The sequence below is a fragment of the Cyphomyrmex costatus genome, unplaced genomic scaffold (assembly GCF_001594065.2).
Source record: "Cyphomyrmex costatus isolate MS0001 unplaced genomic scaffold, Ccosl1.0 scaffold413, whole genome shotgun sequence".
NCBI lineage: Eukaryota > Metazoa > Arthropoda > Insecta > Hymenoptera > Formicidae > Cyphomyrmex > Cyphomyrmex costatus.
In genome coordinates, this window is record NW_017278351.1 from 115455 (window position 1) to 187543 (window position 72089).

The following is a 72089-nucleotide window of genomic DNA, read 5'->3' on the forward strand; positions in this document are numbered from 1 at the left end:
ATGATATATTTTTATTCCCATTCCTTTCTTTACCTACTTGGAACAATTGTGTTTCTGCGTGTATCTTTAATGTGCGAGGCCTTTTCTGTTCCGCGTTTTTGACCAATCCCACACGGTTCACGTAAATTTAACGGGATATAATATTTGTTGATGGTGACATAATATTTGCGATTTTGTGAATAAAAAAAGGTATTGATATGATTGAGTGAGTATGACTATTTCAATTTAAACAGTCATAATACATGAAGATTATAAAAGTTGCAGATTTGATAAATGGCTATATCTACAAAAGATCTACAAAAATTGATTCATGAATCAAACAAATGTATCATTATATTTTATAAATCATTAATAAAGCATAAAGCAGGCATGTCCAATTCTAGTTCCGAAGCCTAAATGCTTCCTCCACTCTAATCTCTTACGTGATAAAATGGAAAAGATGAAAAGTGACATAAATGCACTCAGCAGCTATCTCACTCATCATTTTCTCTATTCTATTTCATTTTAATGATTCAGACCTCTCTCTCTCTCTCTCTCTCTCTCTCTCTCTCTAAATAATTCATTCTCAAACGTATTTTATTTACATATTTATAACTTTCCTTTTTTGCAGTATCATATACATAAATCTACAAAGAATCTCTATAAAGAATAAAATGACTTTCTTTGTGTCACACATAATCTCACGCGAATAATGTGGGACCGGTTTACATATGCTTGCCTTACAACCCGTATAAGAATCGATCAATCTAGGGTGACTAAAGATGGTCAATCAAAAATAAACAAATGATCAAAATAAATCTAAAATAGCACTGATACAATATGTTGATTTGCGATGTTGAGGCAGTGGCATAATGGTGCACTAGTATAAGAATTACGCAGGCCGTTTTCCACGTCCATGCGTCCATAGACGCCGTTGTTGCTATTGCTTCTACTGCGACGTCAAAAGATTTATTCAGCCGACCGGCGCTATCGCCGTTAATCGGCGACTGGGAAACTAGGGCATCACGTCCCAGATTTCAGCGAGGAAAACTGGCAGCTTCTTGTTCTTAAATTTCAGGTTCAAGCACATTTCACTGTTTTGATTACCAAGGGTTCTGAGTTCAGTTAGAACTGATAGAAGTTTAGCGAAGACCGTACCGGACTTCGGTCGACGACGATTATCCACATATGCTTTCAAAGTTTTCAAGTAGATTTCCTGAAGCTCCTCCACTTTTCTGCTTTCCACCAAATTGGGTCTTTCTGCAAAGCAATAATCATTATTACAAACAGCACAGAATTTTTCAGTTATATTGCAACAATGTTATGTCATTGCAAATTGTAATATAAATTAATAGATATATTATACCTAATTAACATTTGTTCGCAATAATAATAATGTAATATTCAATAAATACAAAAGAAGAAGCTTAAACTGGATGTTTAATGCTATATATTTTAATAAACACACAAATAAAATCATCATAGACTTCAACTTCCATCGGATCATTTTCAATTCAGATACAGTTAAAATTTAATTAAATGCGGTACATTATTAAAATAGCAATTAAAAATTATTGAATAAAAATCCTAATAGTAGAAATTACTTTTTTGTATATTGATGTCGCTCGTAATTTCTCGTGAGAAGTAAACTGCTTGAACGTTCCGTAATTCGCAAATACATTGAATAATCGTCAAAACCAAAAAATTAACAACAATAAAATGCGCATATTGATCAAATTAGATCAAATTAGATAATATAAAATTATAGGTATAAAACATTTTGAAGAATACATATATCTACGCATTTGAGGTTTTCACGGATATTATCTTCAATTATACCAGAGAGTTTGCGGGTTATCGCCGTGTCTTTCTTCATTCTTAATGCCGACGTTTTGTAAACTATACCGTTTACTTTATTAGGACGAGGGGTGCACTGATACTAACAAGTAAACCTACCCAAGTGTGACTTTCCGATTTTGATGAGCTTTTAGTATGTTCTCCAGACAAAAATAAGTGACACGTATTTTTTTATACGTGTCCATACATACTTTTAAGGGCTAAAACACCCCTTTGAAAAAAATCGGTTTTTCTCTTTCGAAGCGAATATCGTCGAAACTATAAGAGATAGAAAAAAGTTTCTAAAATGAAAACTGAATGGTTTTAAGAGTACTTTATAACTAATAAAAAAACATTTTTTAATTATTTATTGTATACTTTCATCCCCTTCCCTATTTTCAAAAATTTTTTAATTTTTATATGACGAAAATTAAAAAGCATTTTTTGCTGAAATAACGGTGTGTATTTAAATCACTTTCCGAAAAATCATTTTTTAGATATGAACGAAAACGACAAAACGAAAAAAATTTAACTTCATTGTTAAACGTAAAAGAGAAATAAATATTTTGATTCCTGCGGGACGACCAGTATGATTCAACCATTGGATGTTCATACATTTAGGCCGTGCACAGTGGGTCAGAAGGCAGGTAAAAACGGCCAAAAATTAACTTCAAAATTTTAAAATGATTTTCATATTCTACATAGTTTAAACCATTTATTAGCAAAATTATATTAGAATTGGTTAAATTATTGTGGGATCCATTGTACTCTAAAGTCAGAAATGTACAGAACGTTCTGTACAGAAATGTACAGAAGAAATGTACAGATGAAGTGAACGGCATGGTTCACGAAATATTGGCATTAAAAATGAAGAAAGACATTGCGAACTTACAAACCGTCTGGTATAAATACATATGTCTATTAAAAAACTGAAAATAAATTTCAATTGATATATAACTGTCAAGTAAACACAAAAAAACTCTGACCTAAATATTACAAAAAAAGAACAAAATATAAATTCTAAATACCTGGGAAAGGACCGTCCATTCTCTCTCTCATATACGAAATATATAATTTCTCACAAAAGATGTAATAATATCTAATTAAAGGTAATGTAGTCCGAAAATTATCACGACTAAGTCTTGCATTTCAGTATATATAGCAAAAAGCTTGCAGAAATTCAGGACTACCATCACGTTCAATATTCACGTTGCCTTGCATTTCAGCATGGCAACAAACCGCGGAAATGCAAGACTTATTTCAAAATTGCCTTAAGTAATGTCTTAAGATGCTAAAGCGGTCCTCTGATTGGTTCGTAACTCTTCAAGACTGAACTTAAGACAGTCTTGAATATAAGAACTGACTATGAATACCGGCCTAAGTTCAGCATCTATGCGCAGACAAAGATCGAACGAAAACAAAGTCCATCGGATATGACATCAAAATGACAAAATGGCACCGCGGTTTTTTATATTCGACTATTGTGGATAACGCGATTTCGTATAATAAATTAAATTGACACGTTATGCGCTAAAAACTTTTTAAGAAATCACTGAATTCTCTTTTGAAATCTCACTTGAAATCTCTTTTTTTTTCTATATTATAACAGCTAGACCGAGAAAAAATGTCAGAGCTCGGTGCCAGGACTTGAAACGAGACCTTGAGTTATTCGTATTAGCAAACAATCGTCTCGCCGCGGAGCCACACACCGACTGTAGGGGCTTAAGTTAATATCTTACAACATGCTTTTTGTTCAACCATTTTTTCTCTTTTAAAATTCTGCTTTTTGTAAATAATTATTTTTCTTATGCCGTTATCTTTATCCATTCATTTAACTTCATTAGTCTTTCAATTTGGTTTCTTTAAATTCCTGAAATTTTTAAATTTCTTAATCCTCCTCTCCCCTGTCCATATTTATCGTTATATTTATCAAGTTTTCTGCTTATTATAAACACAAATAGTAGATAATTCAATTCTGTTCTTTTTTCTACAACTGACCAATTAATTTTCTCTTTAACTCACTATTTCTTATTGCATAATCAATTACTGAATTCAGTGAATTCCTTTTTGATCCCATATATGTAAATTTTGCGTCCTTATTTTCGATTTTATTTCCGTTCAAAATGTGCCATCCTCTTTCTCTTCTATCTATTCCAACAATTTCTTACACTCGATGTTTATTGTCTTATCTCTTAACATTCTAATTACCTCATCTATATACCCCCCTTCATAACCGTCCCTTTATTCCTTACCCTAATTAAAATTCTCCACTACTAAAAAATTCTCTTCATTATTCTGTATCACTACATTATCCTCTACTATACAGCTACTAAGATTTTCATCTCCTTCATAATTTCAGTTATTCCTTGTTTATTGTATATTGTTACGACTTTCCATTTGTCTTTTCCTATAATTATTCTTCTTACTCAATCTCCTTCCATCTTCGGTTTTTTCTACCTTCTCGTTCTCTTCCTTGATATTTTTTCTTATTCCTGTAATAATTACTCCTATTACTCATGGTATAAATACAAGGGTATGCTCGTCCGGTGGTAGACTACTGCGCAGGAATTGGAGTGGTGGGGGAGTCTACATGTTGACGTCATCGTCTCGGCTGTTTCCGGAGCGGTTCGGCTTCTTGAAACAGGGCCGCTATTTATCCAGTCTAATAGCATCGGCACCTTTGATCTTTTTCAGCCGGACTTTCAGACTGCGCCATGTTGTTGGTTGCCAAGTACCGTATCAATAGTAACCACTGTCTATAAAAATTTTTTAATTTTAGCAAATTATAATAAAATGATTAGATAGGTCCATGGGTCTACTCTTAGGTCCATGGTGTGACACGATAAACTCTTAACTGTGTTTAGTTATGTTTTTCCATTATTATAACGTAGATACGATGGATTCTCTACTTTGATCGGGATTGGTGCTACCAAAAACATGGCCGTTTTACGATGCGCAAGCAAATCTGCGCGGCTGAACCGAAAACGGGGCCTTGTCCCTACTATATATCCTTATACTGTGGCGTTGTTGTACGTACTACGTGCATCAGTGATACGAAGAATTATCGAAAATGAGCTGTGCAGTAAAAGGATGTAAGAATTATAACCGGAAAACGAGAAATATGCCAGGAAGAAAAGTTCAATACTTTTCTTTCCCGAAGGATAATGCAATGGTTTTGAAGTGGCTGGAAGTTTGCAGGAAACAAGACCTCTCCAGTACATTCCCGTTGTTCTTTGTTTTTTTCCTTATATTTCTTTTATTGAAGCCATAAGTTTAGTCTTATTTCTGACCTATTTAAATTTTCCTCGTTTTGATGACGTCTACTTGGAGACAATTCTTATTGGTCACTTCTTTGTCACGTGATTTCTAGATGCGCAATAGCACATACCCTTGTATTTATATCATGCTATTACTCTCCTTTTGTTATTCTCTCTCTTGTCATGTTAATATCCCCAACTGAAGTTCTCTAGCATGTGCTTCTTTAATCTGTATCAGTATTTTCTGCTATACAGATTTCTGCTATAAATTTTCTGCTATACAACCATTACGTCATTATGTCAAAATTTCCTGATAATTCCAGAATTATCTTTGTTGTCGAATCTTGCAACATTCCAAAAACCAATTTTAATTTTTCCTATTTCTCGAATTTGAGTTTTTCCTCCTTATTTCTTCTTATGTTTTCGATAGCGTGTTTACTTTTCCTCCATCGTCTCCGCATCCTTTTCTCCGCCCCGTTCTTCCGTTCTTACAGACTTTGGCAAAATATGAGATCTAATCAGATGAGCGTTCTGTCAGCTCTCTTGTTATGATCCTATAGAGCTCTGTCTGCTCAAAAAAGTTCTGTTCCTCTAAGCCATCCTCCTCTTTTCAGACAAACTTATTCTCATTAACATGCAGCTTCTTATAACCAATCTTCACCTTGGCTCCTTTGGTTCTTTCAACTTCCACTATCACGCATATCTTTTTTTGTGCCTGCTTCCATTTTCACGTTAAGTTGTTATCTATAAATTGTTCTTATCTTTCAAATTCTTTTTATTTATTTCTCTCGTTTTTCGTATTAAATTGTACCTGGCGAATTGTATTATTGTCGATACTATGCAAAAGGATTTTTTCATCCGTAAAGCTTGCAACCCTTGCAACTAAACGAGCTTTAACTAATTAATCATAAAACAGGATACTCCAGCATCCCCTTAAGGGGATCCTAAAGACGATTAGTCATATTGGAAATAGCACTTACACATAGACGATTACGTGTCACTGACACATCACTACATCAACAACAGTTGACAACGATACGTTATTGTGAGCATCGAAAACTCCGAACGTCGCATTTCTATGATAACGCACTTTCTCGTTAATTTCTGATTTAGGATTTTTTTTTACTAAACACGCATTGTCCAACTTTGCCAACCTCCATACAGTCCAGATATAACCCTGTGTGACTTTTGATTATTCTCAGGTGAATGAGCAGGTGCGTTAATGTGGAAATGCGACGCATAGATGTTGATGCTTATGTAATTGTGTACCATTGCCGACTGAACAGCTATTGAGCCATGTCACTTAGTGGAGGCACTCCACAAGGCTCTCCCTAAATATCCAATACCTATCTTCCACAATGGAAAGAGGATATTCAAGGACAAAGATATATTTAAAGATTAGATACTTTTGGGAGAGACTTCGTATATATACATATAAATGGTTTAAATAAATATAAAGATACCATCTTTGCTTTTCCACATATTTATCGAATATTCTATATTATAACCGCTAACTTTATATCATAAAAAAGACATTCATATTGTAAAATTAATATTAAATTATAAATCCAAATCGATAAAACTTTTTAAAATTTTTTTCCAAATATAATCTTTAAATTTTATTTATTTTATTTTTGAAATCACTTATTTATAATGAATTTTAAGATAGCTATGATTTTTAAAAAATTACCTTACATTTACCGTGACTTTATTCACATATTTCTTTGTTTCACCAATTGTTATTACCACACACTTTTCACTTTTTAATCGTATACTAGAAGATTGACATTGAGTTATTATAAATTTTGGTTCAAAACTATCTTGTTACGGTGTAACCCTTTAATATGAATGTCCTCACTAACAATAAGATGGATAGAAAATAAAAAATGACAATGTGAATAAAGATTAGGTTATTGTTTTAAATTAAAAAAAAAAAACGAGTTACTCTTCAGAAAAAAACACGATAATGTAATGATAATGAATTACTTTCATAACTCTCATATAATCCTGATCTATTTATTTTAAGAAGTATTCATTAATTCGCAATCATTACCCATTGTCCTTTTTACGCTGTCAATTTTTACCAAATAGTCATGAAGACGTGTTTCAGACATGCGTAGATATAATTTTCTGAATATAATACGAAATGATTCATAGAATAGATATTTAAACTGAAAATTGTATTTATTTGGATACTTGATATATTTGATGCAAAACTTTATCATATTTTTATACATACCTGAAAAGATGACAATAGCTGTGAGTAAAGCATATTCGGCATTATTAACCCTCATAGCATACATTTGACGACAGAATCGCAAAAGATCCTCAATGGTTTCTCCCATTCCGGCAACATTATAACTGTCACGTGTATATGATTGATTGTTAGCAAAAATGATGCTATCGGTATGCACATCATACTTTCTTGCCATCCGTAACATCATCACCTCACTAGAGCATGCCTTCAGAAGAGTGATTTGATCTTCACGTAACAGCTCGTTGAAGCCGGGTAATCTCTTCGAAAACTCGACAATTAATTGAACAGTCAGAATCGTGATTTCAGTAATATGTCTGAAACTATAATCACTCGGATCTTCGCCTTCCATTGGTTGATTCTGAAAAAAAAAAAAAATATCAAATGCAACATTATTTATCACTTTATGTTTATGTATAAATATTTTAATGTTAACCGTGTACAGAGATACAATTACAGCCCACAAGTACATATTTTTTCCTTTTCTAAAAAATGGATGTTAAGTCGATACTCATAATATCGAAATTTATTGTTGTCGCTTTTCGATCATGCTGATTGGTTCTTTCGTCGCGATTACTTCGTAAGCAGCTGTCAATGCTATCAATGTGAACGGCTGTTGCGCTTAACAAAATATTTTTGAAATTAAAAAAATATCAATAACCAGCAGCTTTTGAGAGAAAGTGCAAGAGATAAAAAATGTTTATTTTGAGTTAATAAATTTATTAAGTAGCTTTTACTTGAACTTTTTGTGTGATTTTTGTAGGTAAATATTTAATGATTAAAAAGTTTCAACTAAAAAGTACTTTTACATGCTTGGAATAGTAAATGCTCATGCAAAGTATAAATAATATAAATAAACGTTCTTAAAAATCTTCGAGGCTTCATAAAAGAACGTGTTATATTAACTGCTCTAACAATGCGTGAAGATATGATGAATAGAATACGTCGAATTTGTGCACAAGTAATACCACAGATGTTAGCTAATATTCATGAAACTGAAAATTGGCCCAGAGAGTTAATCCGGAATCACTGAAATGCAGAGCCCGTTCTATCAATTTTGAAAAAAACTTAAATTACAGCTTTCTAAGCAAATAAAAACAATAGGCATAAACACATTATCAAAACATAGTGAAAATATCATTTAAACAACAAACGAATAATAAAAATATTCATTTTCACGTATCAAATATAAAGAAATATTTAAGACCTACGACTTATTAGGTGTATATCTATGAAATGCGGATTTTCCTAACAAGTGGCGCCTAACAAATAATGACACATACGTTCTTATGCGTGGTGATTTGACATATATAGTATTTTGTTTGGCTATATTTTTCTAATCTACAAAACCATACATGTGGAAAATTGTGAGAGTGTAAATATCATAGTCTTTTTCTGCTTTGAAAATGTCGAATTTTGTACCAAAAAAAGACCATTTGGTTTTGATTTATATTTTTTTTAGCTTAAATAAAATGAAGACTCTCATCAAGGTTCACAAAGATCCTCTTCTTAAGGCGAATTTTGGCGTGCCTCTGGTATAGCAACCAAAAGTAACCGCGACTAAGGCTATCTTCGTTTTCAGGTATCAGAAGACAAAGATATGCTCAACCACGGTTGCTTTTGGTTGCTATACCACAGGCACGCCAAAATTCGCCTTTAATACCTTGAAAAGGAACGTCATTTACAAAATCAATTGTCTCGAGTGTGATGCATTCTATATGGATCAAACTGGTAGAAATTAGAAATCAAATTATCGAAACACCGGAAACATATTCGTAGCCGGCTTCCATTCATCCTGTTATTACATAAGTAATAACATTATGAACCATAAGTTGCATCATGGTCACAATTTTGATTGGGACAATGACAAGATTTTGTGTGGATGCGGAATTTTTTTATAATAAACACATAATTTCGAAAATGTTACATATTAATCAATAGAAAAATAATTTTAACTTACAAACTGACACGAATTAACCTTAAACAATGCTTACATTGAAATTTTTAAGAAAGTATAGGATATGTGTATGTGTATATATATATATATATATTATCTATATGTATCTATATATGTATAAATATATTTTATATATACATATATGTTTATTTCTTAGTTCAACTGCAGTGTTTTAATTAAGCGTTTATTACAGAACTGACTGATTGTTATAATAATAAAACTTATTTTTATTTATCTTTTTAATTTTTTCAATTTTTAACATATGACGAAGTTTCAATTATTGTGCGATTGTTTAATTATTGTTGCTATGTTTTTACTATTTCTGTGTGACTTCTTTGGCCCTATGAGGTGAGCATATCTAATTTATGTTGTCCAATTCTTATAATTTCCAATAATTTTTAATTTCCAGTTTGAGTTATTTTATCGCAACTCAGCGTTGTAACTGTGTTGAACAACTTGTTCTTGCCTCATAACTGTTCCACAATGGTCACACACAAATTGAAAGAATGAAGTTATTGTAATAGTGTGCTGAAGATAACTCAAACTAGAAGCGCAACGTACAAATTTATTGAACGTATCGTCTGTTAAATTGTTTTTTTCGAAATATGAACACCTGTAATTGACTTCGGCCTTTTTTATTTTACATTTTCTCGTTTTATTGTATTAATTAAAGGAGTCTATAATTTATGACAATTTAATAAATTATTTAAATATTAATAGTGTTTTGGAAAGCGCGCTTTCGAGATAAGCTACAAGAATATGCAATAAAAAGTTTCATTTAAAAAATTTTAAATAACCTTTTCCTGGCCTTGACAATGTCACCAAGATCAAACTAATTGTAGCATTTTATGTCCTCCTTGTCTCCTCACGGTTTAATAAAAGAGATTCTTTATTGTTTAATTTTAAAAGAGAGAGTGGTAGGCCGACTTCGTACAAGTATAATTTTTTTTAGTAAAAAGCATAAAAAAACTGTACAAAAAAGTAATTATATAGTAAACAATATTAGATTTTGTTGAAAAATGATATGGATGATCTTAAAATCATAAAAATAATGATTTGGAATAAATTTTTGCCCTATTTCGTGTAATTGTTTTTTCGAGTCGTAATAATTTTAGTTAATAATATATATCTAAAATAACAACACATTTAAATGTATCTTTTCTCTTATAAGTATATTAATATACTAAAAAGATAAATAATTAAGAATAAAAATTTGTAATATAATAGAATATAAAATGTAACACATACAGTAATTCTTTTTAGATCCTCTTCGCTCGGCTGTTCGAATTCACATTGAAAAGACACGAGCCTATTTATCAGTTCTTCTTGTTCAGGACTAACAGGCTTAACACAGGTATAAGGACTGATAGGAGTAAGAATGCCGCTACTTCCAGACATGGATAATGATTCGGCTTCCGCTGGTTCGATTTTGACGCCCATTTGATCACCCATTCCAGCGCTGCCTGGTGAACCGTTCATTGTCGTACTGTTTGGTTTATCTTTTTCCTGCAGAATATATTAAATCAGATATATAAATAGCTCCATAAATCTAAGGAACTAAGCATACAAACATCTTCAAGTAAAATAATTTATAGAACTTTCTAGAATTGAAATTTCAACAAATTACCTTCAATCTGTATTTCTAAGAAATAAGAATTGTTTACACCATAACAATGTACATTAGATATTTTTGTTAAAATAAAAATAATACAGCAAATACAAAAATATAAAAAAATTATATTAATTATCTGTTAAATTATTTTTTCGATATATGAACAACCTGTGATTGACTTCTATGGCCTTGTATATTACATTATTTTCTTGTTTTATTATGTATTAATTAAAGGAGTCCAATCCTAAGATATCCAATATGACGGTTTTTCAATGATACATTTTTCCGCCATATTAGATCCGTCATTTTGAATTTCGATAATTTGACTTTAGATTCAGATTTAGTGACCTTAAAAATCTTGCTACTAAAATCAACACACAGTTCTTAAAACTTTTTCTTCAAAAACATCTTTGGCACAAAATGTTTTTTTTTGCGCGATACGTAACCTCACTTTTCTATTAAAAAAAAAAATATATATATATATATAAGGTATCAAATAATAAATAAATCATATAAATCAATTTCAAAATGTTGCTATATTTAAAATATTGTTCCCTATCTCTCAAAAAATACAAGAAATTCTTTATCTATTACTATTATATTTACTCCAAGGGATAAACTACTGATCAAAATAGTGTACATCAGTCAACGAATAAGTTTGAATATGATGATTTAGTTATCGTATTTTCATTTCAGTTCTAGTTCAATATCTTATTATTAAATATAAAAAATTCATCAGTTTTATTTAAGACTAATGGGTCAATTCTAAGCAAACGTATCGTTAAATCGTAAAATTACAAACTGTAATAGGCCTTCTACAACAAGCCATTACCTAAGTTGTAAGTATTAAGTCATAAGAAATTGACCACTCACACTCGATTATTCTTCTCACATTCGATTGTGATTGGTAAATTTCTTATGACTTAACACTTAAAACTTAGGTAATGGCTTATTGTAGAAGGCCTATAGTGCTTATAACTTTATGTAAAGTTTTTACAGACAACTTTTTGCTAAGATTTACGAGAAATTGTAGGTATTTATGAATAATCGTATACTTTACAATACGCGTAAAATTACAATTCCAGTCTTAAGTTCTTACAAATCTTACGAGGACAAGTTACGAGCCTTACGAGTTTGGTTATAGAATTGACCCATTATTCTTTGATTACATATAACATAAGCCTACATCCATGTACATCCATGTGTGCTCATGGACCGTGTGATACGCATGTAGCTATCGCTATTGCCTCGCATTGTGTCTGAGATTTAACTTCAAAAAAGTTAAATAAAAAATTAATAATTATCGATAAAATATAACTAAATAAAGATAAAAAATTTAAGAGTTTAAAATATAACTAAGTTAAGTTAAAATTAATTAACTTTTTAACTTAACATTTAACTTTTTAATTTAGCACTACTCAACTCTGGTAAATGTATATATGAAGTAATAGATAGTAATTAAATTTTTATCTATATTATAATATAAAGTACATTTTTTATATAATGCTAGCAATCCGTGGATCAGGGTTCGAGCCCATCTGCGTCTCATATATATACGCAGAAAATTTATTTAAATATCCTATAGGAACACTACTTAAAAGAGGCTTACTGCTTCATCGGTGTGATTAAAAGTTAGAAAACTTAAGGCTATTGTGAATTGTACGAAGAGCGTAAAGTATTTTGAGTTTACAAGATATGTCTGACAAAGAAACATTCCAAAAAGTGATATTAAAAGGCTAACGTTATCAATCAAAAAATCACGTATGACATAGATATTATATTGTATAATAGATGGTCAAATCTTAGGTTCCCATGGTTCTGTACCTGAACTTCGGTTGAAACGAGTTTGGCCATTTTAACTTAAACACAAAATATCTAAAAAATAATGCATTTTTTGGAAAAAATAAAAGTTGTAAGATATAAAGAAGATCAGCTATTTATAATTCTGACTATATTTTCCATGTAAGACAGGCTTAAAGCCAAAATACAAACTTTCACATAATGCACAAGGCATATAAGGCAATCAACCAATCAAAATCCACACGTATATGCACACGCATACACGAAGTTTTAGATTGAACCAAAAAATTATTTCGCTTCTTAGTTATGTTTTTGTATATCAGTCAAGTGTCATTATTTATAAAAAATATTAAAAATTAATAATATAATTGAATTATAGACTCTTATATATTTCAAAACAATTACAAAAATTAAGTAAAAAACATAAAAGGCTATGAAGAGTCAAAGCTGTTACCAGTGCGCAAAACATATATAATCTTAAAATTTAATACATAGATATAATGTCGAACGTTTCAATCCACGTGGATGTATTCTATATTGCAGGACAACATCATTGTTCACAACCTTGAGTATTTTAATTTTTTATTTGTAATTTGTCGCTGATGATGATCCGAAAATAGGGATCGAAACGTTCGACATTATATCTATGTATTAGATTTTAAGATTATATATGTTTTGCGCACTGGTAACAGCGTTGACTCTTCATAGCCTTTTATGTTTTTTATTTAACTAGACTTTTCCTGCGCGCGCTACGCGCGCGATTCAGAATTATTGGAGATACACAAACAAATCTGGAAAAGACCAAACTGGTTTGTTAATCCCCATAAAATTACAACGTAGGTTTTTTCTTTACTTAATTTTTTAAAAAATTTAAGCATTTATACATCCTTAAAATTTTTTTCCGGATTTGTCTAATTTATGAGATTATTATTTGTTTTTTCCTTTTTTTCCGTTAGTTTTAATTAACTGTCTTCATTTTAAATTATTGATTTTCGTATTTTTTTATTTTTCCCCGCTTCTTGAAATAGTCATGAAGATGATGATTTTCGTCTTCTTTTAATATTATTCAGTTGTTCTTCGTTTTTTTTGATATTTTTCATTCGTATTTTTTCGAAAAAATCATTAATTTAGTAAAATGAATTCTCAAGCAAACGATACGAACTCGAGAAATAATCATTTGGGGGATGTTACAACCTTTTTTTGGAGAGTGGACAAATGAAAATAACGGGTGGACAAACGTGGACAAACAGTGGACAAACGAATGCAATAATGATTTTATCAATATTCGCATTTAGGGGTGCCAACTTCATAAAGCAGCTCTGTAAAGTTGGAATCTGTAAATGCGAATATTGGTAATATCATTATTACATTTGTTTGTCCACTGTTTGTCCACGTTTGTCCACCCATTATTTTCATTGGTCCACCCTCCAAAAAAAAGTTATACACAAAAAAAATTGTAACACCCCCAAGTGGTTATTTTACATTATTACGAAAAATATAATAAAAATAGGGTGGACAAATGAAAATAATGGGTGGACAATCACGTGCGCATTGTGGACAAACGATACCCGTACATAATTATGAAAAATTATCACTTGGGGATGTTACAATCTTTTTTTGTGTATAACCTTTTTTTTCGGGGTGGATCAAAGAAAATAACGGGTGGACAAACGTGGACAAACAGTGGACAAACGGATATAATAATAATATTACCAATATTCGCATTTACAGATTCCAACTTTACAGAGCTGCTCTCCACGTTTGTCCACCCGTTATTTTCATTTGTCCACCCTCCAAAAAAAAGTTATGCCTAAAAAAAAATTGTAACAACCCCAAGTAATTATTTTACATTATTACGAAAAATATAATAAAAATAGGGTGGACAAATGAAAATAATGGATAGACAATCACGTGTGCGTTGTGGACAAACGATACTCGTACATAATTATGAAAAATTATCACTTGGGGATGTTACAATTTTTTTTTGTGTATAACCTTTTTTTGCGGGGTGGACCAAAGAAAATAACGGGTGGACAAACGTGGACAAACAGTGGACAAACGAATGTAATAATGATATTACCAATATTCGCATTTAGGGGTGCCAACTTCACAGAGCGCTACGCGCGCGATTCTTTTTTTTTGAACGACCACATAATTTTCTCTTACAAAATTTACACCAAAGCATAGTCGATTAAGCTTTAAATTATAATTACATTTCTTTGCGTCTTATTAAATTCGTCATATTCGGAAAACCTTTAAGATTTTCGCATCTTTTCCGTCCGCCATATTGGATAAGTCTTTTTTAATTATCATAATTTTTACCATGTTTTTAAAAGAGCGTCCCCGAAAATTCCTTGTTACCAAAATTCACCATTTTCGGATTACTTTAAGATATGATGATGATTTTTGTAGTCATTATTTATTGCTTTTATTAATATTTACTAAATTTCCTACTCCTGACCAACTAAAGCAATTCCAGCCATAACACTGTCTTTTCCATGCTTTATAGTTTGCTGCAAATAACGCTCTTGATGTTCTTCTCCGCTTTGTCTCTATATTCTGAGTCTTGTTTTTCGGTTGAATAATTCAAACTTATTATCATCGAACCACAGAACTTTCTTCTAAAAGTCGATTGGCATTTCTGAATATTTTTTCGCGAACTCTAAGCGCTTTATTTTATTTCATTTACTGATAAGCCGTTTTCTTGCAAATCGGCTATGCAACTTTGCTTCACGAAGTCTCCGTCGGATTGTTTTATGAGATACGTCTAATTGAAGGTCCTCTTGAATAGCTCGTACCGTTAAATATGGATTCTTCTTAATTACTCGTATAATACGAAAATCATCTCGATAGTCGTCGATGTAATGACGATAGCAATACTGAAAACAACCAATCAAATCTTACTCGATATGCACTTTCCTGCATATAATTGCGCTGGCATACTGAAACAGCCAATCAAATTTTGTCCAAAATTCACTCTTCTACTACGCATCAACGGAAATGTTTCATCTTGTTTCCTTACATCATGGTTTCAACAGCAAGACAAGGAGGTGCAAGGGAAACTACGGAACTTCGGATCACAACAAAATGTATAGACAAATTTTTTGAAAATGGAATCACTTTTAGTTCTAAAGATGGCATGCACGATAATGCGTTTGAAGCTGGAAACATAATAGGCACACAGGCAATAGGCACAGGCAACAGGGAATAATGATCCGTCCAATCAGAGCTCTGAGATATAATATCGAACTTATACCTCAGAGCTCTGATTGGACGTCTCGTTATTGCCTATTGCCAGTGCCTATTGTGTTTCCAGCTTAAATCTCGCGGCGAATTCGGTTACAGTTCAATTTGGCGAACCATTCTAACTGACCGTTTTAGGGACAAAAAGAATCACGTGATCAAAATTTACGATCAAGCGTTAATTTTGATCCTTTTTGTTGTTGAAACGGTTGGAGCATCTCGTGAAAATGTACCTTACAAATTAAAATCCGACACCTTCGATGGGATAATACTGTTACGCGAGTTCTTCTCGCAATTCCAGTTAATCGCGCGAATGGATCGCTGACGAAGGCTATTGCTTTAGATTCTTGTTTGAGAGGAAAAATCTTAAAAAAGACGCGTATCCCCACCAACAATTGACTCAAACTCGAATCTGTCAAATCAGACTCCAAAATACGATCGAACTATCCTATCGACAGGGAACGCTTTGGCCTATTTCCTGAATGCGGGCTCAAACTACAGAAATATCTCTCACAAATATAACATTGTTACCTAAAATATTAATACATGTAAAAACATATTTTTCATAATTATATTAAATGTCTAGTAACTTTTCCGACAATGCTCGTGGACAAGTAGAGCAGACTAAATTAAGTCAAAAAGTTCTCTATCATTTTACAATTCTCGTAACTTTTTTTAGTTACAATGTGAAAAATGTCTAAAATAAAAGCATAAGATAACTTTAAGGTATCCATAAAAGTTCTTTAAAAGCATCTTTAAGATATTTCGTAAAGAACTCTGAAAAATATTTTAAAGTTATCTGAATCGTTTATACCGTCGATTTTACCTGCTTATCTTGTTAATTATCCCGAATATATCTTGTTAATTATTCCGAAAATTATTTCATAAAAATAATACACAATAACATTCAAATAAAACGTTAAACAATATGCTGAATTAAACTACAGAATACATGTTCACGTAGGAATCAAAATGACAAATCCAAAGAATATACAAAAACTAATATTTATTGATGAAATTTTTGAGCTTTATAGGGGTTACTTTGTTATAGACACAAGGATAAACTATGAAGAGAGGATTACTAAAAACGATAATGTCACAAACAAAAATGCAACGGAGAAACGTTCGTTTGTTCATGCATTTGAGTTAGTTTGATCCCCACGCGACTACTGAAGGGATAAGATAATAAAAATTCAATAATTTAAGAAAAACTTCTCTTCTTGCAAAAATATATTTAAATAATTCTAAATAATTATTTCTTAGTTTTTCAATTTAAACGATTTGATTAATAAAAAAACGTCAAGGTATACATTTTTTACATAAATTGATCTTCTATAATATTTTACAATAGAACAAAAATGTTATAAAAATGTCAACATCAGATAAAATTTCATAAATATTTTGATATTTTTTAACAGAAACAAACAAAATATGAAATATCTCATAAAATATTCATTTTGTGATAGTTTTATTCTTAAGCTAATGAAATAAATCATTAGACAGAGATAAAGATGGATGGATGGATAGAAAGAGAGAAAGAGAATAGAGAATAGAATAAATTAGTTAATCAAGCATAAAAAAAATACATAGTTATTTTTAAAAACATATTTGGGTATGTTAAGTTAGCACCCCAACTATAGTACTCAGGAGTTCTGATTAGAGTTCCCACTTCCTTTTGACGAGACGAAGAGTTCCCTATAGTTAATAACAAGAGTTCCGCTCAATAAACATTTTTTTTACATTTTTTAAAAATGGGGTGCTAACTTTTTATCGAATTTCGAGGTGGAATAGTTCTGAGCGGCTTAATAGCTTCAATTTGCGATTGCCTAGAGTTCCTGATATGTAAAAAAAATTTTCGAATATTAAAAAAAAAATTAAAAATTTTTGAAAAATTAATTTTTAGATACAATAGTTCTGATGATAATTCCTGCTTCTTTTTGACGATACGAAGAGTTCTCTATGATTTTTAATGACATATGCGCTTAATAATCATTTTTTAATAATTTTTTAAAAATGGGGTGCTAACTTTTTAACGAAATTCAAGGTCGCATAGTTCTGATCAGCTTAACAGAACTATTTTGTGAATACCTAGAGTTCTTGATAAATAAAAAACATTTTTAAAATATAATAAAGTTTAAAAAAAATAGAAATCTTTGAAAATTTTTTTGAGAGTACCGAGTAGTTTTGAGTTGCGTTTCTTATAGTTCTCGATGAGTTCTATCGAAAAGTATCAGGGCTCAAAGCGATTGGACCAACGGTTTCCGAGATATACTCACTTTAAAAATTGTTGATCTTCAAGACCGACGATTGTACGGCGCGCAATTTGGGGGGAATATGGGAATTGCGTTTCAAGACCGACGAATGTTTGGCGCGCAAATTTGGGGGGGATTACGTATATTAGTTAATGATTAATAGGACATTGTTCTTACTTTGGGTAAATATTGCGAAGAATATTACTACGTCGACCCGCTAGAGGTCTATCGATATTCGCAAATTCTCGCAAGTGCTGAGATACGCGTATATCTCTTTATATAGAATCTCGATTTAATAACTTACACAGGCGTCTAAGGTAGGCTTCCACTACAATGCCTTACTAATGAGTCCAGTAGTGGAAACTGGGACGAAACGCCAAAAATACGTAATATTCTTCGCAATATATAGAATAAAATTAAATGTTTTAACGAATTTGTTTGCTCGTATACCCTTTCTCTCTTTATTATTAGTTTGAAAAACTTAACGAGCCTTCTACTACATGTTTTTATATATTTAGTTACGTAAATTTATTTATTCGTAATATATACCAATTTAGAATGTTTTTACAAAAAATAAGAAACTATGGGCGAGTTCAAGCTAGCAAAGCGGCTAGGTCTGATTGGTTGGCTCCATAGGTAAGAACTAATCATGTTCAGTCGCTCGGTGTGCAGGCTAACTCATTTATTCATTAGAAAATCGGTATCCTCAAAAAATCCGGACCTGCACGCTGGACAGTCATATCCAGCCGCGCGCTTGCATTTGGCGATGAACCAGGCGAATTTGGATATTTTTATAAATTAATATCTCGTTAACTACTGCGAAAATTGTAAAATGGTAGAGAGAGGACTTTTCTTCTAAATTAAATCTATTCTACCCTTATGTGACAAAATTTTTCATTATTTCTCAAACACCCTGTATAATAAAAAATTACATATTATAACTATTTTTTTTTAATTTTATATGTATTTTCTATATACCAACCAATTTTTTATCGCACTATGTTATATAAAAGATTCAGGATAAGTTCAAAAAATAAATATTTTTTTATCAATACTCTTTTATACAAGGTACGTCATATTTTACATTAAAATTTGTACTATTTAACTTTGCATCAAATGATTGCTTGAAGAAAAATATTACAAATTCATAAAAATAATTTTTAAAAAATCGTATAAGATATATATATTTACCTTCTGCGCTTTTTTCTCTTTTCTTTTTACCGCACATTGATACTCGGGCACAACACATTCCGGCCTCATGCCAACCGTTAAACACTTCTTTAGTCTGCATTCCTGGCACTTGCGGCGCATATACATGTCGATCTCGCAACCATTGCCGTATTTGCACTGATATACAGCGTTCCTAGTGATGCTTCGTCTGAAAAAGCCCTTGCAGCCTTCGCATGTAAGAGCGTTGTAATGATAACCAGACGCACGATCGCCACATACAAGGCACAATTCTTCTTGTTGTCGAGGTGTGGGTCCTTTTCTTTTTTTCGCATCAAGTCCTTCTCCACTTCCAACCCCGCTCCCTCCGCCACCGCTGCCACCACTATTGTTACCGCCACCTCCGCCACCACTTCCTCCAGAATTGTTTCCGTAGCCGTTTATTGAACCTGGCTGAGATAGTTCATCTCGCCCTGAAATTAAAATATAAATTTGTTTATTATAGTGTTTAGTTATTTATACAAGAATTTAGTTATATTTAAATAAATCGACTATACGATTACAATGGTAGTATGGAATTATTGGTAGTACAAGTGAAGAATTTCATTAACCAGTACTGAATACTCACAAACTAATGTGAATTGGTATTGAATAGAGATGTGCGATCTTCGGATCGATTTATTGTACTAAAATTAATTTTTGCAAAAAAATCACTACTTATGAAAAAAAAATACTTATGAGTCTTCTTTGTTAAAAAAAAAAGTAATGTACAAAACAGAATAATGTCTGTATAAAAATCGGCTAAAGTAAACAAATATATCGAATCAGTATTGAAACGGTATGTTGCTGATAGATTATTAATACCATATTCATATTGAAAAATTAGGAAAACAAATTATGTCTAGCGACTTTACTAAACTAATATACTGTCAAATTTTTAGTACCGCGCATCTATGCTAAAATTGTCAAAAATAGTGCATTGGATTTCAGGATCGAAATAATTGGTATACTGCCAATATATCTATAGTACAATTCATAAAAAATTTGGTCAATATCACACCAATATATTGTTGGTAAATTTTCTGTCTCGTGTCATTATACAGCCTATCCTAAAATTTCCTATATTAATATCGCCGGTAGATAGACGTGGAAAAGAATTTTATTTCTCATAAGTAAAAAACATATACACAGTTGGAAAAAATATGTTAAATTGACACGAAAATTTAAGTGGACCGTTTGCGATTGGGACATGCGGATTTATGTTAAATCCAACATATTTTTTTCAACTGTATATAAAAAAATGAAATATAATTTCTTTTTATGAAAGTCTCAGTCTCAGCTGTGTGATCTTGAACTAAATATATTATATATGTCGTCACGGTCATGACCTTAAAAGGTCTCAGGTTTTGTTTTTCCCTTTATTTCCTCTCTTCCCCCTGCTTAGGGACGCGCGACTGTACAAGTAAAGCGACTCTCACCTCACTTCCTCCCTGCCAAGAGGCGCAAGACTTTCCACGCGAAGCGACTCTCACCCTCCCTTATACTTCATATACTCATGTTACATATCGGTAGAATTAAGTAAATAAATAATAAAGATAGTACTATTTGTGTTTTAATTTGATAGAATTTAACTTGGAGCAGTTGTTGATATCAAATCTTTTATACAAATGATACGTGTTATTAGAATTAAATAAATAATAAGGATAGTACCATTTGCATTTTTAAACATAGTATCACTTACGTTTTACTTTTTAATTTGGTGAAGATAGTTCCACTGCATTTTTAAATATCACTTGGGTTTTACTTTTTAATTTGGTAAGAATATAATAGTACCACTTGTACCTTTTATTGTAAATCCTAAGAATTTTATTTTCGTATTCGTAGAATTCGTTTTTTGATGATATAGTATACAAACAAGCCACAAACATATAAATTATAAGTTTGTACTTGTTTAATTAGTTAAACAGATCATGTTTTTATTATACTATATAATATTAATAAAGTGAGTGCAAGCAATAGTTTATTTCTGAAAAATAAAGAAGTGTTGCTTCAGAAGACCTATGTCAGTATCAGTGACTTTCCTCTATTATTATAATCTAATATTTTAATCTCAAGCTGAACTTTTAAATTTGGAAACCTGTCGCTGACAAAGAACGTAGCGAAGAAGGGTTCTTGTGTGGCAATAGTGTAAACATCTTTTCAAGTGATAACTGTTCGTTTCAGAAATTATTAATTCAAGTAGTTTTGAATGCCTAGAAGGGCCGGACAGCAAGTTCAGATTAAAAAGAAATAACTTCTAGTCTAGCAAAATTTATTTTTAAATACTAACTATTTCACACTTTACTGAAAACTTTATCAATTCCGAAATCCAATTGAAATCCATCCAGACACTTTCCGAAATAATTATATTAATAATTATAAAAATAATGTTAATAATAGTAATAATAAATCTACTCAAAAATATAAATTGATCAAAATTAAACGTCAAATTTATTATCCAAATTATAAAATAATTTTAAAAAGTAATTCTCGATATATCGTAAATATAAAATTTGATACTTATTCATAGTTAAACCGCGCAACCTTGTCAAATCCCGAGTACAGTATTAACTTTAATGTATTGACCCGAAAACGAATATTTATTTTTAAATAAATAGCCACGGTTCGTGACAGTACCAATATTTTAAATTTGAATATTTATTAAGATTTTTTAAATATCACACATAACGGTCATTTATGATTACAAATCTTAAAAGAGAAAATAATATATAATTCTTAATTTATATAATCTAAGTTTAATCTTTAACAAAAAGGTTTAATATTTAGTTATAAGAATACATAATTAGAAATTAGGAATCGTGATTAATGCCAATTCTTTTTGATATTTTCATTAAAAAAACATTAGCTAACTCTAAAATTCTAAAAAATAATGTAAAATTGGATAACATATATCCAAAACTACACATATTTTTATACATACAATAAACATAAAATAAACAAGTCGATTAATATATAGCTTGTACATGTTTCAAAGAATATTTTCAATATTACATTCATTATTTATATCTATTATTACTTTTATAAATTGTGTTTCTGTATTAAATGTAAAGCAAGCCCCCATAAATATTTATTATTATTATAATAAAGTAAAAGAATATATATTTTGAACACCTCGATTGAATATTACGTCCATTTCTACGCTAAATCGAGAGACAACGCACGAAACGTTGCGGGTTTTAATATTCTTTAGCAAGGTTTCCATGTTGGTTAGTACTTCTCTGTCACGACGTAGCAGTGAGCGGCCTTGACTCTGGCTTTCTTGGTGAATGTCTATACAAGTGAACACACACAGTCACTCGTGTCCTCCTTGTTCTCTTGTCTTACCTAACAAATAGCAAGTGTTTCTCTCTCTATTTCTCCCACCGCACTGCGCTGTTTTCAGCTCAGAGACGAAAGCTAAAACGGGCCAGTGAGCACTGCTTCGTTTCCTTCTAGACTATAGTTAGTTAAGCGAGCGTGTGAAAAGAGGAAGTGGAAAAACATAGACACAATCTCGTACATAAAGCGAGAGAAAAAATTAGATTTTCGCGCAGGAATCCTTAAAAAATACGTATTCATACACACAAATACATATTTTTTAACAAAATGTTTATTTAAATTTTAAAATGATATTTCTGAAAACTTTATTTTTTCTGTGGATATTTCCATATAAATTTCTGAACTAAATATAAAAAAAATTTTTAAATATAAATATTTTTTGTGTACATTAAAAATAAATTGTATATTTTTTTCTTAAGAAATTCCTTCATACACGTATAATCACGGAAAAAAGATGAACTATTTTTTTTAAGTCACATAAATTATTGAAAAGAAATTTTATAGATATTTGCGTTTTCTATCCAAAATTTTGAATTGAACAGTATTGATGCACTGAAAAAGCTGATATTATTTTTAGATTGAAAAACATACAGATATGCTCCGTACAATTTCTATAAATATATAAAAATGTATTCAAAATTGAAAAGGATTTATTGTAACATTTATGAATCCGCGTATTTCTGAAAATCTGAATCTATTTTAATCCATTTCAATCCATTTACGTTTGCGGGGTTATTTTCCCATGGGTTTTACAAGTATTCTAAAAATTTTTTTTTAATTACATTTACCTTCTGAAAGACATTAAAAACATTATTTTTTAAAGTATAATTATTTTTTAAGACAGTGATCACGACGACTTAAACACGGCTTATCCGATATTAAGTTTCAAAATATCCATTTTTAATAGTTTTCTCCGCTTTTTTGTACTTTTTATTTTTTTTCTTTTAAATTATTATAAAAAAAGATCGAAATGGTTTTAATTCCTCAAAAAATGTTCAACATTCAAGAGGTTTTAACCGTTGCTTGGACACCTTGCTAATAATGCTAATACCCCGACGATACTTTAATATTTAAATCTCATAACCCGAAAAGTACTTAATAAAAAATAACTTTATTATAATGTTTCAAAATGCTCTTGACATCAGTTATTAGATTCTGGAATAAAAAAATAGGATATTTTGTTTAAAAAGATTGATTTTATCTTGACTTGACCTTGGAAACACCTACGATCAAACGGATGTGATCAATGAATGAATAGTTTCAAACTCTACAATCATTGTTTAAAACATTTTTCTCAAAAATATTTTATTTTCGAGGTATTTGACCACTTTCAGACTTTTTATACACCCTGTATATATGTATATTGCTGTGCTTGCAATAGAGCCGAGACACTAACGTGTCTCTTGGTGTGTGCGTGTGTGCGCGTGCGCAAGCATTTCATGCTTTCTCAAACAAAAAATATATAATTTTAGCAATTTACAATACAGAAACAAAAGTTTCGAGACAATTTTGAAACAAAATTGTTTTAATTTTAAATTCGTGAATTTAATTTCTTGATAATTAACTTTTTCAAACAGAAAACTATAATAAAAAATATTTCCTTATTTTCTTTTTAAAATTAAATCCAGCTTATTTACTTAAAAAAATGTAAACATGTTATAATTATAGTTTAGAGAATTTAAATTTAAATTTTTTTATAATTAGTGTGTATATATATGGAAAGAGTGGTTTTGCGAAAATGTTTAAAAATTTATTTAAATACAAATTGAAAAATGTTATTTCGCGATTATATAAAAAAATACATAAAATACTCAAATTAATTGTTAAAATATTAAAATTTCGTGCACCGTTGTCATCAACGCTCAAGCGTTCTACATATATCAGTTTAATAATCCAATAAAATTATTTCCAGATCCGTATCGTATCCGTAAAGTTAATACGGCGTTTTATTAACTTTTAAAAGCAATGATCGTTCGACAGTACAATAATTAAGCAAAATCTGGCCAATAAGATTATTACTGACCATCAAATGTTAAAGATATAAAAGCATGACTATATTTCTAGCACTATTTATTTCTTTCATAATTCGAGTGCTACTTCAAGAGCTTGCATACCTAAAATTTATGCACACCTTTTATAAACAACAATTTGATACGTCCTGCTCCGAATGTGGATATCTAGAAGTGACTGACCTTGAGAAGAGAGTGAAAGGTACACTAACAATAAGTAACTTGAATTTTACTGAGGAAGACTCCAAAGTGAGTCAAAACGTTCGAACAAGTTAAATAAATAATTTTATTGTATGTATTAAAAAATACGTAAATGTTTTTAATTGCACTTGTTAAATGCGCCATTGCTCTCATTAACCATTTTAGATTTAAATAAATAAATTGGCTAACCAAAAAAGTATATTTTGTGTAAATTACAGCTGCTACAATCTAATAATTACGCTGTAAAACTCCATTCGTACTTTTAGACATACTCTTGGGCTATTTTACTCGATATCTGCAGAAGACACGGTAGTGTCTCGTGCTAAGGGTGCGTTCGAAGAGACGCTATTAGCGCCATGAATGCAAATGCTATCAATGCTGTTCGTAAAATCAATAACGCCATAGTGTTAGCAAGTTCCATGAACAACAAAGGTATAAAGTACTAATTATCATTAGTAATCACATAGTCTCTTGAGATGGTTACAATTAATTATACACTCTTGACTCGAATCGCAATGTGCTTCTTTTCTTTTTAACTATCACTGTTGGTTTTATTAATTTGACTAACAATAAGATGAAAGCGTTTGTAGAATTGACTTACGTGAGATTTTAATAACTTCTCGGCTTTATACTAATGTTCGTGAATATAACCAGGAATCTCATAATAATAGCAGCAAAATATGCAATATTTTACGTCTGTGAAGCTGGGCCCCTCATTGTCAAAATTTTGAAAAAATAAGCAGAGTTCTGGTTGCCAAAGGGTTCTAGAGTTCTATAACAAATTTAAGAAAAGTTCCATTGATTAAAGCAGCGAAAACAACACCATTTGAAGTAACGGGAGGCCAACTTCACAGATGTCAACATTTTAATAGAAGATTGCGCAAGGTTTTGTACGTTTATACTCTCAAAGTTTATCGGCCTTTTTAATTGTTATTTAACATTCATAATAACCCGATCGGTATTAAAACATTTGTATGTAAATAGTCTATCATTTTATTAAATTAAGTTATTTTGGCTTGTAGTCCTTGTTATCGTTACTAATTTTATTATTGTTGAGCTATAATATTATTTTTGATTAAAAATAATATTTTGTGTTAATAAAGTACATTTAAGAATCGATAAAAAATCTCTTTAAAAATAATACCGATATCAATATATTTGGAATTACACTGAAAGGAAAATTGACTGATTGTGAATATGGCATAGCATTTTTAATAAGTTGTAGCAGCAGCCAATATTTTCTTTCAAAGTATCTTTAACTTTTTCTCCTTGTCGCCTTTCTTTTCTAAAATCCATTACCTATTCTTCTTCAGTATTTAAATGAATTTGGATTATATAAGAAATTATATAACCTTTAACAGTTCTCGAAACCACATTCAATCCATATGTATGTGATATAACAGTGCTATTATGTCCACAGAGCTTGCAAACGCTAACGCTACCAATACACTATCTCAGAAGCAATATAGCGTTGATAGCGCGCAGTTATGATATAAAATGCTACAGTTAGTGACATAATTGTGTTTATTAGCGCTATCTGCAGTTCCATAAACAGCCTAAGGCGCTAAATAGCACGAGTAGTATCTCCTCGAACGCACCCTATATAAGTACGCGCAGCAATATTATGTACAAGACCAACCACCGTGTACCTTTATGCAAGCTATCGAGTTTTCCAGAACCATGATTATCAGATCTCAATAAAGGTTGAATCGATCACAAGTTCTAAATAACAATCGATAGCTTCTACTCAGAATGATGAAAGTGTTTTGTGTGTGTGTGTGTGTGTGTGTGTGTGTGTGTTCCTCTACGTGCCTTATGAACAGAGATATTGCGACATCGAATTGAAATATACATATAAACTTTGATTTTATGATACTTAATTATTATCACTACCGTCAATCCAGAAAATTTTGTACGGTTACAGTATCTGACGCTAGAGGTGCTGACAATGCATGACCAGTAAAGACACTATAATAAGAGACTGGATTGCATAGATAAAGCAATTTTTGATTGGCTGGATACAGAATGGCAGAAGCTAATCAAAAGTCACGCTAGTAACAGATAATAGTACAGCGCAAATTTTAATTGGCTTCTGCTTTTCTATCCTATGTACAAATGTGTTCTATGACTTATGTCCGCTCTTTCTATCCAACTGGAACTTATGCCAGTCTCTTATTATAATATCTCTAATAATCATTAAATGAGTTTGAAAACAAAATGCAAAAGCGATCATTTTGTATTTTCTACATTCTGCACAGATTTGGAGACGATAGCTACGTTTACACTTTTACACGATTGGCCAGTTTCGATGTTATAACTTTAGCGTAAATCGAGCCATGTAAACATAATCTTCTGTTTATTCTTCTTCGTGAAACATAGGCTTTAAGCCTGCTTTTCCTTCCAGATTAAGAAGATTGAGATTCTGACACTTTATCTTGGCACTTTGAGCATTTGATTCAAACTTTTTCGGTGGGTTGCTAACTTTATCGAAGATTATTCAACGTCGGTTCTGAATGGCGCTGGTGATTATAGAGATCTCTTAATCACCAGATAGATTCATTTTCGACTCCTTAAACGTGAAATTGACGCGTATGTGGGCGTAAAATGGAACTGAACTCGCATCTACAGATCGCGAATCAATCGCACCAAGACAGTCGACGCCTCATAAACGTAGTCTATGTTAACAATAATACATTATCACAGTTCTGATAACCTTACTATATGTAGCATATTCCTGATATTGTATTATGATATATGTATATATCATGATCCTGAGTGATCTTTAAAAGGTTTACCAAGGTTTAAAAAATAACGATATTATTTTTGTTACATACAATATTAAAACTATTTCACACCCTTTTCTAATTGCATAATGACTGTCTACGTAAAGCGAGGTGCACTCCACATCCTGCCGCAGGGCGTTCAACTTTCCATGCAAAGCGAGGAACTTTATTTGTTAATAATTAAGTTACTTCGTATAGAAGATCGAAAAGTCCTAAGCACAAGGATGAGGAAAGGGGCAAACTTCGGGTAGAAAGTCGAACGCCTTTCGAAGGGGTACAACAAGGGGTGCAGATAGATCTTATTGCTTCGCGTAAAATGTTTGCTTTATCCCGTTTGAATAAATTGAAAACGGCCATGTAGGTAGACTAATAAAAAACCGAGATTAAGTAACAATCAAATTTAATTTCTTTAAATCAGCATGTTTTTAAAGAATATGTTTGTATAAATATATATATTTTTATGTAGATATAATACGTATATTTTTTATTTTTCGTATAGAAATTGTCGTACGAAAACAAATTACGTATTTTATAATTAAAATAATTATTTTACTTGCATTATATGTATATTATAAGTATATACAAATATAATATTATAATTACTATCATTTCTTAAAAATATACGTACTAACTCGATGAATTAACAAAAAGCTATTGAACGTTACATGTACAATCGGTGTACAATAAGTGGTGTGCGTTATCAATCAATAACGGTTGTGTTCTGACATACATTTCCAGTACTGAAAATCTATAGTGAACGTATAATCTACACTATAACATGCACTATAGATTTTCAGTACTAGCAGTACATCTGGCATCAAAACACTGCCAACATCGTGAATTAGAAAATTCCAAATATAAAATTCAAAAATAAAATCGTGTCGAATGTTTTTATAATATTTCGCAAAATACATAAAGCAGAAGTCAAAGATATAACTAGAATCCTACAACAGAAAAACATAACTATCTTATTTTATAAAATAAAGGAGGGTGAGGAAATTACGGGCACTTGAGGGAATGCTGGAGCCGCCTGTATTACCGATAAAATTAGCGTTTTTGACGTTTTTGCTCCTGTCTAATTTCTTCGTAATAGTTTCGCAGAATAAAAATTTCTTCTTCACGATTTAAATATTTAAACTAATGTACCTGCCCCTGGTGTGTCCAAAGCTGGGAAAAGTATAAAATTATAGATTTTTTTGTCCATTTAACCTCAGTATGGCGAACAACGCTAAAGATAAAAATAGATAAAAAATCGGTAATTTCATATTTTTTCCAGCTTTGGACACAATATAGATCAGAGATAGATACATTAGCATGAATATTTAAGTCGTGGAAAAGGAATTTTTATTTTGCGACAGAAACGAAAACGTCAAAAACGCTATTTTATCGATAATACAGGCGTCCAGCATCACTTTAAGAGAAAAATTTATTTAAGAGAAAAATTAAACAAAACTGCCTATTATTATTTCATTTTATCAACTAATGAAACTCTTTATTTAAAAAATACTCCAGTTATTTAGCTTTAAATTACAATAATTAACATTTACATATATTTTTATTCTAAACTATAATTTTAAATAAAAGCAAAACTCTTACTGCTTAGAACTCTAGATTTACAAGAGCACAGTGCAAAAGTTCGTCATTTTTTTTATCTAATAATCATATTATATTAAAAAATTATTAAGCTTATTTATTTATGAGCTTATTTACTAACAATAAAAAACTTACTTATTATTTAATAGACGATAAACGATCAAGTAAAACGATTGAGCCAACAGGAAAATTGTCAGCATCCCTAATAAAAAAAATGCGCTTTTGTAAATCTAAAGTTTTATTATCATCTATGAAATTATACTGTATATCGTTACACAAGGTAACATCAAATCAGTTTTTTTTTGTTTCTTGTTTAAAATTATAATTATATCAATAGTATAAATAATAGTTGAATAAAGATTTCTATAAGTGATAAATAATTAATCGTCAGCTCTATATTTAACTTTTTTATTAGGTATATTTGCAATTACTCCATTCTCCACATCAAAAATTATTAAAAATATGTAATGACATTTATGTTAAATAGTGTTCTATGGTCACGTAATTACAGTACAACACAACACATATGTTAGATTATCACTAGATATGAGAAATAAAATGTTATCATTACTCTATTTTGTAATAGTATATCATTCGTGTTCACGACAACATCCGTAATTTCCCTACTCACCCTTAGATTAACTCGTACTTATAATTGAATAAAAGCGAACTGTCAACAACATAACAGTGTAAATATTAATAAGTTGAAAGTATTGCTTTGAAAATAGTTTAATTGTATTTAAATAATTTAAAATATATATAATATATATTATAAATTATTTTATAACTTATATAAATAGGTCAATATTCAGAACGCGTTTTTATTGATAAAAGCGCGCTTTTATCAATAAAAACGCGTTCTGAATATTGACCTATTTATATAAGTTATAAAATAATTTATAATATATATTATAAATTATTTTATAACTTATATAAATAGGTCAATATTCAGAACGCGTTTTTATTGATAAAAGCGCGCTTTTATCTCTGAAATTCTATAGTACGCGTAACGTAAACTATAGCATGTTAGAGCGCTAACATCGTTGTAAGCGCGTTCTGAATACGAGCCATAATATATTTACAATTTGAAAATATTAGATGTGAGATAAAAAAATTTGGAAATATTATAAAATTGTTATAAAATATTTTGACATTTTAAAAGTAATATCAATAAAATAATAGTATAATAATACTAGATAGATAAAAAAGAAAAATTTGGTTTAAATTTATTTTTAGATGCTCTGGATCTTTCTTATTACAGTCTGTGAGATATAGGTGTACAATCATTTCCATCCAGCTATGAAGATGTGTTGAGATATGGATTTCAAATATTGTCATGCTTCTCTTTAGCTTACGTCAAGATGCTACGGAAAAGTTTGATGAAAAAAAAATTTCTTACGATTTTTTGTAAATTTTACTGAGATTATGCTGAAGATGATTCAAAGTAATTGTATTTTTTAGAAGTACCTGTTTGTTTATATCATGTTTTACTTATATCAATCATATAAAAGTATATTTATATAAAAAATTTTATCACGTATGTCTAGATTTCTCAAAAATTTATTAACAAACTTATGGCACTCCAATGAAACCTCTATTATAATCTGTAATTGCGGGTTTTGTCAATATGTGATGACATCGTATTAGCAGTACAGAAAAAATTTAAAAATTATTATGAACACTTGCAGTTCGCCATTGAATATAATAAAAACAATTGTTTAAATTTTATACTTCTAATTTGACCGAAATGTTTTAGCTGAGAGTTTATTATAGAACAGATCATTATAATGACAGACAAAACTTATTTTTATTATCTTTCTAATTTTTAATTTTTAACATGTGACGAAGTTTTAATTATTGTGCAATTTGCGATGTTTATATTATTTATATGTAACTTCTTTATTGGCCTTATGAGGTGAAGATATCTTATTTATGTTTGTTCAATTCTTATAATTTCCAACAATTTTTTATTTCTATCTTGAGTTATTTTATCGCAACTCAGCGTTGTTGTAACTGTGTTAAACTTACTCTTGTCTCATAACTGTTCCATGATGGTCACGCACAGATTGAAAGAATGAAGATATTGTAATAGCGATGCAGTAATCTCAATTGTTGTGGTAACATTATTTTTTAGCTAATGCTGAAGATAACTCAAACTGGAAATAAAATTTGTTATCGGTTAAATTGTTTTTCGCAAAATAAATAACCTGCGATTGACACTCCTATGGCTTTGTACATTATTTTCTTTGTATTATTTATACTTTATAGATTATCAAATTGATTGGAAAGCCAAAAGTGATCAAACTTTAGATATTTTTAAAAAGATTATTTATTTAGACTAAATAAATTTTAAGAATTATAATGATTTGATAGAAATTAAAGATGCATCAGATACTCGAAAAATATCGATATTTAATACTTTTTTAATATTAAGATAACATTATTAATATTCGGCAATATATATATCTGGCTAAAATTTTATAGGTATATTAAAAGTTTGCATCATTAATGTAGAATTCTATTTGTTTCAACTGAACTTCTTGCAGTTCATCTTTCCTTTTTTTCTTTTCACGTTGGGAAAATAAAGAAAAAGATAAAATGTGCAAGAAGTTTAGCTAAGACTATATTCAGGTAGCGCAATATCAACAGCATCAGAGCTATTATGTCATTATATGATATCTTTATCATTTATTTAATTAGACGTAAAATAAGAATAAGATATACATAAAATGCATAATGCTGATTGCACATGCATCGCTAAGAAAAACAAACTTAAAGACTCTGTCTGCTGTAATGTGGTGTGATTGTGTGAACAGTTTGAGAAGATATCGTAAATTTTACGATTCATTAAGAAAAAAATCATATAATGATACAAAAAAATCCAACGTATAAAAATTTGTTTAGATATAGTGATGAGAAATAAAACTTAATGTTCTCTTTGAAATTTTACATTAAAAAAGAAAATGATAAGAATAAGAACATGTCAATTATTCCCTACTAAACCTTTATAGAACCATTAGAAAAGTAAATCTCTGTTAATAATACGAAAAAGAACATCTTAATTTGAAAACTTCGATTTGAAATACTTAAGTGCTACCATTTTCTGTATTCGAAAAGATTTTACAGCGTAAAAAAATTCATTTATGTTGAAAATATAAATAGATTGTCACCGGAAAATGCTGAAACGTTATTGTTCATCATGGAAAATTTATTAATATTAAACTTTGATTACTAAGCAATCTTGAAACTAATTAATTGCAAATAACCCTGTTCCACGGCCGGTTAATTATCATCATCGCTATTCTCTTGCCTTCTCTTTTAAGAATTTTGGGGAACTTTTTGTACTGGATATCCGAAAAAATATCTGGTATACAATAATTACCCTACCAAATATCCAAGTAAATATAGGATATCTAACGTCACATTCTTTTCAGATATTCAATATCCGGTATTCGGTTCCTTTACTATCCGTTATATCCCTGATAGAAATAGTCCAAACGTTCAATAAAAGTAAATCTTAATATTATGCAAGGTTATTAAAAATTTAAAAATTAATAATGTTGTTATAATATCGCTTTTAATTTATAATAATTAAAATAATACTTTTATTTACAAATTACGTAAAAAATTAGCCTAAAAATTTATTTGATTTCACAAATTTCTGGAAATTTCCAAAAACGTTAAGTACTTTATTATATAAATATATCTACTTTTTTTTATATATTAATATATTAATATTTATAAAAATGAAATTAGTTTCCAAATGCCATCCGAAAGAAGTATGCTCAAAATCCAGTAAACTCGTATTTACAAAGAGATTTTATTTATTTATAATTTATCGATTTTTTTCCTTCGAAAAATAAAAAATCATTATATGTTATTAACCGCAAAAAAATTTTCTTAAATATTACACAGAAAAATTTAACTTCTAAATACATATGTGCATATTCGTACATATTATTGTCCCATGTGTACATGACAATATAAATATATTTAACGTGAAACGATATCACATCTCTTGATAACCTGATGATACTTAACACAAACTCAAAGTTCAACATGACATTTTATACAAGTTTAATCGAAAGTCGTAAATTAATTTAAAGAATATACTGTATAATGTAAAACATAAACTCTATAAAGCTAGCAATACCAAATCAACAAAATCAAATCGAACCTACCGGAATTTTTAGTGCTTATTTTATATTGATTTGTACCACCAATAAAAATTTTGTACCCTGTGCCATTTAAAACTAAAACGTAGCGTTGTTAGGTTAATATTAAGTTAGCAGGACTAATTCAAAATACGAGAAAAAAAAGAAAAATAATATCACAAATCAATAGGATAGAATTTGTACTATCAGGAACAATTCTATATTATGTGTCATTTCCAAGAAAAACAGTGGTGCTGTTAGTTTAAGCTGGCAGAGCCATAAAAAAAAAACACAAGGGCAAAAATGAACAAAACTGAATTTGTACTTTGTACCATTGAAAGTGAGTTTGGATTATATTTTTTTTCTGTTAAGTGACCTCAACAACAAAACCTAGGTGAAATCACTCGACTTAAAAAAAATGTTTAATATGCAATAAAATTAACTTGGTTTGCACCTATTTGTATCATCTTACTTTTCGTTTTTACCTCAAAGTTCAAATGGTATCAACTGTAACAAAGATATTGAAATGCTGCATAGATTATATTTTGATACACTACGAGAACTATCACATCATAACCAATAGCGATTTATTTTCATAAAATATGTTACAATTGTAATCAATACCGATTGGTACATACACTTAGGGTCGATTGTTCCATCTTTCGGTAAAGTTTATTTGTTAGGTAAATCTGGCAATCCGTGCACGCGTAATTGGATAATCTCGCTACTTATCTAACAGGTAAACTTTACCAAAAGATGGAACAATTGGCCCTTAATATTGTAAGTTTCTTATGTACAATATATTAAACAAAGTCTTAATCATCCTTGAGACATTACATGTATTATTATAGGATCTAAAGAGCAATGCTGAGCATTATCTTTTATTCGAGGAGTCAATCACTATATGGGAATCACTGTACACTTTTTCAGAAATATATTGCGGCAATACAGTAATAAAACAGACAATGCTAGCAATACTAGCAATAGTAGGAATATGCTAGCAATATATAGCAATACATAGCAATACAGTGATAATACTTGACAATTTGCGCATAATAGTGGCGATACGAAATAATAGATGGCAGCATGGGATAACGGATGACAATTGCATTGATACAACAGTGCCAAAGAAAAATGAATGTTTAAAACGTCTGTGATGCTGGCATATCATATAATATATATCATGAAATGACACTAGTTTTGCTCGCATTCACAATAGTTTTACAGTTCTATATCGGTTTTATCAATAGTTCTATTCGAATTACGTCAAGAAAAAACGTTTTAAAAACTGAGATGCTGACTTCCCGTCTTACCATCCATAGCATCTCACCGAATTTTGAACGTATGAGATGTAAAGTGCAATAATCCAAAGAGTTCTATCTTTAAAACTTAATATATCAATAGTTCTAGTTATAAAACTAAAGAAATTGCCCGAAAACGGTACATATTAATGTACATATAGATAATATGCCATATAGATAATACGTACCTTCGGGCAATTTTTTTTTTTGTTTTATAGCCAGAACTATTCTAAAAACTGAAATTTTATTTCTACTTTAAGTATCGAATAGTAAAGAAAAACTATCAAATGGTATAATCACTAATTTTTTGATATACAATTAATTATAATATACAGTATTAAGATAATAAAATACCGTAGAACTTTTTCTCTAATCTAATAAATAGTATTTAATAATGGAGCATTTCAATATTTTTGATAAACATATATAACGGCCATTTTTTAAATTTAACTTTCATATTAAAAAGATAGTAGATTCTATAATGTATGAAATTTCTTTACAAGAAATTAAAAAAATATTATTATCGAAATCGGTTAAAAATTAAACAGTTTAATAATTTTTAAAGGAGTGCCTTTTCGATAAAAATGCATAAAAGGGAAGCAACTCTGACGGCCTTGACCTTGACATATGTTGCCAACTTCATAATCCTGAATGATCTTGAAAAGGTTTCAGCTATCGCTCGTTATCCATTAAAAAGTTATTAACAAAAGAGTATTCAGCAATGTAACACAACTTTTGAACTCTTAACTGTGCTCCACTAAAACAAATTCTCTGCTTTAAAAATGCAAATTCTTTTTTATTATATAATTTTTGTGTTTTTAAAGCAGAGAATTTATGTTTTAAAACAGAAAATTTGTTTTTAAAGAAAATATGTATTTTTAAAACAGAGAATTAGTTTTTAAAGCAGAAAATATTTTATTATATATAATTTACACTTCTTTCATTCTTTTTATATTATAGATATTTTTAAAACATTGAATTAGTTTTAAAGCATAAAATATTTTGTTATATATAATTTACACTTCTTTTTATATAGATAGAAGTTTATATCTAACATTTCTTTCAAATAAACTCTAACTATAAATACAACTACGTCGTTATCGCCCAAATTCCTATAATTTTTGAAAAATATGTTACAAATATATCATAATATATAATTTAATATTCCAATTATCTGAAAATATGTTGCCGCTGGTTTTATGTATTTATATTTATACTGATAAATAGCACGCATATATAATAATTTGCAGAATGAAAATAATATACGCATTCCACAGTAAACTATACAACAAATTTTGTTTGTTGATCCTGAAAATGGTATTTGTACGCAGAATATAGAGAGATTGTGGAGAGATTTGCGATCATATATTCCTCAATATGGCATATGAGATTACCATTTTGTTTATTATCTCGCAGAATTTCTATTTAAAAAAGTTCATAATTATAATGCACGAATTGATAGTTTTTTCAACATCGAGTTCTATGTATCCATTAGATTATTTAAATTTTATTTTATTAACTAAAATTCTCGTTTTACACATATATTGTCTATTTTTTTCATTACAATTCTCTCTATAATACAGATAAATTCTTTGCTGTAAGACACATTTAACTTTTTAATGGATAACGAGTGACGGCTGAATCTGTTCAAGGTCACTGAGGGCTATGGAGGTTGGTTGCTCTTCTTTTTATGTATTTTTACATAAAAAAATTAATTTCGTTATTAATTAGAACCACGATAAGTTCTTTAAACAAGTGTAATAGTACATTGTGTAACGTGTGTGGTAAGTTGTCTATTGCGCGACGCGGGCGCGGGAGCACGAGCGAAGCGAGTGCGTTGCCCCGCGCTCGCGCCGCGCTATAGACAATTAGCACATAAGTTGCACATAGATTTTTTCCTCACGAGTGCACTGTGTTATACAATTATAAATTCGCACGAGCGAAGCGAGTGTGACTTATGGGGTGGTGCGTGGGGCGCAGGAAGCAGGGGGGGTTTCGGGGGGTTCGCAGCCCCCCCCCCGACTAAGAAATAACAATATTAATTATTACACGTTGAAGGACACTTATACAATGGGTGCTTTCCAGCAAGGACAGAATCAGACACTGTGTAACACAGAGAATCATTTCATTCTCGTTTAGCGTAGGCAAACAACAGGGATGCAATGATTCACTGTGTTACACAGTGTCTACTTGTGTCGTAGCTGGAAAGCAGCCAATATTAGTTATGACACGTTGAAGGTACTTACAATCTTGGTAAAATGGCCCCGTTCACAAATTTCTGATCTATCGGGACGATATGGCCAGTATCGAGAAGCTGCTACAGGCGACGAGTAACAAAAGTCAAATGAGAACAAAGATGAAAAACGACGCGACTCGAACGAACACCGGGCGGGCGGGCGCCAGCGTCGACGCAGGTTAGGTTTCTCTGTGTTGTTATTGGTGCTACCAGTGCTACCACCCTACCACTGCCTTGCGTTATTTAGGTTTCTCTGTGTTGTTATTCGTGCTACCAGTGCTACCACCCTACCACAGCGTTGCGTTATTTTTCATAACGCAACGCTTTTGCGAAATAACTCAACGGCTTGAGTTATTGGCTATTTACCGATTGGTTATGGTTGCTAATTTTCGGTTGGCGCTTTAGAATATTTACATTTTAAATATATGTACGATATAAGAAGTACGTTCATAAGTCATCTGGATTATTTTAATGTAAAAAATAATATCTACGCATAAGATTATTATCCAACAAGAGACACAAAAGTGACACGGCAATCGTTGCATCCTCGTCGTTCGCTAATGTTAAATAAAGATGAGGTGATTGCTGTGTCGTAGATGGAAAGCAACCTCTGTGTTGTTATTCGTGCTACCACCCTACCACAGCGTTGCGTTATTTTTCATAACGCAACGCTTTTGCGAAATAACTCAACGGCTTGAGTTATTGGATATTTACCGCACGCAAAAGCATTGCAGTATAGGGCACATTACGTGCACGCGTGAGGAAAAATTTATTTAAAAAACAATTAACTCCATGTCTCTTTTCTACTTACATTTCTAAAAAATAATGACAGTGTTTTGTGTACAATTCTTCCAAAAGTTTTCCATTAGCAATTTTTAAAATAAAAGTCAAATAAAAGTATTACTTTTCTTAGTAATATTTAAAAATTCTAAATATCAGAAATGTAAATTTAAAAAATTGTGTTTACAATTAGTTTCATAAATCTAATAATAATTATGCCCATTATTTGTAGAATTTTATAATATTTCATCATTGGTTGCATTTACCTTGAACGGTGGCAGACAAAGGTGAAGCTGGATGATCGTTATTAATTAATTCTGTACCGCTGGTGGTAATAGTGCGGTAATGATCAGTTTTAGATTCTGTTTTGAGTCCTCGATGAAGATCCAAATCCCAAAGTTGAAGATCTTCACGCACTGACGCGCCTGAATCTGCTTGAAAGCTTGATGAGAATGTATCACTACTCGACACTTCTGGACTAGATTCTTGAAGATTTTCAATATATTTATTGCTCCACCTTCTCCGTATTCCTGTGACAGGTATCCGTGGCATTGTCTGCAGCATTTCACCATTCACTACCACTTTTTAACTTTTCCTCTAGATACAGTATTATGGTATTTTCGATCAATTAATGTTTTTACGATCAATCAAAAATCGTCCTTAATAATCCACTTCAGATTCACAAAGTAACCATAGATGAATATAATCGATTGTACATGAAATGTCAATAAAGATTTTTTCTTCATGTCCTTCAAAAATTGATGAAAACACAAAATCACAATTTTTTATGCAATGTTCTGAAGAAAAGTATCCAGATCAACACTGAAAGTTGATCTTACATCCATTTTTATTTCCACGTGTGATGAATTTTTGCATTCCATTTCTTGCAGGGACAAGAATAAGTTAAACATAGTTACGTATATTTGTGTGCGTCGCGTGTGTATATGTGTGTGTGTGTGTGTGCGCGTATGTGTATGTACACAGAATAGTCCATCTAAACGGAACACCGAAATACATATATCGAAAGCAAAATCCGGTATAAGGCAAAATACCAATTTCAGACAAAAAATATATAGTAAGATTAATATTAATAAAAGATATATAAGTTAAGGAAGATAAATAATGATAAAATTAGTTTTCAAAAAATTGATTTTTCTCAGTCATATCTCCATTTTTTTAAATAAAATAATGACCTTTTTATACATAATATAATGTTTATAATTACTCCCCATATAAAAATATTAAGATCAAAAAGTGTCAAAAAGTTAATAATTTTCGAGTTCTTTTATTCTGGCATATATTAACATAAAAAAATTTAATATCTCATAAATTAATTTTTCTATAATCGTATCTGATACTTTTATGCACAGTATGAGATAAATCAATTGGTGCAAAGAAAACATAGTTACTTAAAGAAAATATAATGTAATATATATATTACAAAATGCATATCGTTTTTAATAAGCAATTATGTGTTTTCTTTACACCGACTAATGATTACATATTCTATGCAAAACAATATTAAGATACTTATAAAAAAATAAATAATAGTTGATGAGATATTTAATTTTTTATGTCAATATATGTATACTAAAATACTATAAGAAGTAACTCGACAATATCTGATTTTACGATACCTATACATTATTTTTATATACAAAATAATCAGAGGAATCAATAAAAATATTAAAAAATGAGGTAATTATTGTATTTACAATAGTCTTTTCAAAATTTTAGTGCTTTTTTTGAAATCTTAATAAATGTTTAAAACTGTGATAATCAATTAGAGCAAATCGAAATATATAAATTTTCTATTTTATTAACTATTTATTTCTGATATATAACTTTTCACATTTTCCGACATTACGAATTTATTACAGCACTTACGAAGGCGATTTCAATAAAATCCTAAATGCAATCACTAATACAGTAATTTATTGTGAATACTTAATTGCATCATTATAGTTTAGTTTATTATTAAGATTATTAAATTTTTACTTTAATAAATAGATGAGTTTACAATAAACTAAAAATAATGGGGAAACTGAAAAGATTAGACAGACTCTTACGCAAAATAAAGAGTGTGTGGTGTGTGTATTGAATATATTTTCACTAGAAATCGTACAATTATTTCGGTGGTATAACATTAAAAAGTCTCGATGGTCTAACAATATAATATGTAAATATAAGATTATACTTACATATTATATTGTTAGACCGACATTTTTTAATATTATACCACCGAAACAATTGTAAGATTTCTAGTGAAGATTTTTATTATTATATGTCTATATTTTATATTTAAATCTTACTGACTATTGACTGTTTCACGCCCTTTAGTTTGTTTATTTTTATTTGATAACAACAATCTTTATATATACTTATTAATTTTGAATATAATTATTATTCTCTATTTTAATTACACAAACTTTTTAAAAACACAAATTCTCTGCTTTAAAACACAAAAATTATATAAGGAAATAATTTTGTTTTTAAAACGGCGCAAAGAATATTCATGGGAAAAAATTATAATTCGTATTCGGGTAGGTAGATAGGTAGGTAGATAGATAGATATAGCTGCCTTCGTAACCGTCCAAAAGATATGGGAATATATTTTTTCTCGATAAAATATATTAAAATTAAATAATAATAAAAAATTCAATATATAATACCATATAATATATATATATATAATATAGTATTATTTATAATAATTAAATACAATACAATTACGACACAGCAGACCTCAAAAACTATTTGTGAAAAAAAATGCACGGTCAAAGTCGGCATTTTCAAATTATTGGTGTAAAGCTCAGCTTAGAAACACATATATGACTATGTTTCCACCGAGGGTTAGTTGGGTTAGAGTACAAGAACTGACCAACCACAGGCCAGTATTCTCATCTTACAGTCAAATGAGAGAGGAATGCTCGATTGTGGTTGGTCAGTTCTTGAACTCTGACCCAATTCTAACCCTCGGTGGAAACTAGTCTATGTCTGTCAGCCACCATGGATCACAGTTAAAAACGAGAAGAAAGTTGTATACGTTGGTGTTCAAGAAGTTACTAATGTGCACTGAATCGAGTCAATGCAAATTATCACACCCAGGTTAGTGTTAGTACTCGCACTTAGTATAAAAATACGCACTCCGAGTACATGTACCTAGTAATCAAAAGTTACTAGCCACTGGGATGGAGTGAATGTACACCAATCGAATTTGCCATTAGATATCACAACTTGATTATTAATTATTAGTATTTATAGCGTCATAAAGGCTGAATTTTAGTTTTACAGGTAGCAAACATTTTTTCAAGTGTACTCTTTATGTAATTTTGAGATAAATATTAAGTATTAATTTTATAACTTCGATCTAACTTGAAGGCTTTGAAAATGTGGCTTCCAAATAATGTAATTAAACTGAGTGTATAATGCAATGTGCATATGTATATTTAATGTGTAAAATGATACGAAAGCAGATTGTGAACATTTTCAATCACAACTGTCGCGAAACCGAAAATCAATTTTAAAACGATTACAAAGAACAAAACCTAATCTGATTTTAATGTTCGAGATGTGTGCTTATAAAGAATGTGCTAACTCCGATAAAAATCGATATGTTTGTGACTTCTGCTTTTTGTAATATTTTTCAGTGACATTCCATAACCGAAATCCTTTATCCCTCTTCAGCATTTTGTAAATTATTATATATTTGTTTTATATACTAGAAGAATTTCTACTTAGAGCATAATTAAAATCACTCTATGACTATGGCTAACTTGTACCAATACTAGTTATATCACATAAGTATCTATTTTGAGTTATTTACAATAAAACAAAAGAGTATTTCATTCCTACACATTTTCCTATATTTGTTTGTTATATGTAGAACTCAGTGTTTGGCATCAATCAATTGAATCTTCAATCAATTAATTGATTTAAAATTTAATTGTGGTGTTCTAATTGCAATTAAACAATTAATTGCAGGACACAATTATGCTGGGCACAATTAAATTGTTTTGACAATTAATAATTAAAATTTCATTTTTAATTGCAATTGATAATTAAATAAGTTAATTGTAATTGTAGGTTTATATAAATGATTACAATTAATTAATTGTTAATCGTCCTTACAATTAACAATTACTTAATTCGTAATCGTTTATTACTTTTTAATTGTGTGTGCAATTAACAATTGATTTTTATAGTATGTATTGTGATACGAAGCTGAAGCTGGCAGCCAGACTTAGCAGCCAAAACACGGTAGCCAGGGACGAATAGGGTAATTGTGATTTATTTTGTTAATAATTCTTATTACACTAATATTATATTATAAAGAAAAAAAATTGTTTGTTCGTAAGTATGTGTAGGAAGGTAGATTGTTATACATGTGTATTGATAGAAAAAAGGTAAGTTAGCATTAGTTCATATTATTACCAAATACAATACTGCTCTACCATCTTCTGCACCAGTTGAGAGATTATTCTCATATGCAACTATGACCAATTTTCCAAAGAGTCATAAGTTAATAGACCAAAGAAGTTTGAGAAGAGAGTCGTATTGAAAGTAATCTGAATTATAAGAAAGTTTAATCAAAACTATTTTTCAATTTTGTGTGTATTAATAATTACGAAAATTTATTTTTTTGTAATCAATAACATTACATTTTTGAATCAAATAAAAACAAATCAGACTATTACATGCTGTCTTATTTAAACTTCTTTTTGTCAATACACATGTATAACAATCTACTTACCTAGACACATACTTACAAATAACCAAATTTTGTTTCTTTATAATATAATATTAGTAAGTACCAATGAGAACATAACAATCAAGCTGGATCTTTGATGTTTCTAATATATAATTTCTTTAATATATAATAATATATAATAATATAATAATGTGAATTTATATACTATATGTATGTAGATTCTTAAAAATGCGCGCTGAAATTTGTTTAAACTTACAACGTAAACTCTATTGTTCCTACTTATATGATTATTGCGAAGAATATTACTAAGCCCTCGGTAGTCTAAAGACTTAGGATGCTCGCATGGAATGCCAGAGATCCAGGTTCGACTCCCGGCCGAAGTATTTTCCGCAATATAAATTAATTATTTACAGATTTTTAACATGTCATTCACAAATTTTAATATGTCATTCAACATTGTTAAGATCCAAGATGCTATAAGTATCAAAATTGTTAAATTGTTAGTCAATTTAACTCGTGACAGTACTGCGGTTTATACAGTTCATATAAATAATTAATTAATTGATTGAAGATTTAATTGATTGATGTGGCTGAACAGAACAAATCACAATACATACTATAAAAAACAATTGTTAATTGCACACACAATTAAAACTAATAAATGATTACGAATTAAATAATTTTTAATTGTTGTTGTAAGGACAAATTAATTTTAATCATTTATATAAATCCACAATTACTTATTTTATGAAAATATAAAAATTCAGAATAAAAAATTACATAAACGTCTTATTATATTACATATCTACATTGGTCAAAACATCATTTAATATCACTTGCATTTGTTTTTTTATTATAGTGTCGTTAGCGCGTACAACAAGATGTAACTTGTTAAATCTTTCTTTATCATTTATTTTTCATTCATCTCATATTTTTACACAAGATGAATGAGAAATTTAGTAAATGTTGCTTACATCAAGCAATAATGTAACATTGATGGGGTATGATTTAGGCATTCAGTAACTCTCCCCTATAAAAAAAATTATAAAAAAAATTAAATGATACAATATATAATGTTAAAAAAATGTATACCACTTTAAAATTACTTTGCCATAAACTTTCTCTTGACTTTCTTTTATATATTCACATATTCTGATTCCCTTCGAATTCTTTTAATTCCAGAAAAACATATTTCTCAATTCGATTTTCTGACATAAATGCTTTTAAAATTTTTAATGAGATGCTTTATGTAGCTTATTTAGTAACTATATTAAAAAAATAGAAAATTTATATAAAAGAATATATTTTGGAATAACACATCATGATTTTAGATATGATATAATAGCAGAAGTAAATATGATAGTTTATTTTTTTTCCCTAAAAATTATAATTATATAATACATAAAGTATAAGAAAAAAAATATAATATATATGTTAAGATCAGCATCTTTCTTTGTTTTACTTTTCCATCTGCGATTGCTACAACTTTTCCTCTCCTATAATTTCAATTTCGTTTTTCATTATGAATTTGTTACTATATCTTTGTGTTACATTACCTATAAGTAGATTATATTTTATTTGTTTTTATTGTCACTTTTTTACTTTCTATATCTTGATTATTATAAACATAAGTTGTATATGATTATCAAGACTGATTAATTATTATGTCACACAAAACAAATAATAAATTTTTTACATACATATACATGCACAAGCACACACATGCATGTATACATATATAAAATAAAAATTATAATTACTTAAAAGCACATTTGTGTTGTGTCAAAACTTTCATATCACTTCCATCATCACTTTCATGTCACAAGTAGAAGTATAAATAATTATGTGATTGTTGTACATTTTATTTCTTATTTTTATTTTTAATAATATATCAAGAAAACGGTTTAAAAATATATATTCAGGTCTACTATTCTCTATCCACCTTTATCATTTATTTATTTTATTTTTTTCAGTTTTTGTTTTACTATATTTTCTTACAAAATAAAGAACTAAATATAAAGTAAAAAGCATTTCAAAGAATAGATATTCAAACGTCACATATAAATTAATAAAACAAAAAATAATAATTTGAACAAAGATAATATATATTATAAATTTCCAAAATTCTCTCTTATATATATTTGCACGCCAATAGAAATGCGAATTAAAAACGGAAAAGAAAAAAATGTAATCAATAAATCTTCATTTTTTCTTTAAATATTCAGCTCAATCTCAAGATCTTAAGCAAAGCAGCTGCTGCATCATCGCATTGCAGTGAGTTTCCACTAGTGAGGGTGTAACACATTAACACATGCACGTGTTCTCTCGGCAGACACGCACAGAAGAATGGCTCCGACGCCATCAACGCATCACGACATGACTCGTCGTGAGAGAGCGCGCGCGCGCGCGAACGACGTATCGCCATTTTACATTATTATTGTCTTTCGCTGCAAATTTTAGCCCGCAAAGCGATTCGTTAGTCGTTAGATGCCATAGGTACAATAGATTAAGATAGGTTAGATCGATTAATTGTTGGATATACATGATTTTTTGATTGTTGAAACTCGAGCTACACGTTTTATTGTTGATTCGTTGAATCTAGATACCTTCAATGATGCACAACGCTCGTCAAATAATCACACCGACACACAAACACTTCCACGCGTTTATTCCCGTACTATTATACGCATATCGATTATCCGAAAATGATTAACATTCAATGTCAAAATTGAAAACCGCAACAAAGGACAAACGTCCAAGTTACAACTCCGACGGTTCACCTTCGACTGAAGTCCGAGGCCAGCGGAACGTGTCTCGTGTGGAGTCGCTTGAGAGTGGAACGGCAGACACAAGAGAGAGCTAGTGGCACCAATAGCAACGATTTACTGTACCTGAGTCGATTCGTTTTTGGAACTTTCACTGTCAATGCGCGCCTTGTATCGCAGTGTGCTTTATGCCTGAATAAATCTGTGCGGTTGTAGTAAATTTTTAGTTTCGCTGATAGTACGATGTAATAAATTTCTTAATTAACGCTATTTACTATTTCTCTTTAAATTATAATTCAAAAGAATTCGTCAGCAAAAATGGAATTATATCAACATATATAGTATGGAATTAACATAATAATTATGAAAATCTCTAAAGAATAAATTTATCTAAATCATATTTAAATATTTTTGTGCATTGTCTATAAAAAAGGGGAGGGAGAAACTTTCAATCGTTAATTTTAATCAATAGATTTTTAAGCATTTTTTAAAATTAATATTTTAATAATTTCATTAAATTTTAAATTTTTTATATATAATTTAAATTTCATAAACTTTAAAACATATTGCAGTACATTATTAGGAAATTTTTGATCCTTTGGATAGAGTGCATCTGTTACATTTCTTAACTTTTGTACTGTTTTTGGATTGTTAAAATCTTTGATTTTAACAATCAATCACATAAAAAATGATATCTAAAAAAGTAAAATGTCTAATAAAAGAAACTTGCTAGCGATTTGCGGATAAGAATAATTAACTACATGACCTCAATTACTTGTTACGTATTAAATTAGCGAGTGAATATGAGGTATTTTACACGTGCAGGGACGTATACGATGGATGCGAAAACGCATTTGCACACGTCGGGAGTTACGAATGCGAAGAGCATTAAAACGGGGCTGAGAGCTACTATTTAGCTGGGAACTATCGGGGTGGGTCATGGTCAGAGAAAGGAGGGCAACCCTCACTGTACCCAGGCAAACCTGGACAAACTGTGCCATATCAACTAGCATTTCAGAAATACTGCATCAAAAATTTCTAGTATACAATGTAAAGATGCTGACGAAACTGTTTAAATTTTTTATTTATTCAAAAGTATAATATGCGTTCAACAACTTTTTCAAATATAAAAATAAAGATAATTGTCTTCTGTTTCTTTTTGGATGTTGAGAGAATATTATTTCATTAAACTAAATATTATTTTATTAAATTATTTGTCATAATTTTGAAAAATTAGATTAAAATTGCAAGAGTAATTTTATATATATATATATATAATGTAACGTTAAAAATTAGAAAATGAAGTACTATATAATTTCCATAACACATTTTTGTAAATAATTTTATATATATTATATTATAATCATAATATATGTACTCACATAAAATTGTATATTAAGTATCACAACTCTAAACAGTTTAATATTTTTTACATACATATATACATTATACATACCTCATATAATACTAGTTAGTATAAGTAATTATATAATTCAAATAGTCACAAATAACATTTTGAAGTCCATGTGCCTCGTAATAATTTTTCAAAATCTTTTTGCAACAAAGAATGTATTTCGATACATTGAATTGTTAACATTGAAAATAAGTATACCTAACAAACTACAAATTTTTAGTAATAGCAGTGTATCGACATTAACTATCAGCTATGACGATTCATTCTCACGAGAAATAAATTAGAATTATTTAATTTGTATTCACTGGTTTAATTTGTACATTAATACCTTTAATAAAACAAATAATTTCAACGCATCACGATATAATAAAATGCGAATATAACTACACATTTAAATGTTAAATGTAAGTGTTAATAAGTACATTTTATTATAAACAGAACGAAGCGATATTTAGGATCCAAAAATTGTTATAGCTTTGACTAATATTAGAAGTAATAAATAAATAAATAATAATATGAATATTAATAAAACAAATACAATATATAAAAATATATTTTTTAAATATAATTTTTAATACATAAAGAATTCTAATATTGTAAAGAAAAAAAAGACAAAAACAAATAAAAACTGAATTATTCTTTAAACAATAAAAGAATTGCTCATGTTTTCATCGAAATTCTGTTTATATTATATGTATGTAAATAATACGTTATACTACTTTATATTACTTTAGTAATTAGTTTTCCACTAATATTCTGTAAAACAAAATATTTGTTTACTAATACTAAACCAAAATTCTGTTTATATTATATGTATGTAAATAATACGTTATACTACTTTATATTACTTTAGTAATTAGTTTTCCACTAATATTCTGTAAAACAAAATATTTAAAAAATATAAAGATATATAAGGGCAAAACATTAAAAAGACTTTGTTGTACACACAGAAAGTGCACGAAAATATCAAAAAATAAACTAGATTAATTAGATTTTTTCTGTGGAAAATTAGCAACCAGCTAAATTTTTACATAAATCTTTATTTCGTCGTTCTAAACAAAATCTCCATCGATACGACTCTTGCTTAAAATTTCATAGAAAGTCAAAAAAAGCAGTTTATCATGAATATTTCAAAATTTATTGTTTCCACGACAAAAATATTATATTATTATTATATTTGTAGATTAGGATAAGACATAAAATAAAATTAAAAAACAATATTATCTAAAAAATAATATTATAATATAAAAGAGAACACTAAACATTTTTTTAAATATACATTCCAGAAACTTATTTAAAATATAAAATTAAAAATCAATTTAAAAAATGTACTTGAAAGTAGACACATATTTTAAATAAAATTATCAAATCTAAAGTAAATAACTTATTACTAAGTTCTTTCTATGTATTACATGTCAATAATTATAATCTGATAATTTTATTAATTTAAATCATAAAATTTTAAAATAAAAAATCTTGATTTCAGTGGCCATGAAATTAAAATGGTGATATTTGGTGCTGTTTAATTATTTCATTTACTATAACTTAAATTTTTATTACATTAAAGGAGCAATTGTGACATATAGAATTCTATCAAGTGATATAAAGTGACATTTATTCTCTTTGTAAAAATTAGAAAATTATAACTTTCAGTGAAAATTTACCATAGCCAGAAAGTATCATGGATATTATGATACTATGGTCAGTGTATACATATACCGTGACTTCTCCTATGTAATATTTAGTGATTGACTTATAGAGTTATTTGTTTAGTAATTCGCCAATACACAAATAATGTACTAATACAAAATAGTTAATAACATTTATTATAACGCATTTTATTTTCAAGCATTTTGAAACGTTTTTAAGGTGCATTTTAGCTTTTCATCACACATACTTTTTCATTTTTCTTAAATCTAAGTGTATTATCACACGAATAGATGTCATATTATGTTATATTTTATTATATTTAATCTGAATTTGAACAAAATATAAGAAAAAATTGTAGATTTAAAAATATTGATGTAGAAAATTGATAAAGTATATTCAAGAAAGAGAAAACGCTAAAGATGTATAGATTAATGCATTACATTTTTTATTATTAGACTTCACAATTTTTTTTTTATCTTATTTTCACTTCTGTTTTGTTCTAATATTTGTTGATTCGTTACACAAACTCAAATGTATGTTCATGTACGAACAAGACACAGAATGTGACTGAACATGGTAATATCAATGGTTCTACTTTTTGTACAATTGTGGCTAATTCGTTAAAAATTAAATTATTTTTGCAAAAATAAAATACATGATACTTATCAATTCATTATCAAGATTTCCGAAGGATATATAATTTCCACAGAAACTAAAAAATTAAACTCAATCTACATCGTTTTCAACTGGCATTTTGAGAATTGCGAATCCTAAATTTCTATATTTATATTTAAATCGGTGGACATAACCAGCGATATATTTTAATCACTCGTTTTCAATAGCATCTATTATATACATTTCATTTATAGAAGCGAGAAGATCCTCTTCTTCCATAGTTCGATAAAACGTACACAAATCGCAAATTATTTTCTTCATCGCATAATTCTAGTTTTTGCATACGCATTCAGCGCATAATTCTTCTTCTTCAAAATACGTTAGTGTATTATCCTTTAACGCATACGGTTCGAGCATTCCATTTAGTACTTCATTAGATTTATCTTAGATCAGTAGCTTTGTCAGTAACAAAAGGAGCACCAGGCAAGATAGATCAGATTCAATCAAACCGTTACAAACTCTTTCATTATAAAACACATTAATTGAATGCTTGCCTAAAATATATTTTTTCACGCAATATCTGAAATCCAGGGCGGTGGGTTAGTCATAGCGTTTTTCAAAAATAAAAAAAATTTTTAGGTATTCTTGATTTAACCGCTTGATGATGATGTATTGAATTTTAACGTAGTCGATGGAATACATTTCCTTAACGTACGGTAAAAATTGCTGCAAAGAATATGACTTTTTTTGGAATGTAATTAAATTTTGTCATCATTCATTAATTCAATCATTTTTCGTAGAATGCCATCTAGTTTTTCTGTAGTAACCCCGTAAGTATTCTTGCTATCATGTTTACCATGTATACTGGCATTAAACACGTAAAAGAAATTGTTAAACAAGCATATAATGCATACTGTTTTCTTCCAGTTAAAATTGTTAAGATAATTTTTGTCCATACCATTCAATGGTGGAAGCTGTTCGTTCAGAAAGTAATTGTATAAAGAATAGCAGGAAGAACTTTTTATCTTTTGCAGCCTTGGACATTAAGGTGATTTTGAAAAAGTTGTAAGAAACTTTTACATCTTTGGCTTTCAATTAATACTTAAGAATTGTTTGATATATTTCTTGTCCACGTAATACCTCCGAACATTGAACCCATTATCACAATAAAGCAGTTTCTTGCAAACTCAAGCAAGTGCGGCATATCTGCAAACACAAAAATCTTTAGCTTTTCATTGAGAGGATACTGAAAATAATTGTTTTTGGGGACAATTCCAATTTTCAATTCAGACCACAACACGATGTTTGTTAAACTTATATTGGGTGTTATGTCAACAATAATATAACTTGTATTATACAATCGTGAAATAATGCACAAAAATATATTTTTAGTCATTACTGTATCATGATTATAGGATACTGGTTGTTTTCATTTAAAAAATAAACTGCAAATCATTACATACTGGCATAATTTATGTGGCCTAGCAACTTGCTGCAGTTTATCAATCGATAGTAATTTTATTATATAAGGGGCCTTTGTCAAATGTAACTATAACTAATTTTCCAAGCGTTTACTTTTTTCTTTACATTTCATGCAGGTAAGGATTGTATCTACTAACATGCCAGAATCGATATTGATGTTACTCGCCCATTTTCTTAACATTGAAAAAATAAGAAGAAGCATTTTCATAACTCTTCTCATATACCATAAGCTTTGGGACCGATATATTATAAAGATGTAGCGCTTGCTATGTCTTATGAAGATCAGTTTATATGTGTCACATTAGGATTCAATAATATTCATATTTGACACAACGTAAAAATTTGTACCTCTTGGCTTCACACATTTTAATGTCCCGAGACCAATTTTGTTCATACTGCTTCAATTTTTTGTAATTGCAATGACTTGCAATTTAAAATTCTTGCTGAAAACAGAAGGCAAATAAAATGTATGTATACAAATTTAATAAATACTAAAGTAATAATTGTAATTTGAATTTTGTTAATTTTTTTTCAAGGTTTTCAATTCTGGTATTACAAATTTTTTTCTGAAAACATGCAATAAAAAAACTAATAATCTGCAAGCTATATATAAAATTAATACAATGCTACGAAAATTAATAAACTTTACTGAACAATGCAAAAAAAAATAACTGTACAAAAGGTCCTTATTCTTTTATATTCCTATTTTATTATAATATATATTTTTATATTTATTTACTTTCAGTATTGTGAGTTTTATCTTATTATATGTGTTACATATATGAATATACTATTATATTTTTCAAATATATATATTTTTATATTTTTTTTATTTATATATACATTTTATTTTAAGATGTAGTTTTACATTTATGTACATTACAAAAGAGAGTCTACTTCAAACTCTAAAATGTGTGATATTATTCCCTAATAATCATTTCTCTTTTGTAATAATTATTATGATTTTGATTCTTTTTTTTTTTTACAAAAGAATTTGTATACAACAAGATTTAATATACGAACAAAATTTCATAATTATATTCATGTGTGCACATTATAGTGACCTAGATAAAATATTACTTACATAGGGTCAACGCGTCTCTACTGAGTTATGGAGATTACTAATGCACTTGGTGTTACTACATGTGGTATTGTTTACATTACTTATATCCATAATACTCTTTGATGCATCTACAATTTATTTTAATGCAACGTTGATGTGTTAACACAGTTGACATTCTTTTAGACATATCGACAAAATCTATTGGCATATTAGCTGTAACTATACATGAAGGCACTTCTTGATTTCTTCCAATGCAGCTTTCATATGCAATAAAGTATTTGATACTTTGGAAGTGTATCGTCACAATTCATTGACATATTTGTTACAATTGTAGATGAATGCACTATTTCTTGTAGTACAATATCAATGTGCCTTGAAGCGTTTAACACTTCTCCAGATGTATTGGTGTTATCGATTAGTACCTTTATCATTACTTTATACACATCTGCTATTGATGTAGTTCCTCCTTCATCAACGTGATTAAGTAATTGTGTATTTGCGAGTCATCAAATAAATGTAATATGAGAATTGCATCGTTGTTTAATTTACAAACTTTTCAGTATACCCCAGTAGTTGCAGTTGAAAAGATTTTTGGAAGCATGATGGTTCAAAATGTATCGAACACATTCTTCCTAAATAAAATAAAGTAAATATTAAGTTGTTGTCGATCAGATTATTAAATATTTTCCAATTTATTCCTATTAAGAAAAAAAGTATAATGTACATTCGCAACTGTAATTCATCAAAATTCACTTTTACAACATAACTTTATAACCTATACAATACATTAAATGATACAAAATAATTATTTTTCTTTTTAAAAATTATGCTTTTTGAGGTAATTTATTGTTTAAGCTTACAATACAATAAAAAGCAATAACCATGAAACTATTCATAAATAAAGGAACAAGTCATTATTATTTTCTTATATTATTTATATTAGGAATGTCACACAATGACGGGAAAAAGCAATTTTTTGCACATCTCAAAGATACTTAAATTTGCCATTGCTAACACCAACTTAATTGTATACTTTTTTAACTTTGATAACTTGACTAACCTTTGGAGATCTTGATTTGTACAAACTTTACGCCACTTTATGCAAACAGTTTCGTCTTCTAGAAATGAAGGATATTTCACAGCTTCGAACAAGAGAGTTTTCATTTTTCGAAAATAGCTTTTACAGTTTTCTACTGTCCATTTCATTTTTAATGTGTGATTACTTTATATTTATAACAAGCACATGTGCTACTTTTACGTGCTCGCCGCCTCGCCGCGACCAAGATTTGCGACCATATTGCACGTAAATTTCGCATCCAATAACAGTCACGTGCTAATCCCCTCTATTCCCTAATGTGCGCAAAAGGATACCACACCTAAACGGTGCGTTCGTTTATGCACTCACTGCCGGTGCCGCAGATGTCGTTCATTTATTCCACCTGCGAAGACGACTGCAGCGCAGTTTGTAGTTCGTTTACGCAGGGACGTATAGTGAAAGTGATGCCGATTAAAAAAAAAGTATCGAATTTCAGAATTGATCAATTCTTTTAGGTTTGATTTTTAATCGTATATGAATTGGAAAAAAAGGATTGATTCCGAAAAATCGAATTTTTCACTTTTTTTTCTTAGCAAGCAGGTAATTTCTTAGAGAGTATGACGTGTTTATGCACGCTATTGAAAGATATGGCAATAATGTAAATAAACACGTCATACGTCGATACGTCAAAGCTTGTGCGTTATTTACGTCTAAAACTTAAGTATGTCTTAAAATGTTACGTCAGTGCTTGTGCTCAGATCCTTACGAACCAATCAGAGGGCCGCTTTAGCATCTTAAGACATTACTTAAGGCAGTCTTAAAATAAGAACCGACTATGAATACTGGTCCCTAAGGTATTGTTTCATTATGCAACTATTACTACGTTTACACGGTTCGATTTACGTCGAAGTTACAACATCGATGTTATGAAAGTGGCCAATCATAGCTATTCCTCTGTAGAATGGAAGGACTGTGATTCGGCGTAAAGGAGCCTACAGACCAGAGCGGCACAACGGTGAAGCGGCGAGCGATAGCCAATGAGAGCCATGCTTTTGCGTAAAAGCATGGCTCTCATTGGCTATCGCTCGCTGCTTCACCGCTGCGCCGCTCTGGTCTGTAGGCTCCTTAAAGCGTACCGTGTAACAGAGGTCTATGTTTCCACCGAGGGTTAGAATTGGGTTAGTGTACAAGAACCGACCAACCACATGCGAGTATTCTCATCTTACAGTCAAATGAGAGAGGAATGCTCGACTGTGGTTGGTCGATTTTTGAACTCTGACCCAATTCTAAAGTCTATTGTCTAGTTTACACTAGGTGCATCCAGAACCACGACCGCTCACTAAGCGCTTTTTTATCTGATTGGCATATTCTATTAGATCTAAATATATAAACCAAACATGTACAAGAGCTCACTGGGCGCTCAATGAGCGGTCGTGCTTCTGGATGCACCCACTGGATGCGATGGGCGATGAACGACGAGCGATATCCAATAAAAGCTTTGCTTTTGTTAACACGACGGTGTAAAGCAGAGTTCTTATTGATTATCGCTCGTCGCGCATCGCTCATCGCGCCTAGTGTGAACTAGGCATATCGCACATGCGAAGACAGGCTGCGTTCCGTTTCAGGCATATGCGCGCATTTTATATAGTGAGCGTCACGTATATTATAGGGGAATGCGCGCATATGCGTGAAACGGAATGCAGCCATAGAAAATGGACTGTGCAATTCGTGTGTCAAAATGGTCGATAGGGACAAGAGAGAGGGACCATGGAAGACAGCCATCTCCCTCTCATTCTCTCTTCCATTACACCATTGAATGGAAAAAGATAGAGATGGCCGTCTTTCACGGACCCTCTCTCTCATTTTCACCGATCACATTTTGATACTACTTATAGCGTTTTCGATTAACCGACTCGACCCGACAGAAATAATCAGAAATTGTTTATCTTACGAAAATTGTGCGAGTCGATAAATGGTATATATCATTTAAAGTAGGTAAGATAAATAATTTCTGATTATTTCTGAGGTATTATTATTGAGGTTATAGAAGACAACTCTTCCGCCATGACACTGTGCAGGTCAATGCAGGTATTGAGTCTCAAATCGAACTTGTGATCGAAGTCAACCCGACCCGGAGTCGGGTCGAGTCGGTTAATCGAAAACGCTATTAGATACGGGATCGCGCAGTCCATTGTCTATGTCTTTACGCACATGAAATGCATAATAGAGCACGAGCATAACATAAATACTCTGCTTCAGACGCTCAAAGACAATATTCCAATTGGTTGGCGAAATTAAACCGGAATTGCGCAAAAACATGGTTAAAAATTTCCTCAAAAAAATGTTCAATTATAAGAAAAGTCGAGGCGGTTATTTAGCTCATATTGTGTTCCACAATCTGTACTTTGGATTAGAATAAATACATCTCAACATTTTCAAAAACTTATTCGCTTTTTTATTAAATTAAAATAAAACCTTTCAATGGAAGACCCTTATATTTATCATGACCACGGCTATTGGGAATTGTATGTCTTATTTTCATTTTTATGAAAAATAAATTTTTGATGCAAAAATGAAAATGAAAGTTACAATCTCCAATGGACATAATCATAACAAATATTATCTAAATCATGATCCCAAACAACAAGAGGTTTTAGCCGTCCATTGGATCCTGGGTAATGCTATCGTCGGTAGCACTGTAACTTTCAAGTCTCATAAGTCGAAAAGTATTCAATGAAAATAAACTTTATAATAGTATATTAAAAAGTTCTTGAGATAACTTACAAGAATATGTAATAAAAAATAGAGCAATTAAAAAAAAACGATGTGTCCTTGACTTGACCTTGGTGACGCTATCCAAAGTCAAAGTAATAACAGATCAGTAAATAGATTTTTCTAAACCCTATAACTTTCGTCAGAAACACTTTTCTGTAAAACTTTTCTATATTTTCCAAGAATTCAGGAATTCCAACCTTTTTATAATAGTTCAATCATCCTACTAATTCATACTAAAATTATATATTGTAGAACGTGCTTTTTAAGTATTCGTGGAAAAAAAAAATTTTAAATTTATGTATTGGTAATGCAAAATTTATAAACACAATATTTATCTCTTTATAAAATTAAGATAAATCAGAAGAAGCCGTGTTCGGAATTAGCTTTATGACTCTATTTGGCTGAGTCTTATATGAGTATGTTAAGTTAGCACCCCAACTATAGTACTCAGGAGTTCTAATTAGAGTTCTCACCTCCTTTTGACGAGACGAAGAGTTCCCTATAGTTAATAACAAGAGTTCCGCTCAATAAACATTTTTTAAAAATGGGATACTAACTTTTTATCAAATTTCGATAAAAATTCGAGGTGGAATGGTTCTGAGCGGCTTAATAGCTTTCTGAGATATACTCATTTAAAAATTGCGTGATCTTACAAAATATAACAAATGTTCGGAGTTCTGGACAGTACTCGGCGAGTTCTGTCGAAAAGTATCAGGGCTTAAAGCGATTGGACCAACGGTTTCCGAGATATACTCACTCTAAAAATTATTGATCTCCTAACAAATGTCGCTGTGTCTTGCAAACCGTTGGTCCAATTGCTTTTACACCTTACAGTTTTCGATAGAACTCGCCGAGAACTATAAAAAAACGCTACTCAGAACTACTTGGTACTATCAAAAAAATTTTCAAAGATTTCTACTATTCTTTTTAACTTTATAATTCTTCAAAAATGATTTTTATTTATCAAGAACTCTAGGTATTCATAAAATAGTTCTGTCAAGCTGATCAGAACTATGCGACCTTGAATTTCGTTAAAAAGTTAGCACCCCATTTTTAAAAAATTATTAAAAAATGATTATTAAGCGCATATGTCATTAAAAATCATAGAGAACTCTTCGTATCGTCAAAAAGAATCAGGAATTATCATCAGAACTATTGTATCTAAAAATTAATTTTTCAAAAATTTTTAATTTTTTTTTAATATTCGAAAATTTTTTTTACATACTAGCACATTCCTTGCGCGTGCTACGCGCGCGATGGTCCATTATGCTCTTTTTCAATATTATGAATTATGTTTCTTTGAAACTTGTTTTAAAATCAACAACTCCTCTAATTCCTACTAATACAAAATTTCCCTGAAATTTGAAAACCTTTAGAATTTCATTATTGTTTTCAATCGCCACATTAATTCTACCATTTTGATAAACAATATTGAGCTTATTTTTTTATTCAACATTTATATCGAAAAATTCGAAGCACAGTGTAGTTGTGCTGGTTCGCGTACAAGAGTAAATTACATTAAAGCAATTAATTGACGGGATCATTTTGATCTCAAAATGTTTCTAGAATTATTTGCTCTAAGAATGTTCACAATCCGAATTTTTTGCTCATCGTTTACGTCGAAAAATTCGACCCACAGTGTGGCTGTGCTGGGTCGCGTACAAGAGTAAAGTACATTAAAGCAATCAATTGCCGGGACCATTTTGGTCTCAAAATGTTTCTAGAATTATTTGCTCTAAGAATATCCAGAATCCGATATTTTGCTCATCGTTTACGTCGAAAAATTCGACCAACAATGTGGCTGTGCTGGGTCGCGTACAAGAGTAAAGTACATTAAAGCAATCAAATGCCGGGACCATTTTGGTCTCAAAATGTTTCTAGAATTATTTGCTCTAAAAATATCCAGAATCCGATATTTTGCTCATCGTTTACGTCGAAAAATTCGTCCCACAGACAGTGTGGCTGTGCTGGGTCGCGTACAAGAGTAAAGTACATTAAAGCAATCAATTGCCGGGATCATTTTAGTCTCAAAATGTTTCTAGAATTATTTGCTCTAAGAATATCCAGAATCCGAATTTTTTTGCTCATCGTTTATGTCGAAGGATTCGATCCACAGTGTGGCTGTGCTGACTTAAGACTAAAGTTGGCACGTCCATCCATTTTTCAAAGAAAAATAGCAGCAAGTGAAAAATCAAGTACGTATTCTTCAAGGGCTTTTTTTTGCTAATTTAAATTCTACTTAAAAAACACACTAAAACCCAAATCCCCCTTATATTCCATCCGTCAGATTGACGAAAACAGATTTTAGAAGACTGAATCAAAACGCCATTTTGAACTTTCAAGTTTTAAATACGGATTTGTAACGAACGTCCCCAAAAACTACCTGTAACCAAATTTCACCAAAATTGAAAAATCTTTAGGATTTCCGTAACATTTCCGTCCGCCAAATTGGATCAACTTTTCGAACTTTCAATTTTTGAGTTCAGATTCGTAATTATCGACCCCGAAAACCCCCGGATACGGAACCACATCAAAATCAGAGAATACGAACAGCCTCAATAAAGGCTTCAAAAAAGCGTGACACGCCAATTTTAAGATATGATGATTAGGAACTCTAGGCAATCGCAAATTGAAGCTATTAAGCCGCTCAGAACTATTCCACCTCGAAATTCGATAAAAAGTTAGCACCCCATTTTAAAAAAATGTTTATTGAGCGGAACTCTTGTTATTAACTATAGGGAACTCTTCGTTTTGTCAAAAGGAAGTGGGAACTCTAATCAGAACTCCTGAGTACTATAGTTGGGATGCTAACTTAACATACCAGTTTTATATATATATTTTAGGAGTGCACTCCTCGCCCTGATGAAGTGAACAGCATGGTTCACGAAACGTCGGCATTAAGGATGAAGAAAGACACGGCGATAACCCAAGCCTTCTGGTATAATTGAAGATAACACCCGTGAAAGCCTCAAATGTATAATTAAAACTTATTTTTTTAAAGACATTTTTTTTAAATTATTATAAAACATTTTTTATTTGTTAAAATACACATTCATTCAAAATAATATGTTTCAAAGAGCATTATTAGTTTTAAATTTTAAAAACATAACAAAAAAATTTAATTGTTTAATTTTACAATAATTTTTAAATTATACAATAATGCAAATCTTATAAATATGATTATAAACACATTTTCATTAAATAATAATCCTGAATGTGTACATGTATGCTGTATTTTTGTATCTGCGAAAGTAATTTTTATAATCTGCAAAATTTATCCAAGCAATGATACTTACCTATTTTACCGTTGGGACTATATGGATCGTAACTGCTGGTGCTCATGGGACTGGCATATCCGTTATTGCTAACTTGCTGTTGTTGTTGTGCGAGCGGACTGGAGTGGGCCATTGAAGATTGCTGTTCCGATAATTGCTGTTGGGAAGTAGAATAAACCACATTCTGACTCGGTAAGGAATTCTGCGGCGATTCCGGACTGTTCGTCGTTAGCCAATCGTCCGATCTAGTTATTTTATTGTTATTAGCAATACCGGTAAAGAGATTACTTTCAGTAACAATTGTTCCAGTAGTCACCGTCACAGGTGACGTCGACGTCCCAGTCAGATGATCTGGTCTTTCAGCCTTAACCAATGTCACGGATGTCGTGTTAACAGAGGTACCAATACCTGTAGAAGCACTATTATCAGTGTCCATATCCATATTCGAATCGGTACTGGTATCCATAATGGAAGTTATCGTCGTCGCTTTCGTCGTAGTCGTCGTCGATAGATTTATTGTACCTCTTAACCGGGATGAGGCTGCCAGGACGACCTTCCGCGTAACAACCTCCAACCCTTCATTGTATCGTAATATTACATAACCATTTATTAAATTGGAAAGCTTGACAAATCCCACTTCTAATCCCGTAATATTAAGTATTTTCTTGACGTTTTCGTTTCTAATCAATGTTTCCTCTTCTTTTGCTTTACTGGAGCTTGCGACTTATATTTGTATGTATATACATATATATGTATATTTATATATGTATGCTACATATATATACAAAACTAAGAATTTTAAATTTTTTCAGTTGCTTCTTAACGACAAAAAAATATTTTCGATAAATTTGCCGTATTAAAACTCAAACCGTTCTCAATTTTTCCAATTAATGAAAGCACTAGAGTATTGATTGATACATCGATCGTTAAATTATCCTTAAAATAAAAATTATTGTTTTAAAATATTCAATTATTCAAACTTTATTTAGATAAAATAATCACAGCCTCTAACGCATTTTAACATGCGCACGTGTCACGTAATCTTCATAATTGAAGTTGTTGTTCGCTACTACCTCGAAAAAATCTGCAACACAAAATAAAATAATTCCTTAAATTATATTACACACAACATATTAAATAAGGTAATTGTTTACTATGGCCGGTATTCATAATCACTCCTTACTTGAAGACTGTCTTAAGTAATGTCTTAAGATGCTAAAGCGATTCTCTGGCCGGTTCTGATTGGTTCGTAACTCTTCAAGACTAAACTTAAGACGGTCTTGAATATAAGAACTGACTATGAATACCGGCCTGTAGGAACCCAATCCCGATAATCTTCACCTTGATGTATGCTGTTAAAGTCATGACCCTGAGTAACCTCCAACAAGTTTTAGATGTCGGACGTTATTCGTTAAAAAGTTATTAACAAAAGAATTAAAAAAGAATTTAAAGCGCACTAGAGTCCTAGATATATTATACATATAAAAGAAGCATGATCGACTTATGTCAATATCGCGAAATAATATTAAAATGGCGTCGTTTGCAGGACTTATGAATAAGCAGCCATTTGTAATACCAAGAAATCAGTCTCATGATTGGCTGGTAGGACGCATGATTGTAACAATCAGAATACTTAACATCAGTTTCTTTTATATAGAATCCTATATTATCAAAGAAACGCAATTGGGTTCCGCTTGCTGATTGGTTGATAGCGACCAATAAAAAATGAGAATATCGAGCCCACAGCTGATCTTTGTACTGATCTTCTGTACAAACTAACTTCAGTTAGATGTACTACACTCTATGGCCGGTATTCATTGTCAATTCTCATTTCAAGACTGTCTTAAGTAATCTCTTAAGACGCGAATGCGGCTTCTTGATTGGTTCGTGACATCTTAAGACCATACTTAAGACAATCTTGAATATAAGAATCGACTATGAATACTGGCCTAAATTTCTTGGACTGAATTTTTAGTCCAAAAAATGGTTGAACATGCTTTCAATCTCATGAACTGATTTTTCAATTTATTAGAAGATTAATTCAATCTTTACGTGAGACTGAAATTATTCAGTCCTAAGTTCGGATTCAAGCGCGTTTCAGTTTAAGTTAAACTGAAATACCGCTTGAAATCAGCCCCAGAATGCGTTCCACTAAACGCCCGCAACGCTCGCAACGCCCACAAATCCGTTCCATATAACGACCGCGTTCGTTATGGTCGCGATCAAAACGTCATATATGACGTCATTAATCGCAACTGCATTGAGCTCACGACGCTCATGGTTCGTCAGTGGGTCAGCGTGGTCGTTTCGTCGTCTGCTAGATTTCGCCCGGAGCGCCCGTAAACTAGTGGAACGGCAAATACTGCGGTCGTGGTCTTCGCAGACTTTAAAGGTGCCTTTACATGGCTTTTACATGGGAGCATCAAGCGTCTAAGTACTGTTAGATTGAAAATTCAGTCCAAGACAGGACTGAGATAGTTTCATTGTCAGTCTAATCCTGGATTAAAAAATTCAGTCCAATAAACTGGAGCATCTTCATCCATTCTCTGGACTGAAAATTCAGTCTCTTGTACTGAAATTTCAGTCCAAGAAATTTAGAGTGTATTATATAAACAATTGACTCTGTATGGCTTATTAGCGATTAAATTTTTTTACGAATAAGAGTCAGCGATGTTTACGAAGAACCTACAATTCGTCGCGAGTAAGAATCATACGGAAACCTTAAAAACATTCAAACTTTAATGTAGCTGCTGATATGTATTATACGTATGCTTTACATGTATTATATATTATGCTTATAATAAAACTATTGCCAATAGTTATATTATGCTTATAATATAACTATTGGCATGTATATAAAGTGGACATAAATATTATAGTTTGTTGAGGATGTCAATGTAAACTTGGTTAAAGTTAACCGTGTCATGTTGCACGGTTAACTGCAATTAATTGTTGCACTTGATACATTCGGTATAAACGTTAGGGGATTACTTTAGTCTGATATTACCGAATCGTATCAGATCGAGTTGGTACGCGTATCAAAAGGTTCTATTGCGCTGTAAACGATTGATTCGTTTTGGATGTTTTGGATTATTGAATTTCGCTATTTACTGTTACAAGTTCAGGTTATTAAATATAGTGATGATCAAAAACTTTTATCTCGACAGTAAAAATGTCGTGCAAAAGAGTGACTTTTCTACTCTTCTTCTCAGGACTTGGATTCTTGTTCCGTATTTCATGGTATGCTTCATATATGTTTTTTTAGTTACCTTGTATTCCCAATACTAAACAAGAACCGAGATTGAATTTAAACCAGCGACCATAAACCGACAGTTACTCACAATTTTTCGTTACTTTTTATTCAAATTGCCGAGTTGAGACTTTATCTGGATTAAAAACCTAACTTAATCTGTTTTCGGATAAATCAATGTAAACAGGGACCTATCAAATGCTTAATCTGCATTAATTTGATACACGTACCAAACAATTTAACGGAGGGTCAATGAAATTCTAGACTGATTGCAACTTAGGCTGCACCCCTAAGGAGACAAAAATAACGGAACGGAACCAAAATGGAATTGTAATATTTTGATTGGATAAGGACACTACATTCCGATAGAGCAGTTTCAGTAGAACACCAATCAGAATAATTCCGTTTTGGTTCCGTTCCGCTATTTTTGTCTCCATGAGAACGCAGCCTTACCTGTGAATATTATCTCCATATTCTCTTTTTCATTTAAATTGTGACAACTTTTCATGCGGCAAGGTATCGGCATTATGACTTTTAACAAAGAGCACAAATGTCATGCATGTATCACGTAACATGTAGTCATATCGCGACCATTACACATTACGTGACCACGTGACCATTTTATTTCGACGTCACGCTATGTACTACACAGGTTTTGGAATCAATTTTTATGCTCAATATATAGGGGAGTCAGCGATCTAGTTCTAAATATCAATGATAGTTATACATATCAATGATCTTGGCGCTAAGCCAAACGCAGCAACACTTCCTTTACGCGAGACCACAAGTTGCGGGAGATTGAAATTATTGGATCTCAATAACGGCTGAACCGATTAAGTTCTACGTACACTCAATCGAAATGACCTGTGATTTTAAGTATGTCATTGACGCAAGAGGCGTTAGAAATACATGATTAGCGAGCATTGCGACAATTCTGCACAATTCTGCACATTTTACACTCTGTAGAGACTACGACAGATTTTTTAACCTGAATAATCGACTTTAACGATTAATATTTCGGTTCACGGAACAAAGAGATTCTTGTTACAACATATATTTCTAGATGTTCGCCGTCGAGGAAATGGGTGTCTAGATGTTCACCGTCAAGGAACTAAATATCTAGGTAAATGCCGTCAAGAAATTAAGCGTCTAGGTGTTGTCTACATGTTTGCTGTCGAGAAACCAAATGTCCTAAGTGTTCGCCGTCGAAGAAATGGGTATCTAAATGTTCGCTGTCGAGGAAATGGGTGTCTTAAATGTTCATCGTCGAGGAAGTAGATGTTTACTGTCAAGGAACTAAAAGTATCTAGGTAATTACCGTCAAGGAATTAAATATCTGGATGTTGTCGACATATTCGACGTCGAGAAAGTGGGTATCTAGATATTTACCGTCGAGAAACTAAATAAAGAATTATTCTCCTACATTTATTACATAAAAATTGCTGTTATAAAATTTACTTAACTCTAGTGATATGTACAATCAAGTTAAATTCTATCGTTGTATTAAACTTACCTTTAAAAAAAAAATGCAAAAAAAGCGCTAAGAGTACGTGCTTTTTGTAAAAAAAAAACCATTTGGGCTAGTTTCACAAACGCCAATTGCTTAATCGGTTGTGGAACTGACTAATCGCGTTTGTTGTTTAGTAAAATTAATCACTCTGATTAGGATTAATCTAGTTAGTGATATGATATATTTCGATCTAAATGATATCACATTACTAATCTGAAGATAAGGTAGTAGCTGCGTTCGGTAATAGCGAATCTGAGGCGTCGGAGTGCTCTTATGTTATAGCATATGTCACGTACACTATAGAAAAAGAGCACTCCGACACCTCAGATTTGCATTGCCGAACGCAGCTAGTGTCTTGGCGTTAAGTCAAGCGCAGCGACACTGCTGTGGTTACTTTACGAGAGCCGACGAGTTGCGGAGGATTATTATATCAGATTTCAATAACGGCTGAACTGATCAAATTCTATATACGCTCAATCGATAGCCACTAATCAAATTATATGATAAAAATGCTTTTATTTTTTTTCTACGTGCCCTACGAGCAGAGATATTGTGATGCAAATTCTAAATCTATGATTTTTTAAGATATGTCGTTATTATCATCATTATTATTAAAGTCATCAGAGAGAAATGTACGGTTTATTTTTTCGATAATAGAGGGCTTTTGACTTTATGTCTATCTATATATCTAACCAGCAAACCAGTGTTATATAGTATACCACATACACGATGGCTGTGACGTGCGTGAGATTAAAATGATGATTAAAAATAAAATTATTCAATATAATTTACAATATTTATTAATAATATATGTATATAATAACGATTTATATTATTATATACATAAATATTAAAATTGTAAAATCAAGATTATGATTGAGGAACTATGTGTCTAAGTATTCACTGTCGAGGAATTAAGTGTTTAGATGTTGCCTATACATGTTCGCCGTCGAGGAAATGGGTGTCTAGTGGCGAATTCGACAGACTGCAGTAGTGCGCACTGAGTGCAAACTTTTTTAGTGTCACGCATTCGGATTGTGCGCACCGTATCAGTGCGTTTGTCATATTCGGTAAATGAAAACTGACCTAGTGCAGTGCTGAATTTGTATTCGGACCAACCGAATGAACCGAACGAGTGCAAGAAATATTGCACTGACATTTTTGTCAGTGCAGTTTGGTGTTCGGACAAATAAAACTAGTTAAGGCAGCAAAAAATTACAAAATGGTGGATAAAGAAAGACTAAAATTATTATTATAAATGAATTATTAGAAACAAGTAGTAGTGATGATGAAATAGAAGACATGTTATGTTTAATAAAAGGAGAAAGGCCGAAAGTTAAAAATTATGTGAACATCGTGAATAAATACTCGGACAAAGAGGTATATAATTATTAATTATATATGATAAAAAACAAATACATATAATAACAAATTTGATAATGAAAATATTTTTATATTAGTTTCAATAATGGCGGAATAGCACTCGCTGTCCAGTGTTGCACTAACTTAATGCTGCACCAAGACAGGTCAAATCAATCTAGTATAGTTTTGCACTCGCACCGTGTCAGGACAGCACTAGAACCGTGTCAGTGCATATGTATCGAATGTGCCATTAGATTCTTTCAAATCCTGCCGATTTAAAAAATTGAGTATTTAGAAAATAAAATCATTTTTAAATTCATAAAACTACGTGAAAAATAAAAATTAATATACGATCCTAAACTACGATTCTAAACAAAACAAGTTCTAAATTACAGAATCTATACATTTAAAAATAAAACGATACAAAAAATACACATTCAATTTAAACAACCATTCAACAAAAATTACACGAAATCTAAAAAATTGTATGTGTATTACAGGTTTGATCCCATAGGAATGTAGTCGACCATGAGTGGAAGAATATAGAAAAAAAGGCGGGAAAGATCGACGAGGAATAATTTACGTTCCGGCGTTTCCCGTCAGCAGCTATGAGAAGCGAAAGTAAGAACCAGCGGTCTCAATCGGCCTTGAACCCAACAACAGGATCGATGATCTCATCTCCAAATACATTCTGTCCAAGCATATGTTAACATAAAAATTCACATGAGAATTAAATAGAATAGAAAAGGGTGATGAAAATGTTTGAAATGATTAAATATTTACTCATAAACTATTATAAATAAATTAGGTATATTTAAAAAATATATCCTATAAAAATAATTATGAATGAACTATTTAAAAAAATTATTTCCTATAAAAATTGTAAAGTTTGAAGAAATTTAATTAAGGGTATGCTTTGATTTTCTAAGAAAAATCTCTCGATTTTCCAAACCCAAAATAATGATTTTAAACCGATTTCTTTTTTACGAAAAATTTTCCTAAGCAAAAGAAATTATTTTTTAACAAATTTTTTCGTGAAAAATTGCTTTTTCTCAATAAAAAAAGGAATTTCAAATCAAAGAGAACTTCAAAAAAATTAGTTTCGGCAAATTGATCTAAAATCAGAATATCCCGGATCTAAGAATGGTATCTTTTTAAACTTATATGTTTTTCGTATCGTAGAAATATTTACATCTATTAAACTGGACTTCCCACTATCAAAAATCAAGTTCGCAATAGGTAAAAAATTTAGTGCTTTTTAGGTGCTAATTTTTTAATACTCTATTGCCAATTTTAGTACTCCACCCGTTTAGTGGAAATTAAAAAAAAAGAGGGTCCAGCTTAATGACAAGCTGGACCCCCCTATAATATAGAAAATTAAAAGAAATAAAAAATAACCACATAGGGATTTTAGTGCAAATTTAGTGCTCCAAAATAAACAAATATATTAAAATATACTAAAAAAACGTTATTTTAAATGCATCAACGTGTACAGAAAATTCCATTACCGGTATCTACATTATCGTCAAGGAATTTGAAGCTCGCAAATTATTGGTCTCAAAATAATCCTTAGACATTGTAGTATCAGAAAAAATACATATCCGATTTTAGTGCTCACTCTAAGTTATTAAAAACGATTTGCCCGAGAATGGCCCTCATTGTTTATTTAAAAAATTAATTAGCAGTTTAAGTAGCAGCCAAAGTCACACGCATATCCGTAAAGAATTGAAAAAAATCATGGGCACATATTTCAATGAGTAAAAAACGACACTGCAGCGACCAAAGCAATGACGGTCTTGTTATTGCTATACTTAAAATGTTAATTAATTTTTTAAATAAACAATAAGGACTGTCATCGCTTTGGACGGTGATTTTTCACAATAGAAAAGAATTGTGGAGTCCATAGAACATATGATTACATTTTATCTTTAAAATAAACCCAATCTAGACTCTGTGGAATGAATAAAAGTACAGTTATCACGATTATAAAAAATGTATAATGGGTAAATTTTCAAAACATTAATTTTCCGTATTATCGAAAATATTGACCAACAAAAATTGCCGAAATACGTGTCGGTTTATTTTATATAGAAAATGCACGACAAAATTTTGAAGTAAATAAAAAATGTTACAATGTTAGCTGATATTAGATGTTTGATTTGTAAAAGAATATCTCACATATATACGCATAGTCAATTTAAAGATTGAATATTGGATTAAGGTAGGAGTCATTTCAAATTTTTCAGTATTCATTTGATAAAGGAATTGCAAAAAAGAAGACATTTATTTTTACTTTGGAAAGGAAAAATCGCTTGGGTTTCCAACATATACATGAGAAGAAGGGACAGCGGCACAGGACAGTTTGCATCCAGGTGCAACAAGTCCTAGAAACGCCACTTATTTTTTTTTTAACTTTTCCCGCAGAATCGATTAACACATCAGTTTCCTTCTACATATTTACACATCTACAATATTTACACATTTGTTTATAACAATTAATGTAATTAACTGCAAAATTGATTTTTATATACTTTTTATATTGTTTTTTATATTTCTACGAGATGTGTACAAAAAGTTCGTGCAGTCGGTTCACCAAAAATCCAAATTAAATTATTCTATAACGAGGATGTGGTCACCCTCGAAGTACTCTTCCCTTGACAGAATGCACAGGTCCAACGCTTCTTCCATTCCTGAAAGTAGTACTGTATGTCTTCCTTTGTCTTTAGAAGCTTCGTCGTTTTTTGTTTTATAGTATCAACATCCACAAAATATTCACCCCGCATGATATTTTTTACTTTAGGGAACAGGTAGAAGTCTCTTATGGTGCTATATCAGGTAAATAAGGAGGATAGTCCATGGTAGCAATATTATTTTTGGCCAAAAACTCACGCGTAACGAACGCAGTGAACGAAGGCATTGTTCTGATGAAGAATCCATATCCATGCGTTCTCCACCCACAATTCGGGTTGTGTACGTCGCACACGTTCACGCAAACGCTTTAAGACTTCAACATAGAATTTTGCATTAACAGATTCACCTTCTGGAACATATTCATGATAAACTCCACGAATATAGAAAAAACTATGAGCATGGTCTTGATTTTTGAACGACTCTTGCGAGCTTTTTTGGTGCGAGGCGAACCACGATGCTTCCACTCTTCACTCTTCCTTTTTTGTTTTAGGATCATACTCGTAAATCCAGGATTTGTCTCCAATTATCATCCTTTTAAGAAAATTTGAATACTGGGCATTTTCGACCCAATCATTGCAAACGTCGGTTAAAACATCTCACTCCATTCCGCCAACACGACCAAAAGTACGTTAATAAAAACAGACACGAAAAGCAAAGATCTTACTCGACCGTGATCTAACTTCTACTAAGGACACGTGATCCTTCCCCCGAGAGGTTGCACCACTGTACAAGCTTATAGCGTCACCACATCGGCAGAATAAAATTCAGTGCACGAACTTTTTGTACACACCTCGTATTTCCAATTACTGCTTTTGCTGGTCTAGCTGTGAGCCTTAATGAGTTAAGTAAAAAACAGTTAAAGTAAATATACCTTAATAATATCCTAATAATATTCGAATAGCTCGAAAGTTAAGAAATATTATATATATAGATATATATATATATATACATATATAATATTTCAATATCAAGATAATTATTTGCTCACGTTATTAGCTTGAAATTATTAACTTATTTTGGTAGGTGTGTGTGTACCTCTCTCACATTTTCTCCAAAATTTATTACTAAATTTTTTTATCGTATAATATAATAAATTACTTGTAAAATAGTTTCAATTTACGTTTATATATAGTATTGTACATAAAAGTATATAGCAAAAACATTGTGGCATTTATAAAAACATAGTAATAAAATTTATAATCAAAATTCAACTTTCACGTTTCACATAACATTTTTTATAACTTTGATTAGCTTAAATACGATTAAATACACAAATATAAAAAATAATTTTTAAATTAGAAATTTTTTCTTATGCTTTAATAATTAAAGACAAAAAGCTAAAAAAGAAGGGTTCATATCATAAGTTAGTCAAGTTGAGTTGAAACAAGACGTTATTCAATGTGCATGTTGCCGACAATATAGGTACGAGGATATTGATTTCTAGATATAAATAGTCTGTGGTATCTATTATTCAAAATGCTCTCAACCTCGTTGGATTGATAGTGCCAGCTCGTAATGTTTAACAAGCAATTGTTATAAAAAATAGTTTAAATATATGTAACCTAAGAATGTAATACAATTCTAATATTAAGAAATTAAAGATTTAAAATCCGTGAATTTTTTTGTTGACAATAATAAATTTTAATCTGATAATTTAAAGTTCTATAGATGAAAAATCAATAATTTAAAATTTTTTACAATAATAAAATTAAAAAAAACGTCTCAATAATCTAAAGGCTTAGGACACTCGCATGGAATGCAAGAGTTTCGATTCCCGGTCGAGATAATATTTTTCGCAATGAAAATTAATTATTTACAGATTTTAATGTCATTCAACATCATTAAGATCGATCTAAGATGCGCAAAAAGTACAAAAAATTGTTAAATTATTAGGTTGCTTTCACATGCAGCGTAATTTGCGTAAGCGCAACTTGCGTCAACCAATCAAATCGTATCAAATTGTATCAGCTTTTCTAATTGCCGCCTTATTCTAATTGAGATAATTTTATTGGCTGACGCAAGTTACGCTTACACAAGTTACGCTGCATGTGACAGCAATCTTATGGCGTTTTCTCTTGGGACACTGAGTGTAACCATACACTATACCAATTGCATGTAAATGCTGCACCAGTGCTGTACTACACTGGTGTACATACACCATGATATACACTACTTCATGCTATCGTGCTTAATCCTGCTGCCAGACTTCCATTTTTAAATTTTGAATGTTACACTGGCTCTACACCGTCCTTCTGAGATCGTGTAGCAAAATCCCACTTCGTGCATAAAATTTGCACTACACTACAGCCAACACAGGAAACACGCTGCACTGTCCGAGTGTTGCACTGATGGACAATAGTGCAACCAAGAGAAAACGCTATTAGTCATTTTAACTCATGATATTACTGCGGTAATTTAATGCTTGCGTTAAAAGTTAGAAAAAAATTCGGCGCCCAAGTAAAAATCTATATACATAGTATATAAATTCACAATTATATAAAAGTAGTATGTAAATTCGCAATTATATAAAAGCACTCAAGATCCAGTTTGACCATTATCATGTTCTCATCGGCATTCATTTGGTTCGTACTCAAAATCATTAACACAATAGATCATTAAAGTATTACATGAACAAAGCAAAAATCAATACATAACAAAGCACAATACAAACAATTTTTTGCAATACTATACATTAATAAAATTCCAAATAAAATTTTTACCATAGCCAATAAATTAATCTATACGCACAGCCTATACCATTCCCCCCACACAAACTTAATGAATATAATATATCAAAACAGGAAAAGATAAATTAGATAAAGTGTTTAATAATAATGGAGTACATCAAACTGAGAGAGAGAGAGGGGGGGAGAGAGAGGGGGGAGAGAGAGAGAGAGAGAGAGAGAGAGAGAGAGAGAGAGAGAGAGAGAGATATTGCTTAGATTGCATAGCCACTTATAATATAGGTCAATCAAAATAGAAATATGTTGAAAACGGACATATATTGTCAAGGTCATGACCCCGAGTGACCTTGACAAATTTTAGCCGTTGCTCATCCATATATGTAACACTACTATATGGCTAGTGCCTATAAGAGGGAGTGAGAGGAAGCGGTCCCAGAACCACGGTGCGGGAATATATATTTCCCTCTCTTTCTAAGATTACTTTGAGTGTTGTGCGCATGCGTTGGATTGATCGCATCCGCCAATAGGAAAATAGAATATACTTCAGCACATGTGAGATCAGGGGGTCGAGTCTGTACCTCGAAACAAAGTAAAAATTACAAAAGTGAGCAAATTTACTAGATATTGACCAATGAAATTATAAATTCTAGTAAATTCGCTCACTTTTGCAATTTTCACCTTATTTCAAGATACAAAATCGATTCCCAGTGCGATCAGTGAGATGACGCGAACAAGTTATGCTCATTATGCTTATTAAATGTGATTAATGTGCTGTATGCAGGTAAAATGGTCCAGATATGTTATTTATGTGGTAAAAAGCCTAATGCGACTGAAAACATCAGTTTGCATAAATATAAAATCAGTTATATGAACGATTAATATTTACTGTGGCTTGTTTACGTATTGATGCTTTCTGAATTTTCTTAAATGAAAAATTTTACTCTTCTAAGTGCAAAAAATTTAGGATTAATTTATTTATTTCAACAAAACTGACTCTGTTAACTGTAACAAGGTTATATCCTGAAGCGGAATGTTTAAAGTAAACTAAGAAAGAGAGAGAAGTATATTCCCGTACCGTGGTTCTGGGACAGGACTTCTCTCTCAACTAGCCATATAGTATTACATATATGTGCTCATCGTATATGTTCGTTAAAAAGTTTTATTAATAAAAAAAGTTTATCAATAAAACCTAACTTTTGGATAAGACTACGCTCAGATGAAACAAATTCCCTGCTTTAACAGCGCAAAATATTTTCTTATACATATATATATCTGATACAGGGTGTTTGAGAAGTAATGAAAAATTCTGTCGCATAGGGATAGAATGGACTAAACTGATTGTGAGAAGAAAAGTCCTCTATCATTTTACAATTTTTGCAATAGTTAACAAGATATTAATTTATAAAAATATCCAAATTTATCCGGTCAACCGCCAAATGCAAGCGCGCGGCGTCTCTGTGAAGTTAGCACCTCAACTTTAAAAATCGGAAATTTTAATAACAGTACTGCTTGCACCCGCAATAGTTCTAGAGTTCCTGATAGGTTTCATCAATAGAGTACTGTTGATTTAGGCAAAAAATTTTAAAAAATAAAAATATGCGGTGCTGTTCTACAGATAATAAAAATTTTTGATGCCTAGATAAATATATGTATAGCAACGTGATATATAGAAGATATGTTAGATAAATCTATGTAAACGATACCGTCAATGATATGTAGTCTTGTATAAAGTAGAGTTATATTGAATAGAAAAGTGGGAGAGAAAGCGAGTATAGCCGAGTATCTAGGTCGCAAAACAAGTGTCGCAACTCATGTCAAACATTGGTACATGAATAAACGCATATATTTACGTTTATGCGTAATTAATGGAGAAAAAAAAAATTGTACAGGACCACAATCCAAACTATTACATTTTTCAAATATTAAAAAAATTTTTATATCTACTCTCTTATTATAATAAAACCAGAATATGTATACACATAATATTAAAAAATTTAAACACAATAACAAAAAT

General features: G+C 30.6%; 1 protein-coding gene across 3 annotated transcripts; it reads right to left on the reverse strand.

Moving 5' to 3' along the window:
* Positions 1-994: 994 nt before the first annotated feature.
* LOC108777194 (ecdysone receptor) lies at positions 995-59298 on the reverse strand. 3 transcript variants are annotated; one of them, XM_018544018.1, is made up of 6 exons: positions 59101-59298; positions 58600-58986; positions 19382-19830; positions 10532-10789; positions 7312-7687; positions 995-1239 (listed from the first exon to the last, which is right to left on the reverse strand). In XM_018544018.1, exons 2-6 carry the CDS (start codon positions 58709-58711, stop codon positions 995-997), a joined length of 1440 nt encoding a protein of 479 aa, XP_018399520.1. In that variant the 5' UTR covers positions 58712-58986; positions 59101-59298. The 3 variants fall into 3 exon arrangements, with proteins under 3 accessions (XP_018399520.1, XP_018399519.1, XP_018399518.1); XM_018544017.1 differs by lacking the exon at positions 59101-59298 and having other exon boundaries at positions 58600-58735; positions 58867-58943; XM_018544016.1 differs by lacking the exons at positions 58600-58986; positions 59101-59298 and adding an exon at positions 38059-38527.
* Between the last annotated feature and the right edge of the window lie 12791 nt (positions 59299-72089).

Coding starts and splice junctions, on each gene's coding strand:
- LOC108777194 (XM_018544016.1), bottom strand. CDS start 38,356: ATGCTGCAGACAATGCCACGGATACCTGTCACAGGAATACGGAGAAGG. Junction 7,688..10,531: donor AGGATCTAAAAAGAATTACT/GTATGTGTTACA, acceptor TTTTTTTTTCAG/AATCAACCAATGGAAGGCGA. Junction 1,240..7,311: donor AGCTATTGTCATCTTTTCAG/GTATGTATAAAA, acceptor ATTGCTTTGCAG/AAAGACCCAATTTGGTGGAA.